Source organism: Miniopterus natalensis, chromosome 15 (genome assembly GCF_054644295.1).
Source record: "Miniopterus natalensis isolate mMinNat1 chromosome 15, mMinNat1.hap1, whole genome shotgun sequence".
Classification (NCBI taxonomy): Eukaryota; Metazoa; Chordata; class Mammalia; order Chiroptera; family Miniopteridae; genus Miniopterus; species Miniopterus natalensis.
Window position 1 is genome coordinate 14,425,934 of NC_142095.1, and position 57,079 is coordinate 14,483,012.

General features: G+C 41.0%; 1 non-coding gene across 1 annotated transcript; it reads left to right on the plus strand.

The window, feature by feature from the left end:
• The first annotated feature begins 18,360 nt into the window (after nucleotides 1-18,360).
• LOC148091415 (U6 spliceosomal RNA) lies at nucleotides 18,361-18,467 on the plus strand. The gene has a single exon (XR_015715752.1). It is a non-coding gene; the product is annotated as a U6 spliceosomal RNA (small nuclear RNA).
• Nucleotides 18,468-57,079: the final 38,612 nt, after the last annotated feature.

Genomic DNA, 57,079 nt, shown 5'->3' on the forward strand with positions numbered 1-57,079 from the left:
AATTGTCTTTCACAGTGACTGAGACATCATGTTGCCGGCAAGCTGATGTGCTGACAGTGACAACAGAGTTTGACCCTGCATCAAGGAGCCACCCTATCGCCCCAGCATGGCCTTGGGCAAGTTGGTAGAGTGCTCTGCAACTTCGCTTCTTAATCTGTGAAACGGAGTTGTTAATATCTGTAAGATATATATGTGTGTGTGTGTATATAGAGATGCTTTCTGAAATTCTAACTGGTTAATTGCTATAGACATTTATGCTGATTATTCCGTAAATGATGCTTGGTTTTCTACTTTGCCGCCCCGAGAACCTCCGTCTCTCAACCCCTTAACAAAGGACGCATTGGATGACTCCCCCAGCCAAGCGTTTTCCTAGAGGCCGGGATACAGAAGCGAAGCAGACACTGTCAGCCCTCAGAAGCCCCACGTGTTAACGATCTTTCTTCCCTGAGCTTAAGGCTACCGTCTCAGGTTGGGTGGCCCCGGACACGTTCCCTGCAGCAGGATTCAAGGGTCAGTAGTTTCTTTGGGAGGGAAGGGGGCATCAGGAAGGGGGTGGAGAAGTGCAACTGATGAGGAAAGGCAGCGAGTACAGAATGCCCGTCATCAACCCTCCTACCACAGTGGACGAGCTGGAGCTCCATCCCTGGGGACCCCGGGGGAACTGCACAGCACACACTTCAAGTAGTTATCCCACACGAGGGAAAGGAACTTGAGGTTTTATATATCAGCTTCCCCGGGGGCCATCGTTCCCAGGACTCCCGGCCTGCCTTGCAAAGAGATCTTCTCCAGCTCCTGAGAAAGCCTTCGGGGAAGAGATGCAGATGTGGACAGCTGGGATGCAGCTGAAGAGCACTGAAGTGGAGAGGCCCGAGGGACACGAGCAAAGCACAGACGACAGCTACCTTATGTTCTGAAATAATGAACCCCTCATTCCTTAGCTTTAGGTGGCAGCAGCCTCTCCTGATCCCCATTTTAACTGGAATAAAGGATCTCTAGCTAAAGAATATGTCAGGGGAAACTATCGGCTCCATTCTAATGATCACCTCTCCAGGTGACAGCAAACATTCTTCCTCATGAAGTCCATGGAGTGGTTTAATCCCTAAGGTTTTGTACAGAAGAGAGACGTGAAAGGAAGAGACAGACCACAAATATAATAGCTATCATGTACTGGAAGGGGATCCTTAGCTTCCACAATATTCTTAGATGTCTGTGACCCAAGCCTCATGGGCTCCTAGTAAAAGCCCAACATCCAGGCCTACTGAATCAGAATCATTGGAGATAAGACCTGAGGTTCTGCATCTTAACAACTCTCCAGGTGCTTATGATGTACATCCAAGATTGAGAATCACTCTATTTGGTGATTTTCTAGATTCTTTCCAATTCAACACTTATTTGATCCCACTTTTCTGAGGGAGTAACCATACTCTTCTTCCTGGTGAAATTTTTCAGCCATGCAGGACTGGAATAGATACAGAAACAGATTAAAGGCAAGGCTAAGCTTTTCTCCCTACTTAGTTACACATGAGGCCACTTCTTGACAGAATTCTTTCCTTAAATAATTCTTAGGTCATTTCTTAATGGTTCTGTTTAATAGCTAGCATAAGTAGGAAGTTGTTGGGTTTTATTTTTTTTAAAAATATTGACTCAAAAAGTAGCTGGAGGCTTGTAATTAGATGGCTGTAAGATGAAAAATGAAGGTCAACCAAAAACATGTTCAGGAGGAAAATTAAAAAATGAACTTCAAGAATCAGCCTGAAGATCTGAGATAGAGTCATTTTCATTATTTACAGATAGTTAGCTTCCATGCCTATTAAATTTCCAAGACAAATTTCTCTTCTGGTAGCTGACACTCATTTTCTGCAGTCCCTTTAGTTCACACTGCACACTGTATATAGCTGGATGGAAATGGTCTCTCATTTTGCCTTCTGGGGCATCTCACAGCAAATTGGGGCTCAGCCCTCTCTGGTTTTGCCTATAGTTTTGGGCCTAAGTGGTTGTGACCACCTATCATGTTTATTATGTGACAGGTTTCTTCTCAACTTTACATGTATTAGCTCACTTAGTTCTCACAACAACTCTGTGTATCCATTTAATAGATAGGATTCCAGGCCCAGAGATGCCGTGTAACGTGCCCAGGGCCACACAGCTAATAAGTGGCAGAGTTGCAATGGGGCAATGATTTGCTTGGCTTGCCCTGAGAGAATACTCATGAGTAGAAAGCTCTTGCATAAAGCAGTTCGAGGCTTAGGGAATTAAATTGCCTTTTTACTAAGTGGTCAGGTCTCTACTATGAGTGGTAGCTTGTGATGAACTCAACATGGTTCTTACCTTGGCTTTCACCCAAAGATCTGGGGTACCTATGAAGAAGACTTTACCCTCTCTGCCTTCCTTTTCCTTACCTGTAAGAAGAAATAAAATTTCTAGGTCTTTCAAGCTAAGTTATGGTGAGGCTAAAATTCAGTAATCAATGCACAAGCCTAACAGGTAATATTTTCAAGTGTCAGCCATTGTTGTGACATGAGCACCAAGTAGTGGGACGTGCTCTGACACAGGGGTCAAGAAATGGTGAAGGGCTCCAGTTATAAGGTGGCTTTGCCCTGTGCCCTTGGAAAAGTCACAAAGTCTCTCTGTCCTTGATCCGACCATCTCTAAAATAAGGGATTGAATTATAATCAATGTGTAGTAAAATAAAATTGGGGAAATGCACAATCTATGACTCTTTTAGTAATTTATATGCTGCATTAACATATAAAATGCTTTGAGAAGCTCTGCCATAAATAAAACCCATTTATTTAAGTTTAATTAAGATTCCTAAATTTATTGGAATGCATGCTTTTCCACCCTTTTCCTCTCCTAAGGCCAATAAACATCTAATAGAAAACAGTTTGGGGAATGTTAGGTTACATAATTTTTATATTTTCAAACATAAAATTCTATGGTTTTTTTTCACTGTCTACTGTTGGTTAGTTGATTCTTAGGGTGAAAGCATTTAAGTACGAACAGTACTCTCAATAGATTGAACTTATTGTGTATAGGGATCAGAATAAAAAAGAAAGTGGGATGTCTCATTTATAGACTGAGATGTTCTGAGCTGAAATCTGTGTCATGTTGGACTAAATGCCTAGAGCGAGTTTTCCTCATCTGAACACCTACCTAATTGCCAGGAGAGACTTAATACCTCCAGCTCAGTTTTGGGAAAGAGAGAGAACTCATCAGACAACAATGGGCTGATTTCTGAGTATGGGCCAAAGCTCTTCCGAATGCAGCTGTAATCATTAGTGCAGCAAGTCAGGACCCCCTCCTTCTTTCTCCCTCTGGAGTGAACTGGGAACATCCATTCCCAATGATGTCCCTGTGTTTCCTCTTTTTGTGGCTCAGCAAATTTAATGCCCAACTTTTAACAACCCAATTCCTTCTCTCACGAAGAGGATAGTGAATGAATCACAATTTACTTGTAAAACAGTTGAGATTTCAGGCATAAAAATGAGATGCGGAATAGAGTCCACAATTGAAAGTGTTTTCCAATTACCCACTGGAGATCTCTCCTACAGATCAGGATATGAATTGGGGGTGAGCTCTTAGAGGGACAGGTGCAGGCACTCCACATCCATCACGATCACCTGAGGAAATGCAGCTCTGACATGGTGATGGGGAGTTTCTCTTGCCTGGCATCTCATTCAACTTAATCCCTTGGTCCAAGAACCCTGACTGCTACTGCTCTGTGGGCCAAATGGGAAATCAAAACATTGCCTACTAGAAAAGCTTTAAGAAAAAGCTTTACTGAATCTTTTTTAGAGTAAATGTTCTAATAACATTTCACAACTCTGTATTTATTCTCTTTATCTTGGTCAGAGAAACACTTTTCCCCAAATACTAAGAAGTGAGGTCGTGCTAATTGTATTTTTATTCCTTTTGACTGCTTTTAAAGCCATTTTAAGCTTATTATTTTAAAACACAAACAAATGTAGACTGTATAGACCTCCTACAATGATCAAACATGGCCAATCATATATTTTCTTTATCTTCTCACTCCCCACAAATGGATCATTTTGAAGAGATTCCCAGACATGTTATAATTTTACCCATATATGCTTTAGTATATACCACTAAAATACAAGACTTTTTTTAGGATTACTGCAATATTGAACACTTAAAATTGTACAATTCCTTAATCTTAGCAAGTTACTCCTCAATATCAAATATTCAGATTTTTCTGATTGTCTCATGGGTGTGGAAAAAGAAACAGAACGTCTTATTGCTTTTTCCATTATCAGTGCCTTGGAAGATAGATGAGAATGGTTGGATTTGCTTCTGTTTTGCTAATGGACTATAGCTAACTGCTAAAAATAGTACCCTCAAGGCAAGTATAAATCATTAAACTGCTGAGATTTCAATAACTGTGATTGGGCATTTTTCTGTCAATCACAATACTTGAAATAAACAAATTTAATGAACTGATCAGATTTGGTTCTGTGTCTGGGCTTAATTAGATCCATCAAACACCGATGGGGTTTTTAAGCTCTCGAATTAGCCTCTACCTGATCGTTAGTAAAACAGCATCAGTTTGCGATCGGAATGACTGGGATTTAAATCCAGGCTCCAGTACTCACTACCTGTTTTACTCTAGCCAAGTTAAAATGTGCAACTGTGTAACATAAAAGTAGGCAGTTCATAAGGTTGCTTAGCGAATTAAATGAAAGGTGACATGTGAATGCATCACACGTGACATAGGATGACGGTTCTTTCTGTTTTCCTTCAAAATAAAATGGGATCATGGAAAGGTACAACTCTTTGGCCCGAGAGAGAGCTTCCCCTCTCTGAGAATTTCAGCTCACACAACTGCTAGTAAGTGAAAGTGCAGGTGCTCACCTCAGAGAGGCTGATGGTCCCTGGTCAGATAAGATAATGGATGTAGGGTAAGAGCCCCGGTTCCTTTACCCACTACAGAATCTCAAGCTGGACGCTCCCTGGAAGAAGGGGCCTGGTCTGCTACAGGTTCAGTGTGCTCATCTGTCAAGAGTTTGCATTTGTTTCTAAACATTTTTTTTATTTTAATGAAAATATTGTGTGGCCTTCGGTATAGGAAAAACATGAGACGAGGCTAAGGGATGCCAGGTGTGTCTGTTTCTGCCACTTCTGGAATTCCCACCGACTCTTGGGAACCCAGCCTGAAACCCATGACTTCGGATCTAATGCGGAGGATTCTCTCCAGGACTACAGCTCTGTGCTCCTATTTCTCACTGAGTTGCTCAGACGCGCCCCCTTCCTCTGTTCTTCGGGCACAGATTTGAGAGGCCCCGTTCATCTCACATCCCTTAATGACACAATGATTTACTGGCTGTGTCCACCCCCTGATGTTTGTTTCCTTATTACTGACCCCAGCCCTCACGTACCAGAAACTCTTGGGCTCCCAGATCATTTGTGTGACCGCAGTTACTGCTTCGCTTGTTAAATAGTGAACCGAGTTCCGTCTCAAAGTGTTGTTTCCCGCATTACACACGATTGGCAAATCTGCTGCTTTTGCATTAGTTTGCTTCCAGCGCCTTTCCTCCAGCCGTCATCCGTTCTCAGTGGCTGCACACCTAATGAGACACTCAGGAGATCTCTCCAAGCGATCTGACTTCCCAGGCTGCCACATGACTGGCCTGGATTTTCAATTAAAAGAAAGTTGAAAAGAGAGAGAAGAAAACAAGCAAGTAATTAAACAGCAACAGGGCCTTGGCAGTAGTAGTTAAATACATTATTTAATGAAGTGGTTTGGAGCAAGGAGACGAGGCTCCCTCTGGCTCCTTTTTCCTATAAAAATCAGGAGGAGGCTTCCTACCTTCTTTCATGTGCTCTCACAAGGGGCCAGGTGGATCTATGGGCTTGGGGAAGGTGGGGAGTTGTGGGTGATAAACGTGTTAGCAGCCTGGGCAAGGCTCTGACATTGAGGATCACTGGGAAGGGCTTCGTCTGGGGGCTCCCAGCACCCCCAGAGAGGGTGCATATAAAAGACGCTCTCTCTTTAGGAAGCAGCCTGGTGTGACATCAGTTTCAAGGTCCAGCGCATGCCAGGGCTAAGCAGGGTGAAATGACAGAGGAGGGACTCTGAAATTTCAGATTTTCATGTTTCATCTTCCTCTTCTTAGCAGCTAATCCAAAATACATTATTGTACCCTTCTGGCCATCTGGTGACTAGATTTAACATCTGGGGCGCCAGTTTAATTTGCAAACACTGGGTCCAGTGCAGGAGAATTGTAAAGAGACGGAGGGATGGAGTCAGAGAGGGCACATGTTGCCGAGCCGGAGCTTCTATGCCACTGGGCACCAAGGATGTAGTGTCTCAGCCTCCCCTAGGAGGGCCTTGTGTGTGGCCACTGGTGCTCTATGCCAGGTATTGATGTCAGAGGAAAGGGTCCTTCTGCTCCGCCTATCTGGGCTCACCCATCCTGACTTCTCCTGGGATGGAAGTGAGCGGGGTGCTGATGTGTGTTTCCACTGGCAGGGTTTCTCACCGATGATACCTGCTTGTGGGGTGTGTGTGTGTGTGTGTGTGTGTGTGTGTGTGTGTGTATGTCTGTGTGTGTGCACGCACATGTACAGCAGGATCCCCAGAGAAAGCAAAAACATGTTTGAATAATGCAGGGGAGTAGTAGAAGGGATGGAGGATGTGACATAAGTGGCTAAGAGTGACCTCAACTTGGCAAAAGGAAGCCTTGATGTACTACCATGGAGGAGCATCCTGAGCATATGGCAAATGTCCAATGAGTGTTAGTTATCCTCGCGGGGCTGCTGCTAAGCTCAACATCAGCAATGTGGGTGATATTAAAGGTGTCCATGTGGGCCTGGAAGCAAGAGAACATATCTAGAGAAAGGAGAAACATTTCAAAGGGGGAGTGTTTGCAGGAAAAAGACCAATGTCTTCCCCGGGAGGGGGTAGAACTAACCGGCAACTCATACAATCATGTCCTAGTGAAAACTAGCAGACACAAATCTAAAACTAAAGGTGCACTCATATGTTACACTGGTGTGTGTGTGGACCTATACTTACTATTCTGGAAGTTAAATGAATGCTCCTTGGGTCATAAAACTTTTGACAAACAGGAATGAAATATTGCACAATTTATTCCATAAGGCTTATTATTTTTTAGTGGCAGACAATACTGCATTATATACAGAAAATCAACATTGTTGGGTCCATGAATCAAGGTGAGATTGCAAGTGATCAGTAGATAATACAAGAAAACATTTTATGCCTAATCGCTGATGATTTTTGAAATCCAGGACTGTGGAGATGGTACATGATTATAAGTTAAGAGAACAGTCAAGAGCAGGTTAAGTGAGGATGGTATCCAAATCCTATGGCTTCTCTCAAGTTCCTGAACGATCAGCCTCCTTATTAAAACACAGAGTGGTGATCAGGTCTGAAGCCCTTCCTGAAATTCTCTGAGCTTCCCTAGGATTCTGGAGAGTTTGTCTCCATTTATTTTCTCTTAGCTTCCACTCTGAGCCCCAGAATTGTTATGTGCCTTGAGCACATCAAGTACATATGTTTTTGACATTGTAGAATTTGAGTTACAAATAACCTTCTGAAATGGAACAATTATATAACTTGGGAAATATTTATGAAATCCTTAGTCAAATGGTGGACATTAGCTGTAATACATCATTTATGCTGTGGTAAAAATGTAGGGAAAGAGAAATTTTCAGTACATTCAGAAGTTTCCCAGGGCACCTTGCATCGGAGTGATTGCATAAACTAGGAAATACCTATTTAGCTCTCGGGCAAAGGTTGAACATTAGCAACGATACACATACTTTTCACGGCTGTAAAAAATTTATGAGAAGATAAAATCACTGTACATGGACAAAATAGAGTTCTTCTTTACTTGGAAAATTAATTCAGTTCTGACCCACATTCTCATCACATTCCTGGAGGTTATTTTTGACACTGGCCTTTAATAAGGACATACCATGATCAATTATTCAGCTGTGTCAGAATTAGACCATCGTTCAACGTTTTTATCAGCTCTTGCACCACTCACATTCACTTTTGAGATGTCATTTCCAATGACGACATCCAGGAAACTGATGTATCTTCTTTCTTGAAAGGATGCTAATTTAAAAGAAAATGTGCACATTCTTTGCAATCTTTTGCAGCCTTGGGCCTCTAAAATAGTGTCTCTGGAGAGAATAAAGTAGGAATTTGAAAACTTGTTACATTTTCATTTCCCAGGTGTTTAAGAATGATGTAAAATTTTCTATTTTTTGAAATGAGAGCTATAACAAGAAACTCACCATAAATGAGATTTGCTGTCTTTACAATTTGATAGCATGAGTTCCCCTTACCCCCCAAAAGTGCTACAGGTATAGGGACAAGATGTGGAATTCTTTGAGATTAATTATCTTAACCTTTTCTGACACACTTTCTAGACTTCATTTTTTTAACCCTCACCCAAGGAAATGTTTTATTGATTTTTAGAGAGAGAGGGGGAAAACATTGATTGGTTGCCTACTGGTCTTGACTCTACTGGAGATCGAACCCACAACCTAGGTATGTGCCCTGACCAGGAACTGAACCTGCAAACTTTAGGTGTATGGGACAACACTCTGAACAAATAAGCCACCTGGCCAGGGCCTTCCTAGACTTTTAGGTACAAGATATAGAGTAGAACATGGAATGTGGGGAGTGGGAAAGAAGATCCTACTGTGTACTCATATACTAAGAGGATAGTTTCAGTCTTTGACCTAATGTTTGACAAAACTGTGTAGCTCATGTGACATTGTAGATTAGGCCACAATGTTCATGTCTCCATTTTTAGTGGCGAAAATAAAGTCACTTAATATATCAATGCTTCATTTTCTTAATGGAAAAGCAGCAGTGAATATCTTCACTATTATAGGAAGGAATTCATGCTGATTTAAAGAGATAATTGAGAAATAAATGATGATTTCGAAGCACATAACACATGATTAACGATAGCAAAAGAACAGCCAAATTAAAAAATATTTTCAACACCATTACACATTTCTCGTTTGCTCCAATGAGGCTAAAGTTTAGTAGAGAGAAATTCTAGGAGGATAGTGCCAAGTTGAAAATCAACAGTAATTCCCCAATGAAAGCCTCAAGAAGCCAATAATCTGTAGGCAAATCAACCACAATGAACTATAACAATTTCAACCACTTGAGGGCAAATGAAAAAGAATGAAAAAACAAGCTTCTTCAATTTCAAAAATGACAGTAAACCAAATCCTACTTTTGACACATTACAGCGATAGGCAGGAATGAAAATGGCTCCCTGCCTCAATCAGCTTCTGTACCTCAGCGACTGTGTGCAGAAATCCAGAGTTATTCAGTGTGCCTTACATTTTTTTTATGACTCCTTTAAATTTATTTAAACCAAAATTTACACTGAACACTGTTTAGTATTTCAAAATAGTCAGGATGGGTAGCCAAATATTATACATGGACTTTAGTTACATTATCAGTTTACCCAAGGAAGGATGCTAGTATTCTTATCAGAAGACCGCATTTAGGAATTGTTATCTGTTTTTTATCAACACCGGAGGCACTGCTAATGAACATATAAGTTTCCATGGGTGAAATTTGTGGTATTCATAATAAATAGATTGGATTGGCTAAGACATTTAACAGTCTCTATATTGTACGAGTAGGGCATTAAAATCTAGAGAAACATGATCTTATCTTTGCATACTTTTTTCCCTTTCTCCCTCTCTCCCCACTTTCTTTTCTTTCCTCCCCTCCCCTCCCCTCCCCTCCCCTCCCCTCCCCTCCCCTCCCCTCCCCTCCCCTCCCCTCCCCTCCCCTCCCCTCCCCTCCCCTCCCCTCCCCTCCCCTCCCCTCCCCTCCCCTCCCCTCCCCTCCCCTCCCCTCCCCTCCCCTCCCCTCCTTACTCTTCTCTCTCTCAATTTCACTGAATCCCCAGTCAGTTTAAGAATGTCTTAGGATATGACAAGTGTATAAAAAATTTAAAACAAGTTTTTGGAAAAAAAATTTCTAAGCCGTTAATTTGTATTTTCACTGTTTTATTGAGTTATAACTGACAAATAAAAATTGTATATATTTAAGGTGTACAATGTGATGTGTTGATATTTGTATACACTGTGGAATGATTACCATTACCCAGCTAATTAATATACTCATTACCTCACGTAGTTATGATATTGCTTTGTGTGGTGAAAACACTTAAGATCTACTTTCTTATCAAATTTCAAGTATATAATACAGTATTACTTACTGTAGTAACCATGCTATAAGCCAGATCTCCAGAACTTATTCATGCTGCATAACTGAAACTTTGTTCCCTTTGACCAATATCTCCCATTTCCTCAGCGCTCAGCCCCTCCTAACACTGAATCATGAGAAAAGAGAAAATCTTAACGGACTGATAAGAAGGTTTAATCAGTAATCGAAAGTCGCTCGTGGGGTTCTAGTCACTTATTTCTGGCTCCTTTCCTGGGCCCTTATATGAATCATCACTCAGTTAAAGATACCAGAAACTAGTCTAGCATTTTAAGGAGGAAGAAATTTAATACAGAAGTCACTGTCAATCTGAAAGACCAGAACTGTCTCCCAGCCAGCAGCACTGAGCTGAGTCCATAGGGGCCAGGTGGGCCTCTGCCACACTCGGGGAGCACCTGCTGCACCCCTATTATGCAGCCCTGGCTGGGGCCCGGGAGTCAGGGTGTCCTGGCCCGCCTGCTGCAGCTTCATGTGGTCCTAGCTGGAAGCCAGCAGGAGGCTGGCTGCTGCCGGTTCGGAGCCAGGCCATGCCTATTAGATCCACGCCAGCAAAGCAGAGACCTTGCATGCCACCGGGCCAGGCCCCCTTAAGGCGTTTCTGAAGTCAGATTCATGCAATTCATGGGTTCATCCTAGTAGAACTCACAATAGTTTGTGAGTCTGGGTCCTTTCAACAGTTTGTTATGATGAATTTCCAGAAGGAGAACATATGTTTACTTTCAGGCTTATTTATATGAATTGCATGATTGCCACAGAAAGATTGTTCCAATTCCCATTCCCTCCGGCTGACGAGGGGCCTGTCTATTTTCCCGCACAGAAGATAAGTTTTTCTTCTCTGTAACAGAAGCATATGTGATAGCTGCAATAACCATGACACATTTTTAACACGAATGATTTAAAGACCTTCTCTTTGGTTCTCATTATATTGCTTTTTTAGTGTCTGGAATAGCTGGCAGGATTTCTGATCAGTTGGGGTTTTCTCGAGTTTTATGGGAGGGACTCGGGGAACATCAGCAGTGTTTTCTGGTGTGTATACCTTCTCCAGGGCCATGGGTCTCTGTGAGTGAAACTGGGACTCTCGTGGATGTTAATAACATGAAACCAAATTTGTAAAAATGGGTAACTACAGCTGTGGCATCTGAGGGAAGTATATTCACCTAGCCGGAAATAAAATGATTAGTTAGCTTAGTCTTCGGGCGTTGTATTGAGAAGTTAATTAGTATCTGAGTTCACAAAAACTCGTGGTCTTCCCCTATTTTTAAAAATATGTTTTTATTGATTTCAGAGAGAGAGAGAGGGAGAGAGAGAAACACTGATGACAGAGAAACATCAACATTGATCGGCTGCCTCTTGCATGCCTCTTACTGGGGATCGAGCCTGCAACCTGAGCATGTGCCCTGACCGGGAATCGAACCTGTGACCTGTTGCATGGGTCGATGCTCAGCCACAGAGCCACATCAGCCGGCCACCTTTCTCTATTTTTACCAGCTGAGAATATGAATAATCATGATCTCACTGAAGTTCTAAATGTTGGCATTTTGTCAGCATTATTGTAATCGTGGTGGTGGATGGGGTGCAGGATAGTTAATCTGAGCAGCTATTGAGATGGTTTATTTACTTAAGTATCTTCCTTCCCTCTAAGGATAATCAGGGGGCAGAAACACAGTAATTTCATACTTAACAGCCACCATGGACATATTTTACACCCCTGCTGCAGGCCAGCAGCATCAGCATCACCTAGGCAATTGTTAGAGACAGAGAATTTTACCCCACCGCAGACCTACTAAATCAGGGCCAGCGTTTTAGGAAAATCTTCAGGCGATTCGTGTGCACATTAATGTTTGAAAAGCGCTGTTTTAAGCTACACACCAGAAAATATGCTTGATTGTACTATGAATTATGTTCACATTTTTGTGACATTTGATGTTACTGTCCCCTGTAAGCCTGAGTTTCCTCATCTATTAAATTATATTATCACCATTTCTTTATAGAGATCTTTAGAGAATTATAATATAATGTGAGCAAAGTGCTTCGCGTGGAGGATAGCGTTGTTATTCTCTTGTATTATAAATCCAGCACTGTAACACTCATAACGGCCACTGACTGAGGATCCGCCCGGTGCTGATGGGCGGCAGCGTCATTTCCCTGCCAAGCGAGTGTGAATGAGCTCCACTGTCCTGACAGAGGCTATGGAGTCAGAAGAATTGAGTGACTTACCCAAAGCCATAAAACCCGTAAATGTGGGAGCTGGGATTTCAACCTAAGTTCATATGGCTCAAATTTTTACTTACTTTTCTATTTCAGGCTTAAAATTGCTCCCTCTCTCCACTGTGGAGACAGTTTCTTTTCTATTCTATGTTGTTTATTTATCCCCACTACACAGACTTATTTAACCTATGTGCAATATTATTGAGGAGTTTTAAATAACAAAAAACTGTATCCTCACGATGATGTTTTCTCACTAGTCACTACTGTTTGTCATATAAACAACTAAAATTCGCTTTATTTGGCATAATTGGCTTTACCTCCTTCACAGGGTTATACAGAGTCGGCATCATCTTCTTGTTAAAAAAAAAAAAATTCTTTATTGTTGAAAGTATTACAAATGTCCCCTTCTACCTCTGCCATTGATCCCCTCCACCCTGAACCCCATGAGGCCTTTACCACACTATTGTCTGTGTCTAGGGGTTATGCATTTTTTGCATAAATTCTTAGGTTAATCTCTCCCCACGCACCCACCCACCCCGCCTTCCCCCTGAGATCCCTCAGTCTGTTCCATGCTTCTATGCCTGTCTCTGGATCTATTTTGTTCATTGGTGTATTTTGTCCATTAGATTTCACCTATGAGTGAGATCATGTGATGTTTGTCCTTCTCTGCCTGGCTTATTTCGCTTAGCATAATACTCTCCTGGTCCCACCATGCTGTCTCCTAGGGTAAGGGATCCTTTATTTTTACAGCTGCATAGTATTTATTCCATGAAAAGATGCTTGATATGAATTCAATCTTCTTAGACTTGTAGAAACTTGCTTTGTGTCCTAACATGTGGTCTGTCGTTGAGAATGTCCCATGTGCGTTTGAGAATGCCTATTCTACAGCTTTGGGGTGGAGTGTTCTGTAAACATCAATTAGATTCATCTACTCTAGTGTGTCACTTAGAGTCCCTGTTTCCTTGTTGTTTTTTTGTCTGGAAGATCTATCCAGTAGTCAGTGGGGTATTAATGTCCCCTACTATGGCTCTATTGCCGTCATCTCTCCTTTAAAGTCCTCCAGAAGAAGTTGTTTTCTTCAGCCTGTGTGCAAAAGTTGCCTCAGTCTCTAAGCAGTTCTGTTTCTCGGCTTCCAAACGTTTCCTGGTGGACTTTTACTCACTGTTCAAGTCTCAATCTCAGCCTCCTCCTCTGGGAAGCAGGCCCTGACTGAGAAAAGTTTAGAAGATGTCTCCTATGTTCTCTCACTGCACCTGTTGTTATCCCTGGTAGCTTTTTAAAGTACATGATCAAAACTGCTCTCTTAGCCGCTGATCTTCATCGGCCCATGGCCTCCTTAATAGCAAGTTCCTTCGCTTCCTTACTTGGTACCTCCAACCACGGAGTCAGTGCTGGCACATGATAGCTGCCCAATAAACATTGTTCAAAGAAGTAGATTATTTCTTCCTGCAGGACTGTCCCATATTAGACAGTCTCCTGGTCACCAAATCAGGCCTCCTTGACCAGATCATAAAGCAACCTGGTCTGCCATGAGGATACCCGCATTAGTGAGAGGAGCTGTGCTACTTTTACCAGCTGGTCATTCCTGGGATCAATATATAAGCCCCAGAAAATAGGTTGGCTGAAGTTTTTTGGTTCAATTTGATTCTGCTCTTGTACAGATGAGTTGTTTGGAAGCTTCAGTCTCAATACCAACTTGTTAAACCCGGCCATCTGTTGGAGAGGATTTTATTTTAGATGAGAGCATCTGGGTCCCCATTTACATTTGCGAGGTTAATAGACCTGACAACCTTTCTCTGTTCTCAGCAGGAGCGCATCCTGGAGCTGCTGGGGAGGAGGCGGCTGAACTTTTCACTGGTTGTTCTCAAATACGCTCTCTCCACCAAAGGCACTTTTATGTTCCATCTTAATACTCTTATTTCTTAAAGTCATAGCTTTCAAGTCCATAGACTGCATACAGTCAATAAGCTGTCTCAATTAAGATGAGGTTGTGGTAGGTTAAGAGGCAGGAGGATGAAAGAGAGTCATAGAGACCTCAGGTCCAATCCCAGTCATTGCCACCTGGTAGCTAGCTGGGTTAGCTGGGCCAAAATTCTTTACCTCTCTGAGCTATCTTTCTCACCTGAAAATAAAGAAGAAAATATCTACCTTGCAGTTTTTGCGAGAATTATATTTATTAAAGTGCCTAATGCAGTGCTCCGTAAGTGGACATTATTTTTAGCTTTCAGTTGGTTTTCACTTCAGAGATTCTGCAGGAATTTCACATACATTTGGTTTAATTCTGATAACAACCCTGTTCCAGATTGCATTTCCTGACTCTAGGCGGCTTAGTGGACAGGATATTTACTATAAGGCTTCCTTGGATGAACAGTGAGGGAAGAGGGGGAAGGAAGCAGGATGGGGCAGAGAGAGAAGTTGAACTGTGATGTAGGCCCGATGAGTTTTGGTCAATTCCATGGGAGCTCTGGAGCTGGAAGGGTGTGCTGAAGAATTGTCTTAAGTCTGGCCAAGAGGCCCAAATCATTATAGCCCTGCATTTGTCAGCCACTGAGGAGGGTGCTCTGTGTTTGATGGACAAGGGGTCTTAGGCAAGGGTACTGTCTGCAGTGAAGCAGTCACTGAAGGAGGTGGAAGCTGAAAGTTTTCCACCAATAGCCCTTCCAACAGCTGGGTGACAAGTCTTTCAGTGTAGGGGAATCTCATAGTTGTCTCATACCCCATACCTGGATTTTCTTTTCTAAATAAATGAGAAAGGTACAGACTTTCCTCAAATGAGATAGAAAGATGTGCATGCATGTGTGTGTGTGTGTGTGGTGTTTGTAGAGAGAAAAGAGAGAAAAAAGAAGAGAGGATGGAACCTAACAACATTCTCTTAATTGGAGGCCTTTTGAAAGTAAAGAAAACTTGTTTTACAAAATGCAACTCACTTTAAGAGAGACCTTTTAGAGCATGCACCCCAGGGAGATGAAGGAGTCACCTAAGAATCCTATTTCCCCTTGTTAAAAAACCATTAATGATTCATAGGATGAGCCCAGGAGGGAGAGAGAAGGGAGGTGTCAAAATAAGAATTGCAGTAATAAAAAAAGGAAGACTTCATTCGAGACTATTGCAGAAGGAGAGAGAGGTTGACTTCAACTGCTGCAGGTGTCAACATGAGTTCACAGACCTTGCTCACTGAAGGGTTTTCATGAGCTGTGATGGGGAAATAATAACCACCTGTATTTGCTAATTGGCTTTACCCAAAGGAAAAGCAAACTCTCTTCTATCTGCACAACGAGGGGAGGTAGTTTTATACCTCGAAACAAGGTGCCTTGGGAAGTTAGGCTCCTACCCTCCCACAGAGACTGGAAGCTAGGGAGCTAGCTCCTTGGGTTTTTACTTTTCAAAGAGATTCTTCTTGAGTCCTTGAGAAAGACATTTCCTGGGTCCCAAAACTGGTGAAAGGCTTCTCAGGAGATTTATATATATTTCAAAAGGGGCAGGAAAAGAACTTGCAAATACGAGTTTTTGCAAATGCTCCAAAAAAGGGGATGACATGGCCTATAATCAGGAGGAAACTTGCTTAAAGTTTAGGAACAATGAGGGGAACATTAAAGCTATTAGGCCCGTCTTGATCAGAGCTTCTCAGAGGAGCTCAGAAGTCAGAGCCTGAATGCCGGGTTTTGACAAGGCAGGCCAATTAAATCTGCTTGCAGCAAGCAGCACTCTGGAAGACCAGTCCCTGTGAACTGCTTGAGATGGATAATCAGATGCTGGCTACCCAGAGTCAAGCTCCAGCCAGGAAATCAGAAAGCAGTAAGTATTCTAAATTAAATAGATTATAGTACTTTATTTTTAAAACCGTAGAAGGCAATGAAAGCAATATATACTCATCTGAAATTTTGCAGAGTACAGACATGATAATCACTCTGACATTTTGATGTATATGTGTTTAGTTATGTGCGTTAGTCATCTGAATTTTCGCAGGTATCGTCAGTCTCAAGGTGATGCTAGGTCCCATTTATGCTCATAATTGAAGTTTCACTGAATTTGCCTTCTTGAATATTGGAGAAATTTAAAAAGTCTCCTGATCCCTGCCTAATCTCACCCAGAGATTTCTGGAATCCGCATTGGGAAGGGGGCATTTGGGGTGTCAAACATGAATTCACAAACACTTCTCTCGTGTATTTCCACTTCAGGCCTGCAGCTGCTTTTCCTGCTGGAGAGAGGTTGGCCTGGGCTTGGGAGGTGGTGTTGCACCTCAAGGGGCCGACGCTGAAATCTTCATCTCACACAGCTCAGCTCTGCGGGGTAGGATGTGAAGGCCATTATAACAGAGGGTTCTGTTTCTAAGGCGTTTTGCTGATTCGGACCTGTCTGCCCATCGATCCATTCCTTGCCCTTCCTCTGCTGAACCCCTGGCATGTATTTCCCAGAGACTGGAGGATGGGAAGAGGGGAGAAGTTGGGGTAATTCTCTACCTTCCTCTCGCCTCAGGCTCTATGTCCACCATGACTCCAGCTCAGGCCTGACAAGCCCCCCGTAGCCTCAGTTAGCCTTGACTGGCCTAGCCCACTTTACCCTAAGGGTGCACATGGCTTCCTGACTTTCCTCATCTCCGGTTTTCTTACTGTCTCCTGTTTTCTATTGCCCATGCCTCCAATTCCATAAATTAAATTCTATTTAAAATATTTCTGGCATGTCTCTCTTCTTTATCAAACCCTGACTGGTACAGACCTTCTCTGCATAGCCAAAACGTAATCTAATATAACCTTTATCTTTTAGGCTAGCTCTTATTTTCTCAGTGGAATCTCACAAGGGAAACAATTCTCCAGTTTCAGGAATCTCTCAGCCACTAAGACTAAAGGAGGGAACGTTGTGTTAGCTGAATTCATTTCCCCCTCCTGGCTATGTTTGCAGCAGAGACTGAAGAAAGGAAAAGCATGAGGTCATCTGTTAAGACCTCAGACCTTTCCTTCTCTTTGTTGAGTGGAAAAGGGGAGACAAAAATTCGGTGGGTTACAGCAAAATCTTTAAGAATCACCGCCAGCACCTTATTGCTTAAAGGAATGTATTAAGAAACAATTCTCTTTACTTATGATAGCAAAGCACTCATTGTCTGATATGCTACAAATACCTAAGGCAACTGGGATGTGCTAAGGTGACTAAACAGCTTGGATTTTGCATTTGTGGATGTGCTATTTTTAGTTACTTTATTCCAATCAGTTCTTCAAGGCAATCCTGTGGTTATCTTCCCCCCCATAACATAATGAATACATTAAATGAAGTTCAATAAAACAAATAAATTAGAGCTTGATTACTGGAAATTGCAAGCAATCATTAATGCAAAAAGGGTCCTCATTATTTGTGGTGAATTAAGAAAAAATGATATTCCATAAAGTATGTGAAGTGTTTAGCATAGTAGGCTCTTGGTAGACATTAATTTCTTTCCCACTTCAACTAAAAATGCATTTCTCTTGTCTTAGTCTTGCTTAAACCAATATTAAAATTGTTCTTGTGTGCTCTCAGCCCCCATCTCTTCTTTGCATATCCCCACTGCCTTAGCTGGTAAAAAGCTTGGGTGGGCATAACCCGTATTTGTTTCTCTGACTCATTTTCCTGTGCCTTCCTAGAGCATTCTGATCTGCTCTTCAGGGCCATCAACTTTGTATTCATTACTTTGTAATATGTTTTTCACCCTTTGGTCATTAGAAAATCTCTCTATAGTCTTTAAATATAAAACAGATTAATGCAAATTAGTTATAGTGCAACAGCTAGTATTTAGACAGGTGATATTTGAAATATAAGAATGTGATTGTTTTTTAGGAATGCATTTTAGGATTAATGAGTATTCTATACCTGGATGCCTGAGTCCTGTAATGCCTGACCACTTGCTGAAGCAATTGGGAGCCTTAAAAGTAAATGTAGTGCTCGCTTCGGCAGCACATATACTAAAAGTGGAACCATACAGAGAAGATTAGCATGGCCCCTATGCAACAATGATACGCAAATTCATGAAGACTTCCATATTAAAAAAAAAAAGTAAATGTATAATGACTGTCTCTCTGGGGCTTCCTGAGGTTACTGGGCACAGAAAAAGATTTTAGGTAGAATGACTCTCCTTTATTGATGAGTTTCTTAAGGGCACATGCCATATTTTTCCATTTACTTTGTGTTGGGTCCCTTAGAAATTAGTCATTCACTGTTTGTTGAATAGAAGTTGAATGATTGTGTTACCTTTGTGAGCTTATTGAAGTTGAATGATTGAGTGTTACCTTTGTGAGCTTATTGATTTGCTACATGTAGAGACAGGTGACAACATTCCTGGTATGAAACTCATGTTTGGCTATTGCTCTCCTGGACAGGTCATGAAACTCAGAAACTAGAGTTGAGTCCTAGCTTCAGAGCTTTCTAACTGTGTAATCTTGGGCAGCTCATTTCACCGTTTTGAGTCTTAGTGCTTTTATTTATAAGATGGAGTAAAAATCTAGTGAATATTTAACTAAGTACTTTAAAGATCAAATTTGATAACTGTATATGCAAGTCATGTAAATCATAGAGTACAAACCAAGTAAAATCAGGTACTGTTGACTTGCACAGAGATAATTATGAGATGAAAACTGAAGAAAGATTTTCTTGGTCAGTATGTTGCTAACTATTTGAAATTCTTCAGGGTAGTCTGCACCACCTTGTTTTTAACCTGAATTGAATTCATTGCCATTGAACATCTCAATGTGTATTTATTTCAACCTTGCGTTGTGGCCAGTGACTACAATTTACATATTAACATTAGGAAGTTAAAGGAAAGGAGAAGGTAGGTTACAAAGCTTCATCTTTCTTCATGGAAAATGTTGATCTCAATGTCCATCTACTCAAGACTCAACTGTTATCTGTCTCTTTAGTTAAAGCAATTATGTCCATGGTGGGGGAGAGAAGAATAAAAAGGTTTATTTAGTTTGGAAAATGGAGCCACAAATATGTAAAAAAAAATAATTGAAATGAACAAAAGTGAACTGAAATCTTGTTTTGGTTTTGACTGAGACTTTGCAGATTTTGTAGTTATCAGTATCCTAAAGAATGAGTGGGAAAGTACACAAACAATTGTTTATGCCTGCAAAACTGGGAGCTCTTCTGGAGACCAAGCTGTGGGCCTGGAGTAAATGGAATTCCCTGTGTCTAAGAGCATGTATACACACTGTGTCTGGTGGGAGGAGAAGGGGCTGGTGGGAGGGGCTCTTTTGTAGGCCGAGCTGCATGGGCAGAACCATTTTGAGGGAATCCCTAATACCATTCACCAGCTATAGTTCTTGGTGGGAGGCTTATGGATGAGGCTGTTTTTGAAATTTTTCTTGAGAATTAAGAGGTAAGTTAAATCAATAAGAGGTAAAGACAAAATGAGCAGATGGGAAAGGTAGACACTAGAAGGAAATACAGAGTTCCCAAGATCAAGATCCTTAGTAATACAACTACAACCCTATGTTCTTTCACAGTGTTCATGCCTGATCTCTGGACATCAAAGCATATTTGCTCTATGGACAGATGGGCCTAAAGCTAGTTGTCAGATGCATCCCTCAACTCAGCCTTCTCGGGTCTAGTTGTTCCTCAACTGCAAGGACACGTATCAAGCTCTTCTGGGGTGACACTCACCCTCCCTCATAAGGCATTGGGTTAGTAGATTCCATACTCTCTTCCTTATTGGGATGTGGGTGTGAGATTCAGACCAACTCTCTCTGCAGATAGATCCTCTTCATAAATCTCTCTCTCCTTTTATATCTCCCTCATGGGTCAATTATCTACCTGGTACCCACTCAAAGCAATGCCATTTATTAATTGTTTTTATGCCTTATCTAGAGCTGAGTTATATTATCTAAGTGCTGGCTTAATATTGCCCAGTTCTTGGCTGTGATAAACCTCCTTAGTGTGGTTGGGGAAAGATTGAATTTAATCCAGTCTGCCTAACTCCTAAAATACACGCAGAGCAAAACGTCCTCAGATTCAGTAATTCCTTATACTCTATTTGCAATGGAAATGACTCATGTTTCCTTATCTCAGTCGCAGAGGAAATGAATGGCCCTCCCTTACCAAAACAATGCTACCACTAAGAGTGGGGTGGGCAGCAGATCTGTTTCTAGACATCAAAGAGTCTGTGAATTTATTGCTTTTTCTAGTTTTCTCCACAGAGAAATAAACTCAGTACCCATTACAACAGAGACAGAACTGGAGGCTCCAGAAATCGCTCAGAACCTTCACATCCCTGCCAGCACTGAATTTACCTTTGGAAAGACTTTTTAGCAATTGAATGAGTGTTTAGGGAGCTCTTTGTTGACAAATTTTCTGTAAGATCTCGCCTGTAGTCCTCCAGACATTTCCCAGTATTTATTAATGCCTTGCCAAGTTGGAGTGTCTAAATTTCCCCTAACTAGATTAGTATCATATTTTCAAGCTACTATCTGTTATGTTGCTAGGGGAAGGGAAGGTACCAAAAGGAAATGGAACATTGGTGTCGCGTGATTGGCCACCTACCCTCTGCTAACACCTTCTTGGTTGCATACATTCATTGCACACCTGTATTTTATGATAGAACATGAAGCCTCAGCTTATGGCATCTATGTGGGTCCATTTGGTCTATGCTTCATATCTATTATTTTAGCACTCTTTCCTGCAATTATCCTCTAGGTTTTAGTTTCCTCTTTTGGGAAATGTCTGCTGGCACAGAGAAAACATTGGCTTAAAATAAACCATCTTTGGTTTTTCCTCTTCTGGCAATGTCAATGTGACTTAATATCTCTGAGCCTCAATGCCCTCATCTATGAAATGGGGATAGTTTTAACTGCCCTACAGAATGAGAAGTGTTAAATCACATAAAAATATGTTAAGTTCCTGGCTGGAAGGGTGCTCAATAAATATTTATTTAATGTAGGTAGATAAAATTATGGGTCATTTTGGAAAGTACCTGCCAGGTAAGGCAGCATGGGACCAGTGGATTGCTCATCACTACTGTAGTCCAGACTTCTTGTGGAGCTGCTCACAGAAATGGCAAAATTGGGAGAGAGAAAAATTTTAACCCACTTCTTGTCCATGCCCACTGTACTCACTCTTCCTTCCATCACATCTTGGTATCATTGTTAAATATCATGGCTTTTAAAAAAAATTTATTTTATTTTATTTTTTAATCTTCACCTGAGGATATTTTTTCCATTGCTTTTCAGAAAGAGTAGAAGAGGGAGAGAGAGAGAGAGAGAGAGAGAGAAACATCAATGTGAGAGAGATACTCATCGATGTAAGAGAGACACATTGATTGGTTGCCTTCCACATGCACCCCAACCAGGGCCGGGGATTGAACCTGCCACTGAGATACATACCCTTCGTCAAAATGGAACCCAGGACCCTTCAGTCCACAGGCCGACCCTCTAACCACTGAGCCAAAACAACTAGGCCAAACATCATGGCTTTAAATCATCAGTACTTTTCAGCTTATTCTACTAATTAATAGGGTATCCTATGGGAGATGTTCCAAATAATTTAATACATTTAAAACCTATTGTGACATAAATTTTGTGTATAAATAGCTGAAAAGAAAAAAAGAGAAAAAAACCACACCCTATCATTTCAAGGTTCTGTGATTGTCCTTAAGGCAAATAGACTTTGCATATATGTATGTTTATTTTCAAGGCTCATCACTTAGGGAACTTTTGGGGGGAGCTAAGCTATTTTTCTTCTTGATAAGGCACAAAAGCTTTAAATTAGAAATGATGCCTTTTTGTTTTTTAACTAGGAGAGTGTGATAGTCCCAAATGACTATTAGGCAAATATGTTTCTCAGAGGAGTCATGCTGGAGATCTGAGTATTCTACTGAAATAAAATAATTACTTCTCACCCTTTGGGAACCCCCACCTGCAGAATTTAAGAGAGAAATAAAATGCCTGTAAGATGGTTGATGTAATAATAATACTATATTTCAACTCTTCTCAGGCCAAGAAACCTATCACAAAATCACTGAAAAGGGAGATAAAGATATTAAGTTAAAATAATAATGTCAGAATGAAATATTTCTGTAAGAATTTTTATTTGGAATAGTCTACCTGAACTTTTTTTGTTCTGGATTATGGTAAACCTGCTTAAATGAATAGTAACCAGAAATATTTTTTTGTACATGGCCTCATTTTTTTATGCTTAACTAGGTCAAGCTGAGATGGGCAAGTTTAATTTTACTCTCTAAAAAGATGATGCAGGTGAAACTTAAGGTGATGAAGTGACTTTGGGATTCATTGAATGGAAAGGGCTTGGGTAAAAAGAAGTCCTCTGCTCCGAAGTGACTCCAAGAGCAATGAGCACCTAGATGGTTACCTTTGTGAGTTGGGTGAGGAAACTGATGATATTTGGATCTGACATAATCCATCGCATGGGAAGAAAAATCATCCCCGGAGATTGGATGGAACAATATAGATTGGGGCATGAGGAGAAAGGTGACAGAGTCACCAAGACCTAATTCAGAGCATCCAAGAGAAGGGCAGGATTTCAGGCTCAGACATGAATAAAGTCATGTCTGGCCAGGCACTTCCTAAGGTCAACTATTGCTTCAAATTAGCACTCTCAGTTCCTCCTATTTTTTCCTAAAATCTTAGAACTGGAGTCTCACTGAGGTTAAGGATATAACTTGAATGATACCATGTTAACCATAGGAGTTACAACAGAACAAATAATGAGGCAGGATTGAGTGAAGTAGCTACCTCCTCGCCAATGGAGCGTACACTCTTCACGTGACTTCTGTGGTGTTATCCTCAGGTCAGCAGCCATGACTGTGCTGTACCTTGTCACCTACTTCCCGCTCTGCGAAGAATCTGCTCAGTTTTTGAGTCTTGGATTCCCAGAAGGGCCTGGGTCCATGCATTCCAAGCCTGGCCCTTTATTCCTGTGCCTTGGGCCCATTAGTTCAAAGGTCATACAACTGGGAATTCAAGATTTGCAATACATGTATATGATAGGTGTGTTTTTCCACATACACATTATACTTTAATAAAAAGCTTTGGAAAAGTATTTATTTTTATTTTATCTACAACCTAAGTCAGGAATAGCAAGGGGCTTCTTTGCACGGAGGTTTCTCTGGTGGCTGCTCTCCGTGTTGGACAAAGAAGAATTCTTTGATTGCATGCAGACGTGGCAAGTGTGGTGGTTGTGATTAGTGAGAGCGAGCTCCAACAAACAAGCGCAAGGAGAGAACATGTCACCTGCGTATTGATCATCTCACTGTTTATTACAGTTTTAAAGTACATGTGGACTCTATGAAGTCCTAAAACACATAAGGACTCTATGAAGTTAAGTATTTTTAAAATAATGCTATTGCCAAAGTTCTTTCTGTATAAGTATAGTGGTGATTAATTTAACAACATTTATTTAGTTATAAGAGCCCAGCATGACTTTCTTGTCCAGTTCCATGTGTCTTAAGACCTGTCCTTTCTCTTGCCTCTTCCTTAGTTACTAGTGAGGAGTAAAGTCCCGAAGACTAAAGGTATGTCTAGGCCGGATGGTCGTGTTCTCAACCAAGATACGGTTGGAAACAGCAGGATGTAAACACGACTTCGGGAGTTAGGAGATTTACAATCTAGTATCTATCCTGAAAAATTGCACAATTTTCTGCATTCTGATTTCAGCTCGGTCTCCCTTGAAGAGTTGACCTTATTAAGGCCTCGATTCTTTCACACATTTTTGCTGTCAAAGGAGTTAAAAAAGTGTGAGAGCATCATTCTCCTTTGACCTCTCATACCTGGCCCAGTGTTGCAAAGGATGAGTTGAAACGGAAAGAAGCTTCTCGGCAGTGCCCTCTCCTCGGACCCTCAGCCCGAGCCCAGGCTGCGCTGTTAACCGGTGTCTGGTTGGCGGTGGTTAGAGGTCCCTGGCAGCGGTGACAACGACGGAGGCGGGTGGAAGGGAAGCGCAGGCTGGGACACCCTGCTTTCTGTGCAGGTCAGATTGTTACAGTTTAACGGTACAAATGTCACGGATGTCTCTGAGATTCATTCCCACCCACTCCGTGGACAGTGGGCGTAAGAGCCGTTTTTATGCCAGATGGCCCCTCGCAGACACATGACCAGGCCAGGTCTCTGCCTGCGTAGGGCGAGCCGGCTGGGCCAGGGTGGACGAGGCAGGCGCTGGCCTTGTTAGAAAATGTTAGGAGGCTCTAAAGTGGTATAAGATAAATACCATTTAAAAATACGTTAAAATAGTATTTATCTCAATTAATGAGTTGTCTTTTGGCTCCCCTAAAATATTGTCCCGGATCAAGTTGGATGGAACATGATTTGGATTTTTAGGGCCCTTTCTTTCTCTTTCTGTTTCCCAAACTCAGGTTGTTTAGGGTTTGCACTCTCTTTGAATATCTAGTTTCTCTTTCATGTTTTCACTTTAAATTTATTCAAGCTTAGAATGCCTAGGAGACCAGTAGGCAAGGTTTTCAGGGTAGCAGGGGTAATTCAAGAGAAAAAAACAGCTAAATGGGAAAAAGAAGATGCAAAGGGGACACTGAGGGGGAAACTATGCACAGATGCTTTCTAACTGGAAAATTAATACATTCTTGATTTTATGAAATTTAAAATTTATAAATTTAATAAAATTAGAAATAAGGAATATTACCTTTCAAACCATCATTACTGCCAACAAATGTGTTGGTGAGTACTTTATATTTTCTTCATATCTCTCTTTCTCATTCATTCTCTATCTCTTTCCTATCTATCTTTAATAGGTGTATATGTAAACTATATAGTATATAGTTTTATATACTACTCTTTCCACTTAAATTGTATTTTTTTTATCCTCAAGTGAAGATTTTTTCTCTCATTGCTTTTCAGAGAGAGGGTAAGGGAGGGAGAGAGGGTAAGAGTAGGAGAGAGAGAAGGGGGGAGGGAGAGAGGAACATCTATATGAGAGAGACACATCGACTGGTTGCCTCCCACGTGTGTCCCAGCTGAGGGAAGGAGCGAACCTACCTGCAGCTCGGTGCATGCCCTTGACCCGGAATAGAACCCTTGACCCTGTGGTGCTCAGGCGAATGCTCTAACCACTGAGCAACACCAGCCAGGACTCCACTTAAAAGTTTTATAAGCATTTTTCTATGTCCATTCAAATCCACATTTTTAAGTTCAGAATTTTAATAAATGTCTGAGTTATGATGCAGTTTATTGATATACTAAATTTTAGTTAAATATTTACCTCTTGCATTACATTAAACTCTATTTGTAGTGTTTTGGCTATTGTGAATATTTGTAAACATAAGTATTTAATCATTGCTTAAAAGGCATTCCAAGAAGTTAAATCATAAAGTCAAATGGTAGAGGCCTTTAGAGAGTTAGTGATGCAGATGCCAAATTATTTTCCAAAAGCCTTCTTATTTAGAATTACTGACAACATCATTATTATTTTTATATTATTTTTAATAAAAAAAAAATCCTTTCCAAATCTGAGATGTATTATTCACTTATGTTTCCTTTTTGGGGATTGTTTTTAAATAGTTTTATTTTTGACCTTTATGAATTTAACCCACTGGGGTGGCTGTTGTTGGCATCCTGGATGAGTTTCCAATATTTAGCACATCATAGTGGTTCCATCAGACAGGGTGCCTTCCATCTTTGTGTACCAGACTGTGACATTCTGAATCCTGAAAAGTTTTTTTTGGCTATCTTGAAGTTATCTGTACTATGTGGAGCTACTACAGTCCCCATCTATGTTTGATTAGTAAAAATTGATTCTGACATCTGTCAAAGTATAGACCGATATTCTTAGTTTCAGGTCCTTGTCTTTTCACGTGTATTTCAATAGGCAGGTGAAAGAGAATGAATCAGTCTCTGCTACATCGGTTCCCACAGTTTGAGCTACATCTGTTTATCTTTTCCTATTCCTATTCTTTAAATGTCATATTATTTACAGAATAATTGAAAATTGCTCTAGCTTTTCAAAGTGCTGCCACGGAGATGTTGCTGTAAAGGTCCCCTGATAAAGTTGTTAAAAAAAAAAAATCTGTATTTTTAAAAAAATATTTTTATCACTGGTTGGAATTATCACCATGCCAAACCAGAGCTGGTGGGTGGATATGTATTTTCCCTGACATGAATGTTGTAATAAAGACACAAGCTTCCAATTTTGTTGTCAGGTTTTATTATGATGATTTGTGACAACTCAGGATTTTAGACTTGTAAAGGGCTGGCTACAAGTTTCTGGCTTGCTCCCAACTGGTATGGCGCACCCGTGCTAAAAACAAAGCCATCACCATCCTCAGCACATTCTCCCAAGCCTCCCTTCCAAGGAGATCAGGAAATGTGTTCATCCAGAAGATCTGAAACCTCATAGTTTTAAATGGCACTTCATAACCATTCATAAGACTTCTAGTTTCTCTAACTCACTCATTCAGCAAATACCCACTAATTGCCTGTTACCTTCTGGGTAAATATCTGCTAGCTGGGGATTCAGTGATAGAAAGGCTAATAAATTAGACCACTGCTTTCACGGAGCTCACACTCAACTGAGGGACACAGGCAATACAATGTAAGCAAATAAAGTAATTTCACAAACTTGAAGTGTTAAGAAGGAAGAGAAAGTGGTGGCGTGACGGAGGGAGAAGGGGCACCATTAGATGAAGCAGCCAACGGAGGCCTCCCCAAGGAGATGAATTTTGACCTGAGGCCAGGATTGTAGTAAGAAGCCATTCAAACACAAATGGGAGATCATTTCCAGGCAGAGGAGAGAGCAATACGGTATCTTAAGGCAGCAATGCAAATTCCTAACGCGTTTCCTAAGCCAGGTACAATTTCTTTGTGTGTTCCAGGAACAGAAAGAAGCCCATGAGGTGAAAGCATCGCGGAAGAGGGAGACCCAAGTTGTAGATGAAATTGGAGGGGTCAGCAGAGGCCCAAGCACCTAGGGTCTTAGCCTATGCTAAGAATTTGGGATTTCAAGTGCGATCATAAACCACTGGAGGATTTTAAAGAGAAATGTGTCAGGATTTTGTTTACAATTTTAAAAGATCACTTTAGCTGCTCTGTGGGGAAAGGATTAAAGGAGGAGGGGGGTGGAATCTGGAAGAAGTAGGACTGGGGCTGCTGCACAGCCCTGGGATGCTGGCTCATGTGGTGCTGGGAAAGGGAAACGGCAGACAGATGGAAGATATATTTTGGACATAGAGCTGACAGCATCTGGTATCCAGAGAACTGTTGTTTAGTTGAGGACAATAATCGCCTTTTATTTTTCAAACAACATGAAGAGGAACTTTAAAGGAAAATATTTGATTGCTTCCCCACCAATTTGTTTTATTTTCTGTATTACATCTATTTCAATCCATAGAATGCTTTTCTTTTTGAAGACCCTTCATTATGTTCTTAATTCTTTCATACATATTTATTCATTAGATCCACATCCCAAACCTAGGAGACAAGCAATGCAGGTTTTCTGTTTTAAAAAAATGATTTTTTAAAAAATTACAGTTAACATTCACTATTATATTAGTTTCATAGTGGTTAGACATTTATATAACTTATGAAGTGATCCCCCGATAAGTCTAGTTCCCACTGGACTCCAGGATTTATAAAGACACTGAGCTTCAGATAGGACAAAATGACTTACCCAAGGTTACCTAGCCAGTAAAGCTATCATTTGGGATTTAGAGCTCAATCCATCAGGCTGTCTTCTCCAAGTTGAGCACAAGGAGATAAAGCAGATGAAAGGGGTCTCCATTTTGCCCTTTCATTTGCAGTTATTTAGAAGTATATCACCCTCCCTACCCCCTGCATACACCACACCCCTTGCATCTCCATGCTCCTTGGGATGGTTTGGGGGAGGAAGGGTGAAGAAATATGTTTTTCTCTTCTACTTTTACTTGTCAGAGCTGCTAACATACTGAAATTAAGCATTTCCCTCATCACTTGATTTCATCATGCTGTGGCTAAGAACAATCTTGTTAACTCATTGGTTTGGACAGAGGTCTACCAAAAAAAAAAAAAAAATCCACAGAAGAATGAACCATTAGGAAAAGCCTTTGGGAAGTGAGCATACTCAATAGGAAGAATCAGGAGTAGTCAGTGCTTACCCCAAAGCCATGATGTGCTCAAGAGATGAGAGTGATGGGGAGATAACTAAAATAGTAAAAGTGATACCGACTTTAACAACCAAGGTTACCTCTGCACACATAGCTAGCACAGTGGCTTTAACAAGTACACATCCCCAAGATAAAAATAAACAACTAAGAAGCAACTTTCCAGTTATCATGAGACATCACATTTTAAATCCCTTGAACTGTGCTATTTACACAAGTGAGGTACTGACATCAACTCATTTCTGAGATATTTATAAAATCACCATTAGCCTTTACTTGGTTTATTGTTCACAAGTTCAGTTAGGCTGGCGTGGCTCAGCGGCTGAGCATCGACCTAGGATCCAGGAGATCATGGTTGGATCCCTGGTCAGGGCACATGCCAGGGTTGCAGACTTGATCCCTGGTGGGGAACATGCAGGAGGCAGCCAATCAGTGGCTCTCTCATCACTGCTGTTTCTCTCTCTTTCTACCTCTCTCTTCCTCTCTCTGAAGTCAATAAAAACATATTTGAAAAAAAATGAGCCACAACTTCATCACTCAAGAAGGTTTGGTTTCTCTCCTTCACCCTAGGTGTGTGATCTGAAGCATGTGCTGGAAGTTGAGATTCAGATTTCCTAAATAACTCCATTTTAAACCACTTACTAACAACCACTTGTTATTAAACAACAAAGGGCAGCACTGAAGGAACAAATATTGTAAAGGTGACGCATGCTTAGAGTAGTATCCTAAAAGATTAGGTAGCAAAAAATATTTAGAGTAATATTGTAAAGAATTAGGCAGTAAAAGATATAATCCGTTTACTGATATTGAACCCTCTTCTTTACCTCTTTTGCACATAAGAGAGAAAACACTGGCTCTACTCTCCCTTATCAGCATCCACCTGGGAATAGCATCTTCCATCAGCGAGGAGAGCAGATCTGTGGATAATCTGAGTCAGACTAGCTCAGGTCCCCAGGAACTTCCCAGGGACCCACCTCCTTTCCTTAGGTAAAACCAACTGCCAGGCTTTGTGGGCTAATGAGCAGCGGGGAGAAGCAAAGGAAGGCCTTTGATTGCCGGCTGCTGCCCCTCCATAGGGAACACACTGTTCTTTGAGGCAGAGGCAGAAAACAGAGGCCTTAGTTTCATAAGGCATCTTCCAGTAAAGAAGGAATGCTCTCTTTCCAATGCTAAAGGAATAAAGTTCCAATTTCTGCTTAAAGCAACAAAGAGATCACGCCCTTCTGCAGACAGCGTTGGCTGGCTGCTCCCCTCAGGGCTGCTCCCCAGCTCAGCGGGTTCCCTGGTAGATTAGATCGCCCCCAGCAACCCGAAGGTTTCCGCAAACTGCAGCTATAAATCCAAGTTCATATTGGAACAGGATAGCATTTAGACAGAAAAAGCAGTAAAAGTATGAGCATACCTTTAACATTTCAGCTTTCAAGAGTTATTTTTTGCCTCTAACATTCAAATGAAATTTTTTTTAGAACAGTGGTTCTCAACTTTGTTTGCATTTTAGAATCACCTGGGGCACTTTTAAAAAAATTAACAGGGCTAGCCTTCCTCTGGAAACTCTTGTTAGTTGATCTGGATATGACCTGGTTCCATTTTTATTTCTTTGATATGATCAACCACCATGAATATAATATGAAGGAGTTGGGGGCAGCGTGCCTCTAAGGGCACTCGGCTTTAACTCTACCACTTTCCACCCACATGGCCCTACACATATCTCTTAGCACCCTCAAGCCTTACTTTTCTCACCTTAAAAGTGAGAATACAGGTATATACTTGTTTTTGGAGTGTGCGTTTGTTTGTTGAAATCAAACAAAATAATAGCTTTTGAAACACTTAGAAAGTACATTTTAAAATGTAATACATGTGATATTTGAGAAAATGTGTGGAAACTGTTATCTTTTAAAAATGTGCTGAGTTGGCTATTTATTATTTGTAATTACCCGCCATCTATTTTATCTTGAGACTATAAGCAGGAGGCCAGACCTCATTTCCACACGTGGCCCAAAGCAGGCCAGTCCTAAGGTCCTTCCCTAGAAGCCTGGAGAGCTTCTGTGGTCAGGCTTCCTTCAGTCCCAGCCCCAGACCTGAGATCTGTTCATCCCAAAATTCTTGTCGTGGCCCAGTCCGCAGACATGTCCCAGTGCCTCTGAATTTCCTAGCTTCATGCCCTTCCTTCTTTGTATTAATTGCAACTGCTCTTTTATACTAAACTGAAATGATTCAGCCTTGACCTTTAACAAGTAGCTCATTTCCTCAAAGACCCAGTTCCCTGCAGACTCGGGCAGTCTGAGGACAGGAAGGGGCAGCTACTCTGCCACCCTCCCACCTGCAGGCTGACTTGTCCTTTTTTTAAATTATTCTTCACGGGCACCTCTGAGCAACTGGTCCTGCCTGGGCCCCTTCTCCTAGTGTACATGCTCTTCTTTAACATGCCCAGGAAGAGAGAGAGATTTCTTAGAAGCTAAGGTCAGGGGGAATCAGGAACCTCTTGGGATGTGAAGTATTCAGTCCGAGAAGGAAGGCCGTGGGTGGGATAGGGGCGTTGTCCCCGGCTCCAGGCTTGGATCCATCCCTGTGTGACTTCGGACAAGTAATTAACCCTCGGGCCCAGCATCCACATCTGTAAATGGAACTCGTGGTTAATTGTTTCAAACAGTTAAGAGTGATAGAAGTGAAGTACTTTACAGGCAGCCTGCATTTTTAAATGTTGAATGATGAGGCTGAAGATCAGCAAGAAGAAACTGGGCTGTGTACTTAGTTAGAACAATCTTTCTGTTTCGTTTTGTTTTCATTGATTCCAGTAGCTACTTCAGGTGGCCTGGAAGCAAGTGCTTTTCAGATCAATGTTCGTGCTCATGCCCACTCGGGATAGTCGGGACACGGAGCTGTGGATTGCTAGGACCTCCTAATTTCACGGATCTTTTGTTCTTCTAAAAAAGGAATTTATTCTGTGCCAAAAAGGGTTTCCAATGAACAGGCTGGGGTCATCTTGCTGGAGGAAACTATTTTTCTTTCTTGTCATTCAGTTGCCCACGTGTGCACACACAGGTACACACACACACACCTCTGGGTTAATTACTGTTAACTCTATTGTCCGTACAAAAGGCAGAAGGCTTTAGCATCGTCTATGAAAAATGGCCCATTGTTATCCAACAACATGTATCATTGTGAAGTTGTCCTCAATTTTCAGCTTCCACAGGGACAGTTTTTGTCAGTTTTGATGCCCACCTGGAGAAAAAGCGTGTTGTATTTTCCCCTGGGTAAGGCAGGCCCTGCACAGGTCTATCTAAATCTGATAGCAAGGACGTGTGGGGTGGTGATTAGTGACTAACTTTCGCCACCTCCGCTGATATTTGCCTGGGTCAAACACGTATTGATTCTGGTTGCTGTTTGATTAGATGGTGCTGTAATTACAGAACAGACCCTGTGAGGGGTGTGGGTACTTAGAGGCAGTGCCCAGAGGGCTCTTTGGTCTGAACTGGAATTGGAGGGTAAGGTAGGTTAGTCAGGAATTTGGGCTATGTGTACTTTTCTTAGGACAAGGTTAGTATTTGAATGGACCTGGGGAAGGCAGAAAGGCTTAGGGATTGAACACGAGGGGTTATATGGGCTAAGCTTACTCAATATTAAGCAAACAGCTGAGAGTCCACAAAGACACAAAGCAGGAGGGCTTGGAGTCTCAGGTTGATCTTCAGGTGTGTCTGTGACATTATCTAGACATAAGAGCTCATGTTTCTGACAGGTGAGTTGGGCTTCTTTTAGCCTGGAGGCCTTGGACAAGTTACTTCACTTTAAATCTTCATTTTCAAAGGCAACAATGTAATACCTACAAGGCAGGCATATTTTATGTGAGAGGAGAGTTCCTAAAAGTTAGATTAATTCAAAATGCACAGAATTCAAGACTAGTCCTGAAAAGTGAGGCAAGGCCTTGCTTAAGACTGGAGGCAGGCCTGGCTCAGTGTGGCTCAGTGGTTGAGCGTGAACCTATGAACCAGGAGGTCGCTGTTCGATTCCCGGTCAGGGCACAAGCCCGGGTTGTGGGCTCGATCCCCAGTCAGGGGCGGGCAGGAGGCAGCTGATCAGTGACTCTCATCATTGATGTTTCTCTCTCTCTCTCTCCCTCTCCCTTCCTCTCTTTTTGAAATCAATAAAAACATATTTTAAAACAACACAAAAAGACTGGAGGCAGGCTGCCTGAGTTTAAATTCTGCTTCTGCTACTAAATGTTTCCTCATCTGCAGAATGGAAAAAAATCATAGTCCTACAACATTGAATTTTTTGTGAAAAATAAAGGGGATAATACCTATAAAGTGCTTAGTGTTCAATAAGTATTAGTTTTCACTCTAATAATTATTTTCCAGCAAAAGTGGTACACCTACATGTTACCAAAATGTAAACAATATTTAAAATTCTCCAGGCTTGTCATTTAAATTAGGCAAACTCTTCATGCTCTTTAAAATGGGGGACATTTGCTATATTTGAAATTTTGTAAATAAAGTTGGAATGTGTTGATCATTTTATATTAAATTATTTCAAATTTGCATAATTAAAATTTGCATGATTTTAATTTCCATAAAATGTAAATAGTCTTGGATCTCACTGGGTTATCATCAGCATTAAATATGCTAATGTATACCAGTCTCGCTTAGCCCAAGACCTAGGTTTATTAATAATAATGGTCTTCAGGCCCTGAGAACTGAGACTGGGCACTTGGGATAATTACTGTTTCCCCCATTACATCTTGCAGTAATTCACCTAATAACTGTCTGTCCGTTTCCATTCCAGCACAGAAGTGGTTTAGGAGAGTGAGGGAGGAACTTTATAATTGTTTCCTACATACTCCTACGTCAGGAGGTATTTCGGGAAAGTATAGAAAACTCACAAACTCCATCAGACTCTCTTCAAAATCCACACTGAGGGGTTGCTGATATCTTGGGCAAAGAACATATGGAATTTTAGGTTTTAAACATAAAAGTCTTAGTATAAAGAAGTTGGTAAAAAAAAAAAAAAAAAGTCCTCAGGACTCATGCTTTCTATTTCATACTGCCCTGACCAATGGATATCAGTTTTTGGTTCAGACTCCAAAATCAATTTATTCACTGTGGACAAAAGTCTGTTGAGGTTTATGCTAGAGCCCAAAAGGAGTCCTGACTGTCTCCATCTCCCCCATAAGAAAATTTATCTATCATCTATCATCTATCTATCTATCATCTATCTATCTATCTATCTATCTATCTATCTATCTATCTATCTATCTATCTATCTATCTATCTATCTATCATCTATCTATATCTATCTATCTATCTATCTATCTATCTATCTATCTATCTATCTATCTATCTATCTATCTATCTATTATCTACCTATCATCTATCATTGTTTTTTCTTTATCATTGTTTTTTCTTTATCTCTTCATTCACCAAACTTATGCTAAGACTTTACTATATATTAAATGCTGTGCTAAGATCTGGGAAAAAAAAGAAATGGTGAATGGGGCCACAGGCTCTTAGCATACACACAGTCCAGAGGGACTGGTAGTCAATTATAATGGAAAGAAATAATAAGTGCAGTGATAAGGAATGTTCTGAAAGCCAGGGAAGGATCATTTAACTCGGCCTGGGAATGAAGGCAAGTTCATTGGAAGTTGTGTTGGAGTCGCTGGAAAAATGATGACTTCTGAAAGATCCCAGAAAACAGATCATTTTTAATGAACTATCATAGTCAAGTTGGTCTATAAGACTTGCCATTGGTAAAAATTAAAGCTAAACACATATCATGTCTACAGGGAACTATACAATAGCCCACATTCAAGTTCAGATAGCATTTTAAAAATAACTACTCAACACTTTGTGGAAAAACCTAAAATAGACTAACAATCACTAAATAACAAACCCCAAAGTAGAAGGACAGTGAAAAACAGATTAATTCAGAGCCCAGAAAATGTCACCAAAATTAAGATTTGGTTCTTTCTATAATTTTGATTCTGGAAGCTTAACATGGTTTGTACAGCTTTGGAAGCAAAACAACTACCCTAGAATTACTTGTTCATCTATTGACTCAACAAATATCTTTTATTCCTCTATTATGTGCTTTTTCTAGGAATATAGCAATCATCATGAAAGGTATGCTCAGCTATCAACAAGCTTACCCAGGACACAAACCACTCACCATATTGTATTAACAAAGAAATACAAGGAGGTGGGTGTTAGTTGTTTGCTTTGGATGTAAAAGTAAAGCCCTGGGGGATAACTCAGAGCCATGTGTAGATGACCCTTGAGTACAAATTGGATAGAAATCTGGCTGACTCAGTGTACTTAATAAATCATGGGGAATTGGCAAGGATATGGACAGGATATTGGAAGACTTGGGTGAGCTGTCTGCCGATCAGAGTATCTAAACAGGCTGCTGCTTAAATATGGTTGGTTTTGCTCTCTCAGAACGGGGAACATGCGAACTCGGTCAACAGAGAAATACTCCAAGAAACTTCATCCTGATGTTAAACATCTTGCCTCTGTAACCATTCCCTGAACAATGAGTTTCATTGTCAAGGTAACTGCCCTTTCTAAAGGATGGGAGGCCCTCTAACAACTTCTGGCTTATGATAAGCGAGAACACCCTATTGAAAGACAACCTTAAGCTTGAGATTTGATAGCAGAATAAAAACATCTATATAGTTTTTTTCCTGAGAACAGTTCTCTTTTATAATTGTTAAGATATCTCTGAAAATGTTGCCTTTTTCTTAATCTGGAAACCCAACAATTTGTATGATTTTCTGGTCACACTGAGTTTCCTTCCCCCACCCCTCTTGTCACAGGGATCTAAAAAGGCACTTCAGACCAAAAGATATAACAGAAGATAACCTTGCAAATAAATTTCTGGTGCCATGTTTCATTAATACCTTTCAGTGACAGCAGCAAGGAGCAGTGTCAGAGTGTAATTTCACTTACAAAGTCAAGCGGAAAATGAATTTCTCGTTGTAGGAGTCTGTATCAGAGCATGACTGTTTGGAGGCCGGCTCTGAAAGCATGGGAGCCAGCTCAGGGGAGCATTAAATTACCACAAAAAGAAAAACAATTTGCATTACTGAACTGTAGTAGCAGTGGGAGTGGATTTTATATGGCATCCAACCTTTTAAAAAGTTGTTGTATAAAAGACAACTTTAAAGCTACTATAATGCTACATTAATCCTAATTTTCTGAATTGCCATTGGTATCCAATTAATTATCACTAAGGTGTTTAAAAATATGTAGGAATACATGTGATGAGGGGGTGATCAATAATGACTGAAAATTGATATGCACTCCAGGTCCCACAAGGTCTCCTAGAAGGCGAGGCAGAACTCTCCCTAAGGTTCTCCGACAGCACAAATAATTCTTTTTGGATTATCCCAAGGAGACTGTTGGTCTTTGGATTTCATAGTCTCCTGGATTAAAATCTCAAACTGTAACCCAAGACAGTTTGCCAGACATTATGAGTCTCAACTTTCTTATCTGGAAAATGGAAAAAACAACACCTATCTTATACTTTTATTGTTAAGATTCATGAAGCAGCATGCATAAAATACTAACATAGTCCCTTGCTGACAAATGATGCCTGTTTACCTCTTGTGGAGTCTTTTCACTTATATTGTAGGGGTCAGGCCTACCACTTATGAGGGTGTTCAACAGGCGAGTGCTTTGGTCCCCAAGAGGAATGAAGCAAATGGCTAATGAAACCTCTCCATTCCCTCAAGGACAGATCGTGAAAAAGCAGAAATAAATGATCAAAGTCAAGAGAAAAGAATGTGAAAATAAGATAGATTGAGAATATAACACATTAATGTTCTCATTAAGATTCATTACTTTGATTTTTGAAAAATAGACTGATCTTGATCGCATAATTTATACCATGAGTTTAATGACTCTCTTCAAAGTTTCTGGATTCTTAAACTGTATTGACTGTCACTGGATGGCCAGGCCCTTCCTTTGTCATCCGCCCGATGTACAGGGTTCCAGATTCCAACTGTCCTTTTCTGTAACTTTCTTTCCCCAATTGGTTTGACAAAATGATGTTCGAATAATTTCAGTTATTTTTGCCTGGACTTGTCTCATTAGGTTGTTTTATTCTCTGCTGCATGTCACAGAATATATACCAAATTATAGTGGCGTCACTGTAATCTGTCCTCCACATAGGCAGTCATGGTGATTTAAAAAGAAAAACCAATTGAGGAACCACGTCTCCCTGTGTAAAACCTTCAAATGGATCCCTTAGCATTAAAAATAAAATTCAAACTTAACATGGACGTGATAGAGCTTCTACCTCTCCCTGACCTCATCACTTTCAATGCTCTCCTTCAGTCACCACGCTCCAGCCACACTGGCCTTTCTCCCCCTGGATTATTTTGCCACAATCATTCTGGATTCAGGCCTTTGGCCCCCATGCTCTAGAGTCTCCCCAGGGCTGGCTCCTTGTAGTCATTCAGCTCCTAGGGTAAGAGTTGATGCCTCAGAAGGACCTTCTTTCATCTAAAGGAGTCACTCTCTCCCTTTCTATTTTCTTCTTACAATGAATCAACATGTGAGCTTGCAGTTGAGATTAATGAAGTTTTCCATGTACAAGAGGCCATAGCAGGTGCTCAGGCTACATTCATATGCCCAGTTCCTATCACATTAGTTGGCTTAATGTAGGCACTCAATACATGTGTGTTAAATTGAATCACTGCTGAGAAACTGAGTAACAGAGAATATTCCATCATCCCTTTTTAGGGATCAGTGGATTCTGGAAAATGGACTATCAAATGGATTCATTCTCTCTCAGTCCCTTTTAGTCCAAACAAATAGTGTATCTGCTGATATAACTTCCTTAAAAGACTTTTGGGTCTCCTATTATACCTCAGGGACTGATTTCAGTAGACGAGATGTTCCTGCATGAATCTTTTCTAGATAATCTCATTTCTGTTTTTGGCTTCTTTTGGGATGGCTGAGGGGATGCAAAATTCACACACCTAATCACTTCAAAAAGCCTCCTGTGGGACTGAATATTGTGACCTTTTGTGTCTTCCAAGGACCTAGAAAAAGACTGTCGAGCCACACCCTTGGATTTCTCTTTAGAGCATACCTTCCTGACAGTGAACTTCCCAGTTTTGGTATCTTTTGTGATCTGAATAGGCTAACATTCCTTAAATTATCAAGTGCAGGCTCCTTTGTGCTGAATGGTCCTACTCTCAATGCATCTCTTTCCTTTTACTATAAGCAGCAAAAAGAACCAGGCTGAAAAACACTTTGCTTGGAAATCTCCTCAGCTGAATATCCAAGCTCACTGTTTATTAGTTCTGCTTTTCACCCAACTCTAAACACAATTCAGCTATGCTTTCTGCCACTAAGTAGCAAGAACGCTGTCTCCCAGTTTCCAATAACACAGTGCCATTTCTTTCTGAGCCTTTAGCAGCAGCTCCTTTAATGTCCCTATTTCTATCAGCAGTCTTTTAAGAATTTGAATATTCTCTAAAAGGATATGGGTTTTCCCTATCGTGCTGTTTAATTCCTTCTGAGCCTTCACCAGCAGTGGCTTTAATATCCATCTTTGTACCAATAATCTGTTCAAAGGAACGTAGGCTGTTTCTTTCATGTGTTCCCGAATTCTTCAACCCTCTAGCCCTTTCCAATTTCAAAGCCACACCCATATTTTTAGGTATTTGTCACAGCAGCACCCCATTTCCAGGTACAAAATCTGTATTCATTTTTTATTGCTGCTGCAACAACAAGTTATCACAAATTTAGTGCCTTACAATAGCACAAATATATTCTCTTATAGTTCTGGAGGTGAGAAGTCTGATATAAATCTATGGGACTAAAACCCAGGTGTTAGCTGATTTAGCAGCCCCTGTAGACTAAGGCACTTAACCTCTCTGACCTCGTCTATAAAACAGGGATGTAAGATAATACAAATGCATGCGAATTACTTAGACGCATACCTGGCACTCAAGAAGTTCTATTATTTTTGTTGCTATTGTTTTTGTTATTATTAATTATAACTTTATATCCAACTGCTTACTGAGCATTTGCATTTGGTTGTCCGGTTAACACTTCAAATTTATTAAGTCCAAAACTGAACTCTTGATCTGCTTTATCACACCTGCTCCCCCTCCCCCCAGAGATTTCCTCCTTTCAGTGGACGGTAATTTCATCTTTTCAGTTGTTCTGACCAAAATCTTGGAATCAATGCCAATCCCATTCTTTCTCTCATATCCTATATCCTGCTCATTAGGACATTCTATTGGCTATATATCTAAATATTCTCAAAACTCAAGGACTTCTCCCCTTTTCTACTGCTACTACCTGGTGTGAGCCCCCCCATCACCTCTCCGCTATAATTGGACCTTCTCATGGAAGCTTAAGAAAAACCATTCTCCTGTCTTTTCTGTCTGGCCAGCCCCACCTTCCTTCCTGAGGCTCATTAAAATATATTAGCTTTTATTCCATTTGTCACTGTTTTGAAAATTCTGTAAAGTACGCTGGAAACATTTTCCTGGCCGGTATTATCATTGGAGAATCTCAAGCATTAAACATTGGGCATAAAATCTTCACAGCCCACACAGGAAATTTGCCAAAGGAAGCATGAGGATGATTTAAATTTTCAGTGGCTGATTACACTCCCATAACTTACCAGATGCCAGGTAGAAGCTTGCTTTATAGGGGCCAGTTACCTTTTCCTCCTAACCAAGGAGTGGTGCATCCAGACAGGGCCGGGACTGGAGTGAGGCCCGTGATATGTGCGCCTCTGGTGCAGAGCTGAGAGGGTGCCTAAAACTCCCTAGTGAAGAGAAATGCTATTTTAATACAATATTGTAAAAGAATCAAAGCAGTAAACTATGGTTCCTGGCATAGCTGCCTGTTTTTGTCAGCAAAATTTAATTAGAAGAGACCTCTTCATTTCGGAGGGAGAGGAGTGCCAACCCCGGAGAAGAGCAGCAGGGAGCTGCGCGGGCAAGCTCACCAGGCGGCCTCTGCGCCTGTAACGAGTTCCACCAACAAGCGTTACCTTCCAAAGGACCCTCACACAGTGGAAAGGAAATTAATTGCCTTGGGGTGTTAGTGCTCTCTGCCCCGGGCAAGACTCGGGATCCCTCTGCATCCATGAAATTAAAGATTTGGATTTCATCATTCTCGGAGGCCTTGTACTTCCAAAATTCTACAAAGTATATTTGCTGAACATTCTCTGGGTACTTGGTCATGTTTACTGTTTGTCTCGTTCCCCGAATCCTCTGCAATCACACTTTTCTTTTTTCTAACCAAGTTTCTTTCATTCTTAGCTGAAACTTTGTGGGTGAATCCTGAGGCAGGTGTAGTTAAAGCGCACCTTGGATCGGCCTCCAAACGCCCCAGAACACTGACTTGCTGGCATCTCCCCACAGCACCCTCTGCTCTGATCGTGGCATGTGCTGGAATGCTCTAGTTCTGTTGCTTTTACGTCTGCCCAATAATGATAACTTTAAATTGGAGGCCTCTGGCTAGCAGTCTTATTCTGCTCTCAAGGTTAGACCAAAGTGAGTGGACACACAGCAGAAAGATTTACAGGAGTTAAAAGGAAGAACATGAGAAGAACTCAGGAGAGATACTCCTTCCCCGAAGAGCTCCCAGCCTGGCTTTGATGAGTGAAGTGGAAGTAGGGGTAAGAGTGAGGGATCAGGACACACAGAGTTGGACACCCTTGAGCAGTTGCAGCTAATTCCAAAACTTCATCCAGTCTCTGTTGTGGTGCAGATGACTTTTCTACAGATCAGTGTCAATTTGCCACTATTTGAACCATGTTCTGAGAAATGTATTTAACTAAGAGAGAAGACGGTATGAATTCAGGTCTCTATCCTCAAGCATATCGGTTTTTCCCCACCAATAAGTCTATTTCTTCCTCAAAAAATCTAATGAATTTGAGTTGATACTAATATGAAGCATCCCTTTATCTCTCTCTCTCTGGCTTCATTTCTAACAAAAAAGAAAGGCAGCTACTCAACTCAAATTAGCATTTGATCTAACCAATAGCAATGCCAATTTTCCACACTTTTCCTATAAATGAAAACATTTTCCATTCACCCTTCAGGACACAACACGCCAGCCTAGGACTGGTTGCCAAAAGGCATACATCTTGTACTAAAAGCAGCAGCCACTAAGCAAACAGCCAATTAATCCAGCATCATTTGTCATTAGGGTTGGCTTAGGAAACACTCTTCCTTTTCACTCCAAAGGATACCTGCCAGGTCATTAGTCTTCAGGTGACATTTCCACCCCTGACCCCTGAGCTGCCCCAAGCTAACCGCTTCTTCATGGCTGGCATCCGACTCCACAGCCCAGTCCTGGGAGGTTCCCCAAGAGGAGGGCAATAAAACTAAGTACAAGAAACTGTTAAGGCAAGAATTGGGTTCCCTAGGGAGGTGTTAATGACAGAGAAATTATCTAGACATTGCTCAACTTTTAATATTAACATTTAATTTATTAAAATTAATTCAAAACAAGTCTTTTCTTATTTTTAATTCTACTTACAAATCTTATTGTACATATAAATATAGCAGAATATAACACTCAGTTTTAAAGGGACTTCAACTACTATTCTGTCCTATTTAAAATGTTAAATTTTAAACTCTTTTGAATACTTTAAGTTCACTTTATAAATTTAGTACATTAAATTTTCTTATTAAGAACTTCCATTAACAAACATGTAAAAAAAATCTTCTTGACCACCCTTTGAAATCTATAAATTAAACATATAAAAACAGAAAATTTAAATTTATCTTAAACAGTCCTACTATATATATACACATTATATATGTATAGTAAAATTTTAACTTCAAGTTACATAGCTAAATCAATTAGTTACACATTTCACATTGAAATCATAAAGTTGATATGTTACTCTCAGAGGCAAAATTCTTTTAAATATTATAAACTTAAGATATTAAGCACATATTTAATGCAAAGTCATAATCCTCTTAAGCTTTTATTTCCAGTTTTCTCGGTTAAATTATTCTCATTCACTAACAAGAGTTATATTATCTAAATAATATTGAGGCTACCTTCTCAACTAGTGAAAGTTACATAAAAATTAGAGAAACTGTCTAGAACATTGATTAAAATTTATTTGCAGGTTTTTAATGATCACTGTGGCAGGGACTCCAGAATTTAAACGGGGCAGATTGCCCACCATTCTGAATGTCAGTCCTAATAGTATTTTATTCGTTCATCTATTTAAGGAAATTTGCAATCCATGCTACCTTACAGCTTGATTGGATTCATCTGCTTGATTCTAGTCTTAATTATTTCCATCAACTTTCTAGCTATTAGGGCTATACAACTCGTAGCTTTGATTCCACATATCTCTAGAGACACATGTTATTATAATGGCATGAACAAAAGAGGCTGAGATGTACACTCTGAAATACAAGTAAAATGACTTAGGCAACTAGGACCGGAGTATAGTTAACTGGTGTACTCTGGGGGTGATTTTACTGTGTCAAGCTCAGAACTGCTGCTATGTACTGAAAACTCATCTTCTTTCATGCATACAAACATCCCACATTGACACAGTTAGTATTGGCCCAAACCAGACACAAACCTAGTAATGACTGCATCTAAAATGTACAGACTTTGTCCTCAGAGAGGAACCCATCATTTAGGGAATGGGAGATGGCAGTGGCTGTGAAAAAAGGAAGTAGACAGAAATAATAGAACCTGGAAAATGAAATGCTCAATGCTTAGAGACCTTGCCCCTGGAATTCAGGTTGAGGGGTATGTGTGCATGAGCATGAGTGTGTGCATTCATGTTGGAAATGGGATGTTGGAGATGGGAGAGTGAAACATGGCAATAAGACCTTCTTAGAACAGGTCTCTGTGTCTGAAACAGATTTAAGAATGTTTATCACTGAAGATCAATACACAGTGAGTATGAAAGAGGCTGTCAATAGCACTCAGGTAAACTGATTTTTTAAGTTGCTACTCATTATGTCTCTCAACATTTTAAGGGAAGCATTCAACTATTTCATATTGCTGCTTCATAAGAGAGGGTTATTTTGTTGACAAATCATAGTAGGCATATGAAGGGCATTAATCTCTCAGCCTTCTCTGATCGCTGTGTCTCGAACAGTCTGACACTGACTACGTTATATGAAATTCTCTAACCACCCATGTGGCAGCTGCCTGGATTGCAAGAAAATGTACATTACTCCTTGCTATACTTCCTGGTAGAGTAAATGCTCTTAAAAAATGGCCAATATTATGATTTCATGCCCAGTCTCAAGTGGAATCCTCTCATATTTTCAAATTCATACAACTTCTTGCTTTTTTATTGATTTTTAAATTTTTATTGATTTTTTTTTTTTAGAGAGAGAGGAAGGGAGAGAGAGAGAGAGAGAAACACTGATGTGGGAGCGTAACTTTTTGGTGCACAGATGGTGCACAGGGTGACGTCCAACCAACTGAGCCACATCGGTCAAGGTTCTACGTCTCTTTTTAAGGACTCCATCCGCCCTATAATGCCCTTCCTTCTGACTATGTCGCTGTTTGTTGCACTCTGTGAGTAAGAAAAAAAGGAAAAGTACAGTTAATGAATGCTGTATCGGCTAAGAGCCTCCGTTGGAAGGATGTGTTCTGGATTTTGATTTGCATGACTGTTGCGGTCACTGATTTGGCTTCAGTGGGATCAACCAAGCACACCCCTGCTCCTGTACAGTCACTCTGCTCTTTCTGCCTCCTTTTCTAATATGTTAACCTTGAAACTGACTATTTTATAAAAGTTATTCCATTTATAAGCTGACTTTCAGCTAAAATTCTATTTTATTTAGAAAGCCTATGTAGCATCATGGTAAAACACAGAAACTCTAAAACGAGAGTTCCTGAGTGCAGAATCCATGCCTATTGTGGCCTAGTTAAACTCTTTGTGCCTCCATTTCACACTGTCAAATGGGACAATAATAATACCTACTTCATACGCTTACTATGAGGATTAAATGAGCAACTATACCTAAAGCCTTTGGAAGCATCCCAAGTGTACAATGAGTCCTAGGCAATTGTTCATGATCAGTCTTATTTCATTAGAGCAAAGGCTGACACAGGGAGAGAAGAGAATGTAAACTTTGGGCTAAAATGGTGCTGAGTGGATTTTCCACTGGCCTAGCTCTCCAGACCTTGAGGCTGTGATTAAATGAGCATCAGCTGTGGATTTAGTTGCACTCCATTACAATGAAAAATATGCCAGAATTATTCCCATTTGGCCTGAATCCTTCTATCCTGCCAACAGTGCCCCTTTTCTATGCTCAGCGCTCTCTCTGACTCAAAAACTAACAGCCAACAATCACAATAGCAACCAAAAGTGAGCTGTGTCCAAGGAAAACATAGAAGCTCAGTGGACAAAGAATAGGAGCTGAGTGACCAGAGGTGTCCTTTTTTGTTTGTTTGTTTCTAAATCTTTTTAATTGATTTTTAGAGAGAGGAAGGAAGAGAGGGGAACATCAATGTGAGAGCCACACATTGATCAGCTTCCTCCTGCACGCCCCCCACTGGGGATTGAGTCCACAACCTGGGCATGTGCCCTGACTCAGAATTGAACTGGCAACCTTTTGGTGCACAGGATGACACCCAACTAACTGAGCCACCCAACTAGCTGCATAGGCTGGAGGATCTTGATTTGCTCCATGAGCAGCATGTTCTGAGGACCAGCGATAATAATGAATTGCACTACCTTCATAGTTTGCTGGGAAGTTGAATCTGTAATTCCAGCTTCTTTGGAGGCAGGTTCTTTTGGAATTTAATTCTTATAGCATTAACCAGATTTTCAATTGTGAATTATCCTGAGTTAGTTAGCTATGGATGAGTCTCCAGTAAAAGCCCTTATTCTCTGAGGGCTCGTTCTAATATTTCTGCCCCTTCCTGAGGTTTGACCAAGTGGAGGTTTGGGAATGGGGACCCAGGAGTGCCATCTGGCCAGCCAGTTCCCTCTTTGATTTCCCTCCAGTGGGGTTTTCCGTTGTGTTCCTTGTTGCATCTGCTTGGTGGGTGAATGCAGATCCCAGCCAACATGCGCCCTCCCCTTCTGTTACAAATACTACTCTCATTGTTATGTTTAACAGACAAAAGCTGCTGTCCCAGGCCAGAAGTCCACACCTTATAATCCTGAATTACACAGATGGTAGGTGGGCATGCATTCAGAATTTTTGAGTTGGAAAAGACCGGGTACATCATCTCTACCAGCGCTGTTCCAAAGAACTTTTATGATGATGGAAGTGGTCTATAATCTGTGCTATCAATATGGTAGCCACTAGCCACATGTGACAGTTTAAATTTCACTAGTGGTACTGAGAAAGTAAATTTTAATTTAATCCACATGTAGCTAGGGGCTACTGTATTGGATAACTCAGAACTCTACTTATTTTATAGAGGAGAAAGCAAAGGCCCAGGGAGAGCAAAAGTGATTTGCCCAAAGTCACAGAGCTGGAGCAGGGTGGAGCTGGGATTGGAGATCAGGTTCACACACCTGCAGTGTTTTCCCATTTTATCATCCTGAAGCCACGAATGCAGTTCTGGAATCCCACTGGCGATAAAACACACCGGAATCCCTTACTTTTGCAATATCCAGCTCCCAGGAGACAGTTCTCAATCTCACGGCCCTCCTGGCACGCTTTCCTCTGCGTCCATCAGGGCCAAGGGCGGCATCTCTGCGAATTCTGGGAAGCCTTCACCAAAGGCTGGGCTGGATGAGACTCTTGGCAATCTCACCTGCAGCCTGATGGGGTTTTGGGTTTGTTTTTTCCTCCTGCATCAGAAATAAGCGAGCCCGCTCACTCAGGCCTGCCTCTGGGCCCCTCCGCAGCACTCGGGGTGGCGAGATGAGCGGTGCTCCTGGGCACTTTCTGCGCAGCGCCTTCTGGGCTCTGTCGGCGGCCCCGGCAAACCCCGTGATGAGCAGGATCCCGCTTGTTTGGCACATTTCAAAGCAAATGTTTTCTTGTCAGAGTTTCACTGGCCTCTGGGTAGTTTCTTACGAGAACATCAGTATTTGTTGAAAGAGTCATTTTAAAACACTGGAAATTGGCGCTCAGTTAGAGTGTGGCTCAGGGCTCCCGTCCAGGAAGATTTTCAGCTGCTGAGTAGAGACGTGCAAAATAAATTAATAAACCATTTTTAAAAAAGATTCCTTCCTGGGATTAGATACACATCCACCCTGAGGTGGAATATTTCTCAGTTATCTCGCTCCCTGGGACACCGAAACCAGCATTCAGGACTTTTCCTCCCGAAACAAGGCTGCTGTGCTGTCAGAACTGAAAGGTGCTGAGTCATCACAGTCCCCCCTCCCCCCCCTTCATTTGATGAGTGTGCCAAAGGTCCCCACAAACAAAATCAACCATATTCCACACTTCCCGTTTCTCTCTTGAGGCTCTTTCTTCCTGGAAAAGTTGTATAGCCAAACCTATTTTTTCCCCTCGCCAAACAGTAAGTTCTTGGTCATGCATTTTTAAATGTTACACTTATACGATTATTCTGTGTATGTTTTTAATCACTTTCTGGGAATTAGGGTGCAGGGGGAATAGTAAATGTGCCCTGTGGAATTCCTTTTTCAACATTAGTTCCTTAGCTCCATAGCAGACTCTGAGGGTCTCCCCCAAAGATCACCTTGAGCCAAATGGAATGTTCTGCAAAGGCCAACACAAGGAGAGTTATTGTTCAATAGACATAGCATTTCAGTTACGCGAGATGGGTGAGTTCTAGAGATCTGCTATACAACATAGTTCCTATAGTTAGCACTATGTGCCCTTGCAAATTGGAGAGGGTAGCTCTCGTCCCAAGTTTTCTTCTTCTTGCCTCCCACCCACAACACCCACAAGCACACACACATACACCAAAAAACACAAAGAAACTTTGGGGGTCATAGTTATGTCTATTACCTTAATTGTGGCAATGGTTTCACAGGTGGATATATGCATATTCCAAACTGTGTACATTAAATCAAATATACATTAACATCAAATTGTTTATATTAAATATGTGCAGTTTTTTGTATATCGATTTATTTTAATGAAGTTATTTAATAAAACTCTTTCTTTTTTTAAAAAGAAAGGACCCGAACAGAATGAGACAAAGCAGGGACCCACAGTTAAAAAGAAAAAGAATTTCTTCCGAGTTAAAAAGATGCAACAGATTTCTGTCCCCGTTAAACGTGAAGGGTAAAATGCTCTTGGTAAAGGTGTGTATTTATATTGGTGAATTTATGTTTCTTTGTTGCAAAGTCAGGGAAGGGTTTTCTCCCCACTTAAAATAATCTCAGATTCATACTCAAACACTTGGCTATCTGATGAAGGGTAAAAGATGACATCAGCCATCACTTCAGTGGGTCCTTGATGACTCAGGTTCTCCAAGGCCCAGCAGACTTGATGAAATAGGTTCAGTTTCGAACTTAATGAATCTTATAAAACAATGCTGTGTCCACAGAGAGTGAACCTGAAGGCTGAGTAGGTTCTGCATAATTTCAGCGTAGATCAGCAGTGGAAATAATAACAGGGCAATAGGCTATCTCTTCTCCATAACCCAGTTTGTGGTGCCAATGTTATGGTCAATATGGTCTACACAGCAGGTCCGAAGATCACTGAAGCAGAGAGGAGGTATTAGCAAGCTTTGGCGTCATTCAGGCTTGGGTTGCAATCCTTGCTCTGGGCAAGTTGCTTATTTTTCTAAGCCTTTGTTTTTCCATCTTTAAACTGTAGATAACAGTGTTCAGTTTGAAGGGTACTTATGTGTGTGTGTGTGTGTCCCAAAAATATATATTGTAACAGCTGATAGCTCAATTTTGAAAATAAAATGCATTTTAATAAACACTGCCTTTATAATTAGTCAAAGTGTGTGTATATATATATTTTTGGGACTCTCTATCTATATATATATATAAATAAATTAGTGCAGAACTTGTCATGTCACCATCAAGGTGGCAATGTCTATATTTTTTCTAAATTAATAACTAGCTTGTATAAAACTATATAACATTCACTGACATTTTAAAATATCTGGACCAGCCTGGCCGTCTTGGCCCAGCGGTTGAGCATTGACCTAGGATCCAGGAGGTGGTGGTTTGATTCCCGGTGAGGGCACATGTCCGGGTTTTGGGCTCGATCCCTAGCAGGGGGCGTGCAGGAGGCAGCTGATCAATGACTCTCTTATCATTGATGTTTCTCCCTCCCTCTCCCTTCCTCTCTTTGAAAGCAATAAAGGCATATTTTAAAAAAAAATCACGACCACATTTCCCTGCTTTCCCAGAACTTTCCAGCCTGTGGGTACAGACGAAGAAAATATAACAGTGACATTCAAATTCAAATTTCCTTAATTTTCGCACCTTTTGCTCAGGCCTTGAGAAGTATGAATTTCTCAGAGCCCTCTGGGGAAGGCTCCCATATGCTCCAGAACAAGTCTGCACCCTCAGGCATTTTCTGGAATCTGTCATGTCTATACTAGACCCAAGAGCCTCAGATGACATGGCTGACATGACATGATAGGGCTTCAGCTTTCTTTAATACATGGATAAAAATAATACCTTACCTCTCTTGAAAGTTGCTTGAACGGATGAAAAATAGTCAAATAGTTAAACCATATTGGAATGTAGTTTTGCAAACGATACATCTTTTCCTCACGCTTCCCCATGGGGAAGACACTGCCTCGCACTAGAATCGCCTGCTGTCTGTTCTATTGCAGTGAGGGAAGACTTGTCGGTTCTTTTGTATTACACACTGTTAGACAGGGCCTCCCATAGTACTGCTCAGGTCACAGAGCTTCTCAAAAAATAGCCTTCTCACACATAAATATATGGTCCCTCGTGCTACAGGGCCGTTGCATACACGTGATTCCATACGCAGCCCTAGTTGGTGCCCAGCCTGCTCAGCTGTGCACAGGGCTCCCGCGCAGGGGGCTGGGTAGCAAGCTCACCTCTCCTTCTGGGTAGACATCAGCCCATGCAAATAGATGCTCAAGAACTGACATCCGTAGAGTCTCCATGGACACAGAAATGTCTTACTAACATCTATTACCAGTAAGAGTTATGACACAAATTTGCTCCCCAAAAGAGAGATCTTAGCTGGTGACTCAGCAGAATGTAGCCTGTAGATATGCCTTGTTTTGTCAACATAATGCACACACACACACACACACACACACACACACACACACACACACACACACACACATACACAATCTTTCTTTTCCTGGCAATTGGGAGGAGAAGTTCACAGGGTCTTTTGCCGAACTGTAACACTCTATAACATAAACATGCTCGCATAACATTTGCTCAAGGTTCTAGTTTGATGAGTCTATGTTTTAAAAATCTGTTCACTGGAAATTTCCTTGTCATTCTCAGCACTGGATTTATACCCTAAAGGGTCTCCATGCAAAAGAGATTGATTTATCAGAATTTTGCAATCCCCTACAGCATTGTAGAGTGAAATACACATAATAAAATTTTTATAAGCTACTATTTATTCTGCTCTTATTAAGGAAGGAAAATACTAGCTAATATGTATTGAGTACATACTGTATGTCAGACTCTTTATTATCATATCTAATCTATGAAATAACCCGAAGAGATAGGTGCAAACTTGTCCTCATTTTATACAAAAGTAAACTAGAGAGTTTATGAATTTGCCTAAATTCCCATACTAAATGAAAGAGCCAGCATATAAACCTAAACAGTCTAATTCCAGAACCAATGCCCTTAATATTAATAGCTGTCAGACCCTATTTTGATATCAGCTCATATCTTCAGGACTACCTTTAAAGTCCATATTACTAAAGTCATTTTATACTTTAGGAAATTAAAGTTGAAGAAAATTAAACCATGCATCTAGATTCCATATATGTAATGCTGAACCAGAATTGAAACCTGAATCCATTTCCAACATTTGTGCTCTTAATTGCAATGATATATCCCTTCCTCAGTCTCTAACCTCTAGAGTTATGGTTTCGAGTCTGCCATCAAGAAAACATGAAGGAAATGGCTTCCTGTCTCATCTAGAATCTGCTCTGACCTGGAGAAACAGAGCCACACAGCCATTCCAGTGGACATGGGCATGGAGGGGGGGAGTGCCTCTAGAGAACAGTGAAAGAATAAGGGCAAAGGACATTTTATTCACACACACACACACACACACACACACACACACACACACACACAGCAGTACAGTAGGGAAAGCATTCTATTCAGTGTGACAGATCTGAGTGTGAATCTCACCTTAAACACTTACCAGATGTGCAATGTTGGAAAAAATGTTAACCTCTCTAAACTTCAGGTTCTGTATCAGTCAGCTATTGCTATAATGCTTTATAACAAAAGTCAGTTACAACAGTGGGTATTTTCTCATGTTTCCAGTCAGCAGGTCCACTGTGGATTGACCAGGCTCAGTTGAGTGGTTCTGCTTCAGGTTGTGAGCTGGGCTTGCCTTCCTCATTAGAATTTCTCTACATGGGTGGATTCTGAGGCCTAGGCTGAAGGCATAGCAGCGATTGGGGTGAAGCTCTTCATATGACAATGGGAGTGGTGCAGGAAGGCATGCTCAACACCACAAACTTGATTCATATGCCTTTGCTTGCATCACAGACACTAAATATTCCACCGGCTAAAGCAAGACACACGACCAACCCTGACATCAATAAGGATAAGAAAAGATACAAGGGGAGTTAAGTATCTGACGAATAATTGAAACAATCATGGTTTTCTTTTATATTAAATGGGAAAGATAAAAACAGATTTTAAGAGATCAAATGAATACATCGATAGGTTTGTAAGTTATGAACAATGATTTAAAAGCAAAGTATTGCAATTATTTTTCCAATGAGAGGCATTGATAATGTCTGCAGAATGTGTTTCTGTCTTGGGAGGAGTTGATATTTCCCAAAGCAATAGACCAGCTAGTGCCTATGTGATGATAGCTGCTGAGCCCTTTAAAGTAACTGGTGAAAATGCCATTTACAGACAATAGGCTATGTCTGCCAGGCTTGGCATTTTGAGTTATTTTAATGTCTTAGAGCAATTAAATGCTGGCAACTGGCAATAAATATCCACACATTGCAGAGAACTGGCTAGGTGATTGAAATTTAAAATTAGCATTAGGTTAGGCTGCAGAGTCAAATCTGACAATGAGCCTAGGTGTGCAGAGGGTGTTATTGGAATAGCAGGAAGATGAAGACTTGGAATCAAACGGACTACCCCAGGTCTCAGTAGGAAAGGTAGGGCGAGTGGGGACAACTCACTGCTTTCTCCATGAATCAAGAGGCCACCACAAAGTTTTCTGATGGCTCTTTTGGCATTTTCTCATTTCCTCTCTGTAAACATTTTTCTGGAAGATGAAACTGATGTACAAACAAGCTAAGGGAATTGACTTCTGAAACTCTTAAATGATTAGGTCTTTCCTGAATAAGACTAGAGGAGCCCATGGGGAGAGAGAGTGGTCTCTGTAGGTACTTCCACTATAGAGATCTGAGCCTCAGGCTGGCTGGGATGTTGCCCTGCCTCCCAATCACCAGACCCTACCTTATGCCCACAGCATTCTCCACTCAACTGCAACCAGAAAACAACCGAATTTGGATTTGAGTCTGGGTTCCAGTTTTAGATTCATATTTAGACAGTAAGTGTCCCAGGGCAAGGTCATAACTTCCTGGAACTTTGTCCGCAAAGTTGAAGGCTAATACCAGCCTCACAGGTTGTTCAGTGTATATGAAAGCCCGGGGCACTTTGAGCTACTGTCTGCCTTCAACAATGGTCCAGGAAGCTGGTGGAAGGTAGGGCTATTTGGTACAGAGTCATGCCTGGGCCCCGTGGGGACATCAGAATCCCTGGTGGCTCCTCACCAACTCTGGAGGCCAGCAGTGTTGTGATGTGTGTCCTGGCCGGCATGTCACCACAAAGCCCAGCCAGGGCAGACCTCATGAGGATTCAGCCAAGCAAGTGCCCTGCCAGCCAGGTTTTCTAGGCTGTGGGGCACTTGTTTTTATGGCTTCCTGCTAATGTTATTGCTATGTTTTTCATTATTAGTGGTTTTTATGCCTCCCGAAGCTCTTAAGCAAAGGGCAAAGAGGAGCCTTTAAAAAATTTCAAACCTCATATTTTTGGCAACATAAAGAAAGAGGAGAGGAAAACAAACCCTGATGATGCTTCGGCAAAGCTTCCAGCACAGTCATGGGAATTAATTTGGGGCCTTTGGCTCCAGAGTGTCTCAGTATGTTCTCTCTCGCTGTCTCTCTCTCTCTCTCATTGAGGCTTCCTCCTCTTTCATCCGGTGCCATCTTCCTCCAAAGAGGCTCTCTTGTCCCCGCAGTCCTCTGTGTCAAATTCCTAGCTAACCCATCAACCCAGTGCTGCAGAAAAAAGAATACAAATTTCTTCCTAAGTTTTCTGCTAAGCAGCCCCTCTTCCTGGGTCCAAAGATTTTCTTCCCTCCTCTCTTTTCCATTACTTCTGAAAATATTATAACCATGGTGCAGATAATACATTTCTTCAGCATTTTTCTTACTAAGTTTGGGCTATTTTTCTCGTATTTTTCTGTTATAGTAGCTACCTTCTGTGTTAGACCCATCCCTTTTCATTGCTCATTATGGAATAAGTTGAAGGAGATTACTTTGGGGAAGAAACTTGCCAAATCACACCCAAAAGTTCTCATCTTCTTTGCTGCTGCAGAGACAGGCTGCCTCTTCTCGATATCGTTGGGCAGGGGAGCAGGGGTGAGGATTTTTGCCACTAGTCCTGCTCACCTTGGTCTGACACTGGCTGTTGCAAATGAAGACTATTCCTCAGGCTGAGTCCTTCACCTTCACGAAGGATGTTTCTGTTGGATGTCCTGACATCTGCCTTTGGTTGGCCAGCTCCCCACCCTCTGAACTGCTTGTTTCTCCTGAAAGGCTTTTGCACAATTTGGTTTGTTTTGGTAGCCCTTAGACATATTTTGGAGTCTGCAGATTATATATACTTGATTTGTAGTTTTGCTGAAAATTAGTTTTATATATTTTTGTTTCGTATGTAAGATACCCAGGAAGCAAAGATGAAAACTACTGACTTATACAGGCATATTTACACCAAATGTTGTATGTTTAGAAAACAGTATTTCCAATTCCTCGGTAGTTCCTGGACCACAGCGGTTTTAGTGCAAGAGGTTTGCATTCATGGTTGTTATGTTAGAGATGAGTGAGGAATAATAAGTCAGTAATAAGCGATGTTTCTGTGCACTGTCTTGATTAAGGTCTCTGCAGTTTGGCTCAAACCCAGCAACCTTCACGTGGCCCAAGGGAAACTCACCCATCTTTGTTGTCCCATACCATGAATTTGGCATTTCTCTAATCTCTTCTCTCATTGTTCAAATAGGGAAATTGTGATGCTTGTGAGGGTGATTGACAATTTAATTCTATGTTCCAACTGGAAATGAATATCTGCTCTAACTCTCTGGCAGGTATTCACCTTTTTAATATAAGACTTGCTTTGGTTTTTAAATCTGAATTCACTTGTTTTCAAGATAGGTAGAGCATCCACACAACTCCCTATTAGGCCAATTTCTGACTTTAATGATTGCTTTCCCCCATCTTTCTCTTCTCTATTCATGGTCAACTTCCCATATTGTCTGAAGGAAGATCGGTGTTTCTTTTTTATCCAGGGTAGCAGAATATTGGTACTTAGAGTCTCTTTGTCCCAAGCTTTGGGGCCTGATTGCAAATTCTGGGACAATAGAAAAGTCCAGCTCAGTTTTTTGTGACACTTACGGAATATCTACTAGGCGCTATTAGGGCCTAGTGCTAGGGGCTGTAGTTCAAATGTGTATCAGTCAGGGTTCCTGCACTGAAAAAATAGCTAGTTTTGTTAGAAATATAAGAGATGCTAAAATTGTTCTAATGCAAGGTGAGGGATGATTGAGCCCCTTGTAGAAGTCACCATTTGCTATAGGCGTTTGGCAGAAGGATTCCAAGTGTTGGAATCATGGAGAAGACAAGATTTGATTGGGGAGATGAAATGAGTAGGCAGGCCTTCATGAACCATTTCTCTCTTAGGATCATAGGATGCTTGTGTTACAAAGGCCATTTCATATCGTTCAGTTTCAATCATTTGGAAAGCCAGGAGATAAGCTCAGTAAACAAAGTTTCTCTTTCAATATTGGACAGTTATTATTTGAGCCAAGATTTACTAAAATCTCGACGCTCGGGCCTTTTACACGATGTATTCCACAAAATATTGCAACACACCCAAGTTCCAAGGCCACATCCAAACCAAGTACTGAGCACCCTGACCTGCTCCCAGAAACGCCTGCATTGAAGCGATTCTGATCTCCCAGCTTCTGATCTTCATTTCTTCTTTCATATTATCTTCACCTAAGTTCTCTAGGGGTCACTGGTGCCAACTGCTGCCTGTAGTCCCTTCTTGTCAGGCAGAAATTTGAAGTGTGAGCTCCTCGCATTTTAACTTTGGCTTCTTAAATCCACCCATTGGAAGCCAGCAGCTCCAAATGGTCATGTTATGCGTCATGTGGAAAATCACCGTGACCTCAGTTCAACAGAGCTCTTAGGAACCGGGTTGTACAAATCCACTTTGTGTGTTTTTTTTAGATACAGGGTGTCATAGAAAAGGAATGGAAAAAAGAGGGGAACTTACATTTATGGCATACCAGTTATAGGCCATTCATTTTCTAGATATTTTATACACTTGATTTCCTTAAGTCAACATGGTAGCCAACCAAGAGAGATACTTTCATCCCTATTTTTTGAAGTGAAAAAACTAAGGTTGGAAGATATTCAGTAACTCATCCCAGGTCTGAGGTGGTAAGCTTCAATTTAAAGCAGGATTGGGTTGACTCCCAAGCTAGATCTCTTTATGTTACAAGACTCCTAGGATCTTTGAGAGCACCTGGGGATTGAAAATTATAGAGAATCTTTCATTGTTGTACTGAGTCCTACATAGAGAGATGTGGTTGGTAAATCTTTTTATTAAGTGAAGAATACCTTGTCTGATTTTTTTTTTTTTTTCAATGAATCAGACTTTGGGTATATCAGTTGTCTAAAAGAGGAGCACATCTGCTCAGTTTGGTGTTCATGCAGCATGCTACAAAATCGACTGAAAATGGAAACTTCTGAATAAAGTAACAAGATTGAGACAAGAACACAAGAAGCTAGTATTTTTCTTGGCTGGAATCCTTGGGAACTCTGAATACTCCCACATAAATATACCATTGTCAGATTTTCTATGTAAATGCTCATTTATCTTCTTTTGCAATGCCTTTTGTATCGAGTATGGTTTTCAAAAACCTTTAAAGCCCTCCTACAATTTTTTAGTAACCTCAAATGGGGCTGGGAAATGTCCTTTTTGCTAAACAGTGGGATGAAATGACTGATTCTACCTTTTAAAATATGAACATTAGATTTTTCCTGATGGAAAACAAACTAAATAAGACTCAAGGTGCTGTTCTTAGTTCTGGTTTCATTTGTGGGCTCCAAAAGTATTTATTAAAGATCTGCAATGCGTCAGGCCCCACACTAAGAGCTGGGGTGGAAATTTAAATAAAAACTGTAAATAAGACATTGTTCTTACTCTCCATACAGTTATGTGTAGGAGAGAGATGAGAAAGTCAGCAAGCACAAAAGAGTGTAATGAACATCTTAATGGCTCTATTGAGGGAGAGGTGTAGGAACACAGGATCAGGAATCCTGGTAAATGGGGTTGGGGGAGGGAATAAACTCTCCAAGAGGAAAATGTTGTATACTTGGAGCTCTGGAAGAAAAGGAGCCGGGGCCCTGCCACGGAAGGGGGCAGTAATGTCAAGAAGAGGGAATTGCATGTGCATATATATGTAGATGGAGCCTCCCCTGAGGTCTCTCTTTCCTTTTACTCTCCAGTCCTTGTCCCCTTCTCTTTATCAACTTTTAAACTAGGCCTTCTTTTCCTCTTCTCACTACACTGACAATACAGTATAGTCAGTACAGACAGCGGTTAAAGCAGAGAAAATAGGAAATACTGTTCCCATTATGAACAGGAGCCACTGTTATACAGTGAGCTTGGATTTAAAATTCCCTCTAAGTACCTGGCCCTGCCTAACAGTGGAGCTGGTAACCAGGCCGACACAAAGAGCCCCATGCCATCAGATACAAGTGATGGCTACAATGATCTCTGCCTGGAAAGGGCTAATGAAGACTTCCCAGAAAGAGAGGTTCTGGGAAAGGAAGTCTTCCCCTTCTCTGGAGCTCCACACCCGGCATTGCAGAATTGCATCCGATTTCCTGTAGCTCAATGATAAGTGTCAACCTAATCACCCAGTGTGGGGCACCAAAAAGAAAAACTTGGGATTCTTTAGGCCTCTCCTCCAGGATGGCAGGAGGGGAAATCCTGTGGGAAGCCATGGGACCCTCCAGCACTGCTGTGAAGGAGACAGAGTAGAAAGCAAAATGCTAAGGAACTGCTCACACCTGGATTGATTTTTGTTTTTCAGCATTAAAGCTTTCTCATGTTTTAAGTTCCAAGGGAGAATACAGGCAGTGTACAGGCTGTGGTGGGAGGTTTAATTACGGGCAGAGCTTCCCCAACACTAGGCAACACTGTTGTGAGGATGGGATGAGTTCCCTGGGGTACTAAAGGAGAGGGAACAACCATCCCCCTGGCCCTGCAAACAAAACATTTGGGCACTGGCCTTTCACAGTCATTCCTAGTCTCTAAAACCGTAAATAATCCTTTCTGAAAGTGAGGTGCTATCTATCTTTGCAACAGTAAATTTAAGTACTTGTCTCTTTTCTGCTTCATTGTTATGTAAGACCATACAAGTTTTCAGGATGCAAAGTTCTCTGAAAACTTTCTTGAATCCTGGTTTTGTCCCCTGTAGTGTCTGTATAACCTTGTGAGCTTTTCTTCCTGAGACTTATTTTCTTCACCAGTAAATTAGGAGAAATAATAACAATATCTCAAGGAGTTTCTTTAATATTAAATGAGAAAATCCTTCTAAAGGGGTTGCCTACTGATTACGTGGCAGAGATGGCTCAGTGACCATCCCCAGTAATTGATGGAAAATGACTCTCCAACAGTGAGTACATTTTCCAGCTCCCTTGCATCTAGAGACAACGATATGATCATTTCTGGCTAATAGTAAGTGATGTGCCCATCCTTGGTCCTAGGTGGTTAAACATACCTGTGTACCCTCCTCACACTTTCTTCACTGCATTTTTGGCTGCCCAAGGAACCTTGGAGCTTCAAGATGGAAGTAAATGTGTCCTTGAGTCAACAATATTTCACATTTTTCTTTACATACCACAACTACCACCTAGACGATAGGCTTTAACATACTTTAGTGTTACAAAGAGCTACTGGCAGGTTTTTCACTAAGTAAGCAGAAAGATGTCTAAGAACACTCTACATTTTATGAGGGGAAAAATCATGTTTATCTCTTCTTTGCCATTTTACTAGAGCCTAGTATAGTGTAGGTGTTTAATAAATATTCATTAAGTAATGCAGTAGCTAGGGAGGAAAACTACTGAATAACAAAATCTTATACCTAAAACTTCAGTGGCTGATCACATTAGAAATTTTTTTTTTTTTTTTTTTTTTTTTTGCGCTTATAT